Source organism: Carassius auratus, linkage group LG44F, assembly GCF_003368295.1.
Source record: "Carassius auratus strain Wakin linkage group LG44F, ASM336829v1, whole genome shotgun sequence".
Lineage (NCBI taxonomy): Eukaryota > Metazoa > Chordata > Actinopteri > Cypriniformes > Cyprinidae > Carassius > Carassius auratus.
In genome coordinates, this window is record NC_039298.1 from 6,675,788 (window position 1) to 6,742,612 (window position 66,825).

Here is a 66,825-nt window from a genome sequence, read left to right on the forward strand (position 1 = left end):
AAAAACAAATCACAGTCTGTCTCTTGTTTAACACAACTGATTTAAAACAACTTATTTCATATAGTTCTTCACCCACATCCTCTACATCCAATCCCAATTACCTAATATCCTATCCTTAACCTAATTATTCTCATTCCTGCTTATTTACAAAGCTGCAAGTATCTTGTTGAAAGCAGCAGGTAGCCTGTCTGAAACTCATCTGACACGTGGAGGCATACACTTAAAATAAAAGGTTTTTAGTCTAGCTACAGTCTTGGCACAGAATTGCTCATTGTATGTGACGTACTGTAACAGAACTTGCTGTGAGGGAACCCAGATGAGCAGCTTACAGAACCTCAGCCCTGTACAGAACATGGCAAACCTAAAATACATTTAAAAGATTTTACAGTTGTCTTATTTCAGAATCATTCATTATTATTACACTTGACGTTTACCTACATTATTCATTGATTAGACTTAATGTGCACCTACCAAATCTTACCTTTACCTTACCTTTTGCATATACACTGTGCAGAATTAAGAGGCAAGCTGATTTTCTGATCATATTTTTTGGTAAAATTCACCAATTCCAAACCACACCAATCTTAACTATTAATTTTGCATTTAATCTTTTATAAGTGATATATAATCTTTTTTTGGGCTTGTTTTATTTGTAAAAGAAAATCTGTCTAATAATTATGCATACCTGGCTATAAGGCGTTTTTTCACTTCCAAGTTCCAGCCTCCTCCTTTTCTAATGTTTAATTGATAAACATTCACTTACTTTACTCCACTGTACAATTAAGTTATTAGACAAAATACTTAGTCAGATGATGGTCATCAAACACGTTAATATATTTTTAAACATTTATAACTTTGTGTATGTTAACATCACACACGCACACAAAACTAACCAGCACCATGCTGAGAGGTTTAGACTGCTCGACTGGCTGGTGGTTGCACGTTCAATTTTAAAAAGACGAAAAAACCCTCGCTGTGTAACAGTACATGACCCACTGTCTCACTATGTAAATACTGGTAAGCCTCTGTAAAAAAAATGTAAAATCATTTTTCCTTTGCTGCTCCATCAACTCCTTCTGACAGGGCAGTTAAATATATAGGTTAACTCTGGCCACTTCTTCATATCGTCTAACATTACCCACTTTAACAGCGAAGATGGATGGGACAATTTGAGACCATTTGATCGCCATAAGACGTTTTCATCATGCTCCCAATTTATAACATAACGGTCTTCGTCATTTCGCCACAGTTATAGCTAGCTATAAACAATCTTACAACTACTAAACTAGTAACCGGACGTTCCATATCGCTTTAGCGGAAGTCGGATGACAAAATGCGGAAATGCAAAGTATTAAAAGTGGGCGGGGCGGAATAAGGTGAATAACAAGTCTCAGTTAGCTTAACACAGTACACATAGCAAGTTTTTTTTTATTATAGAATAAATAAAAAGAAATAGAATAGAAATATAAAAGATCAAGCTAGTGTTAGAGGTCTTTCTGCTTTTGTTAATTGCATAGTAAATAAAAAGAAAACAAATAGATAGAATACAAAAAACAAGTCAGCTTGTATACTATTTAAGTAAAAAAAGCAATAAATGAATAGAGTGGAAGTTTAAAAGGGAGAAGTTTATTGTTTTAAGAATAGAATTGGAAAAGAGAGTGCTAGATTTAGAGGGTCAAAAAAATTGAAGAGATGTGTTTTTAGCCAATCCTTGAAGATGGATAAGGACTCCTCTGCTTGAATTGAGTTGGGCAGGTCATTCCACCAGGAGGAACATTACATTTAAAATTCTGTGAAAGTGTCCCTCTTTGGGATGGCACAATAAAGCGACATTCACTTGCAATTATAGGACAAGGTAGACAGGACGAGGGACAGACTGAAATAAATACACAGGCAACTGAAGATAATTGACAAGACACACCTAAACCAAATGAAAATCATCAGACATAGATGAAAAATTAGGTCACACAGAATGTCCAAGGGATTCTCCAGTCACGACGCCGATGGAGACTGGGAGACCCACGGTGATCCCACCACACAGATGGACTGCCAGGAGTTGGTGGGAGAGGGGGCTTGGCTGGAGTTCAGGATGATCAGGGGGCTTAGGAACGGTGTGTGCTGCCCACACACACCACAAGGCCACCCCCAGCAACATGAGCACCAGCGACAGGGAAAATACCTCCGTGGTCACTTCAGGGCAGCCAGCAAAATCTGCTTAAGTAAAATTAAAATAGAAAACAATTAACTTTAACCTGGGCACAAGAAGCTCATATTTGTTTGCAATACTTTGTTTCAAGTGCACTTTACTCAAACAGTAAAATAAATCCATGTTTTTAATGAAGTTCTCAAAATGTTAACAAAAAAACAATTATAATGCACCCTTAACTTGTGCAGATACACACACACACAAACACACAAACACATATATATATTGAACATGATAAAAACATAATAAAACTTAAAAAAAAAAACAATTCACTAAAAAATCTAAGAAAGAAAGAAAGATCCAATAGATGTCAGGATAATACATTTATAATTATTATCAGCCTACCTGTCTGATCGCTACCAATTTATATATTTAAATGGGGAGTGATCTAATTAATCACCAATATAATATGGAGTGCCACAAGGATCTGTCCTAGGTCCTCTGCTATTTTCAGTATACATGTTGCCCCTTGGTAATATTATTAGAAAATACAGGATTAGTTCTCACTGTTATGCTGATGATACTCAACTATATATCTCAACGAGACCAGATAAAACTTCAAAATTATCTAAGCTTACAGAGTGTGTTAAAAATGTAAAAGACTGGATTACCAATAATTTTATCCTATTAAATTCGGATAAGACAGAGATATTAATTATTGGACCAAAAAAACAGTACACAGAATCTCATAGATTACAATTTGCAGCTAGACGGATGTACTATTACTTTCTCTACAGTCAAAGATCTGTGTGGTATATTAGACAGCAACTTGTCTTTTGAAAAACTGCATTATTCCATCTTAGAAGCATTGCCAAGCTACAAAACATGTTAAGTGTTTCTGATGCAGAAAAGCTAGTTCATGCATTCATGACCTCTAGACTGGACTATTGTAATGCACTTCTAGGTGGTTGTCCTACATCTTCAATAAACAAGCTACAGTCAAGAATGAAGGAGCTAGAGTCCTTACCAGTGGCTTACCAGTGGCTACATATCAAAGTTCATTATCAGTTACAAATTATCATTACTTACCTATAAGGTACTAAATGGTTTAGTTCCTGCATATCTAACTTGCCTTGTACCACGCTACAACCCATCACGCACCCTAAGGTCACAAAACACTGGACATTTGGTAGTTCTTAGGATAGCAAAGTCCACTAAAGGAGGTAGAGCTTTCTCACATTTGGCTCCCAAACTCTGGAATAGCCTTCCTGATAATGTTCGGCGTTCAGACACACTCTCTCTGTTTAAATCTAGATTAAAACACATCTCCTTCGCCAAGAATTAAAATAATGCATCTCATAATTTGGACTGCATCAAAAGCGCATTATTATTCTTTAGCTTGGTTTTCTCTGTTTCTGCTGGATCTTCATCCCGTGGTAACTAGGATTTACACAAGCTCCAGTCTGGATCCAGAACACCTGAGAAGAGATAATGCTGACCCTCAGAGGACCTCAGATGATGCTAACCCTGAATCAACAAACAGAACTAACAATTATTGCTACATGTGTTACTGCATCATGTAATAATTGCTGTTAATAATGTTCATCGTCTGGCTGACTACGTCTTATATTAGTTTTTCTGAAAATGTCTGTCATATGCGCATAAACTGACAGTCACCACTGATAAGCTACTACTAAATATTGTAGAAACGTAATTTTCTGTGAAGTTGCTTTACAATGATTTGTATCGTAAAAATCGCTATACAAATAAACTTGAATTTAATTAATTTCTGATCCGACACAACAGTTTTAATAAATAAAATTAAAAGATTTTTATTGCATCTGAAACATCTAAAAAAAAAACTAAAAAAAACATATATAATACTTCATTGAAGCATTTTGAAAAAGTACATGCAATTTATTTAGGAACAGAAATATCTTGCATATTGATTTTTTTTTTTTCAACAACAGATGTGGAATTCACAAGACAGCTCTGTTTTTTGACAGCTAAATCCAATGGTGATAAAGTGGCCATTAATAGTATTTCAGGTAGATAAGGTCACGCTCACATCACGAACGGAAAAAAATGTTGTCTTGGCATAAACAGCATTGACACAGACACTTGCCTCAACAGCCATGACCTTTGGTAGAGACCATCATGCACTGAACAAAACAAACATACACACCCACTTCATTTCTTTGCTCTATATAACAGGCGGTCAAGCTCAGCTCTTCCTGCTCTTCTTGTGTGCTCTGAATTTCAGGCTGTACACAGGACTGGAAAAGGAAGGAATTAACAACAGTGTACTTCCATCTCACAACAAGGTAGGAATATATATATACACACATATTGTCGTCCAAATTGCCGTTTGAACAATAAGATTTTTTATGTTTTTGAAAAGAGTCTTCTGCTCATCAAGGCTGTATATTTATTTAATCAAAACAACAAAACACTAACATTGTGAAATCTTATAGCAATTTCTAATATTGGTTTTCTATTTGGTAACACTTTATTTTGATAGTCCACTTTAGACATACTACTAACAGTAACTTTGCAACTACATGTCAACTAGCAGTTAGTAGACTATTAGTAGACTGTCTGCTTAATATCTTCTAACACTTTCTTTGTCAGATAATCCAACTAACCTTAAACCTACCCTAACAGTCTACTCAGGGAGTTAGTAGACTTGCGGGCTGTCAAAAAGATTACAATTTTGAATACTCGTCGAATTTAAAATAGACATCCACATTCAAATGCAAAAAAAACGTTCCATTCGAATTTTTAGGTGTGCGTTAAGGAGGCTGCTCTAAGGCCAGACCTGGGTATACTTCACATTCTGTGCTCCATTCTGTCTTGCGTCCTCACAACTTTCAAAAGGCGGACGAGCTCGACACGCAGTACCACTTCTGTCTCATCTTTCACCTCGTGCTTGTGCTGTACATACAGTCTCAAAAATTGCCTGCATGCAGGCGGGGTGCACAGTTTTCCGCAAGCCCTCTTGATGACGAAAATTACATAATGCAGACGGTGTGTGGATGCAGATGGCCCAAGTATATTTTGGCCTTTATCAGTGGTGCACGAGATGCGATGACAGTGTAAGTTTCAGTTCATTATAATTTTTTTGTTAGCCTATCCAATTAAAGCCATGTGATGTTCCTTCAAGATATTGCGAAAAAAGAGAACAACAATGTGGAGAAGATGTTGTTTACATCAACACTGAAACCAAGCCATTCACACAGAACGCATATTTTCTAGAGGGACACCTGTGGACTCGCATCTCGCACAAGAGAGCCAGATGTTTAGAAAGCCAAATAAAATTAATCTATGTTCAACTTTTTAAAAAAATATCTCGAGAATTTTGTTGGGTTTTTCCCCATCCCAATGCTTCTCATGTTTTTAAGTGTCAAATGTACTCTGTGTGATTGGCTTTCCACGCTTTGTATTAAAGTATGCATGCATACATGATACTGTTTTATTTATAGTTCTTTAAGCAACTTAATTATAATCGGTTTATAAACATTTTATTAAATATTATTCACTTAACAATCATTTATTAACATTCATTTAGTCATTTATTCTAATACTTTTTAAACATTAAACCTGCATTAGTAATATTTTGCTCGATTCGCCCTCTTGTAGCTTCAGGAGAGAAGAAAATAGTTTCTCTTCATCCTAACTGAAATTATGCATTTTAAATTCGAATATAATTCTAATTTTGATAATATAGAAGTTAAAAATTCAAATTTAGTTTTTCAGCCATTTTGACAGCCCTAGTAGACATGTAGTTGAAAATAATGAGTTTTAGTTGATATGTAGTTAACATGTAGTTACAATTACTTATAGTTAGTAGAATGTCTAAAGTGGACTATCAAAATAAAGTGTAACCTATACTTTAAAATAAAATGCATTTCTGTGACGCAGCACTGAATTTTCAGCATCATTATTCCAATATTCAGTGTCACATAATCTTCAGAAATTATTCTAAAATGATGATTTATTATCAGTGTTGAAACTGTTGTGCTGCTTAATATTGTTTTTTGGAATAAGTGATACTTTTTTCTTTGATTCTTTGATTAATGTTTGATTAATGATTAATGATTAAGTTAAAAAAAGCAGCCTTTGTTTAAAAATATAAATCTTTTCTAAAAATATAAGTCTTTACTATGACTTTTTATTCCTTTAACACACCCCTTCTGAATAAAAGTATTAATTTCTTAAAATAAAATAAAAAAAAAAATAAGAAAGAAAAAAAAATGACTGACCCCAAACCAATGGTTAGCATTGTACTATATTGTAACACACAATGTTTTTTTTAATATCTAAATTCTGTTCTGTTTAACTCTTTATTATAGAACCTTAGAAAAATTATCACAGCCCACCCCCACAAAAAAGAAGCCTTTCAAGGTAACAAAATCTAAAATAAAAATAGAATGGGAGATAACTAGGTCAAAGTAGGCGAAGATCAATCAATCAATCAATCACCTTTATTTATATAGTGCTTTAAACAAAATACATTGCACCAAAGCACTGAACAACATTCATTTGGAAAACAGTGTCTCAATAATGCAAAATGATAGTTAAAGGCAGTTCATCATTGAATTCATTGATGTCATCTCTGTTCAGTTGAAATAGTGTCTGTTTTAATTTGCAATCAAGTCAACGATATCGCTGTAGATGAAGTGACCCCAACTAAGCAAGCCAGAGGCGACAGCGGCAAGGAACCGAAACTCCATCGGTGACAGAATGGAGAAAAAAACCTTGGGAGAAACCAGGCTCAGTTGGGGGGCCAGTTCTCCTCTGACCAGACGAAAACCAGTAGTTCAATTCAAGGCTGCAGCAAAGTCAGATTGTGCAGAAGAATCATCTGTTTCCTGTGGTCTTGTCCTGGTGCTCCTCTGAGACAAGGTCTTTACAGGGGATCTGTATCTGGGGCTCTAGTTGTCCTGGTCTCCGCTGTCTTTCAGGGCAGTAGAGGTCCTTTCTAGGTGCTGATCCACCATCTGGTCTGGATACGTACTGGATCCGGGTGACTGCAGTGACCCTCTGATCTGGACACAGACTGGATCTGGTGGCCACGGTGACCTCGGAACAAGAGAGAAACAGACAAATATTAGCGTAGATGCCATTCTTCTAATGATGTAGAAAGTACGGTGTTATGTGAAGTGTTCCGGTTCCAGTTTACCTAATTAATGCAGCCTAAAAATCCTTTAACGGATTTGGATATTAAAAGCATATTAGTATGTTATGTGTATGCCAGGTTAAAGAGATGGGTCTTTAATCTAGATTTAAACTGCAAGAGTGTGTCTGCCTCCCGAACAATGTTAGGTAGGTTATTCCAGAGTTTAGGCGCCAAATAGGAAAAGGATCTGCCGCCCGCAGTTGATTTTGATATTCTAGGTATTATCAAATTGCCTGAGTTTTGAGAACGTAGCGGACGTAACGGAGTATAATGTAAAAGGAGCTCATTCAAATACTGAGGTGCTAAACCATTCAGGGCTTTATAAGTAATAAGCAATATTTTAAAATCTATACGATGTTTGATAGGGAGCCAGTGCAGTGTGGACAGGACCGGGCTAATATGGTCATACTTCCTGGTTCTAGTAAGAACTCTTGCTGCTGCATTTTGGACTAGCTGTAGTTTGTTTACCAAGCGTGCAGAACAACCACCCAATAAAGCATTACAGTAGTCTAACCTTGAAGTCATAAATGCATGGATTAACATTTCTGCATTTGACATTGAGAGCATAGGCCGTAATTTAGATATATTTTTGAGATGGAAAAATGCAGTTTTACAAATGCTAGAAACGTGGCTTTCTAAGGAAAGATTGCGATCAAGTAGCACACCTAGGTTCCTAACTGATGACGAAGAATTGACAGAGCAACCATCAAGTCTTAGACAGTGTTCTAGGTTATTACAAGTAGAGTTTTTAGGCCCTATGATTAACACCTCTGTTTTTTCTGAATTTAGCAGTAAGAAATTACTCGTCATCCAATTTTTTATATCGACTATGCATTCCATTAGTTTTTCAAATTGGTGTGTTTCACCGGGCTGCGAGGAAATATAGAGCTGCGTATCATCAGCATAACAGTGAAAGCTAACACCATGTTTCCTGATGATATCTCCCAAGGGTAACATATAAAGCGTGAAGAGTAGCGGCCCTAGAACTGAGCCTTGAGGTACTCCATACTGCACTTGTGATTGATATGATACATCTTCATTCACTGCTACGAACTGATGGCGGTCATATAAGTACGATTTAAACCATGCTAATGCACTTCCACTGATGCCAACAAAGTGTTCAAGTCTATGCAAAAGAATTTTGTGGTCAATTGTGTCAAACGCAGCACTAAGATCCAATAAAACTAATAGAGAGATACACCCACGATCAGATGATAAGAGCAGATCATTTGTAACTCTAAGGAGAGCAGTTTCAGTACTATGATACGGTCTAAATCCTGACTGGAAATCCTCACATATACCATTTTTCTCCAAGAAGGAATATAATTGTGAGGATACCACCTTTTCTAGTATCTTGGACAGAAAAGGGAGATTCGAGATTGGTCTATAATTAACTAGTTCTCTGGGGTCAAGTTGTGGCTTTTTTATGAGAGGCTTAATAACAGCCAGTTTGAAGGTTTTGGGGACATGTCCTAATAACAATGAGGAATTAATAATAGTCAGAAGAGGACCTATGACTTCTGGAAGCACCTCTTTTAAGAGCTTAGATGGTATAGGGTCTAACATACATGTTGTAAGTTTAGATGATTTAACAAGTTTATACAATTCTTCCTCTCCTATAGTAGAGAATGAGTGGAACTGTTCCTCAGGGGGTCTATAGTGCACTGTCTGATGCGAAACTGTAGCTGACGGCTGAATGGCTGCAATTTTATCTCTAATAGTATCGATTTTAGAAGTAAAGTAGTTCATAAAGTCATTACTGCTGTGGTGTTGGGAAATGTCAACATTTGTTGAGGCTTTATTTTTCGTTAATTTAGCCACTGTATTGAATAAATACCTGGGGTTATGTTTGTTTTCTTCTAAAAGAGAAGAAAAGTAATCAGATCTAGCAGTTTTTAATGCTTTTCGGTAGGATATGCTACTTTCCCGCCAAGCAATACGAAATACCTCTAGTTTTGTTTTCCTCCAGCTGCGCTCCATTTTTCGGGCTGCTCTCTTTAGGGTGCGAGTATGCTCATTATACCATGGTGTCAAACTGTTTTCCTTAACCTTTCTTAAGCGTAAAGGAGCAACTGTATTTAAAGTGCTAGAAAAGAGAGAGTCCATAGTTTCTGTTACATCATCAAGTTGTTCTGAGGTTTTGGATATGCTAAGGAATTCGGATACATCTGGAAGATAACTTAAAAAGCAGTCTTTTGTGGTAGAAGTGATGGTTCTTCGATACTTGTAACAAGAAGTAGAATTTACAATTTTGGCTATATGAAGTTTACACAGAACTAAATAATGATCTGAGATATCATCACTTGGCTGAATAATTTCAACACTATCAACATCAATTCCATGTGACAGTATTAAATCTAGAGTATGATTTCGACAATGAGTAGGTCCTGAAACGTGTTGTCTAACACCAATAGAGTTCAGAATGTCTATGAATGCTGATCCCAATACATCTTTTTCATTATCGACATGGATATTAAAATCACCAACTATTAAAACTTTATCTGCAGCCAGAACTAACTCAGATGTAAAATCACCAAACTCTTTAATAAAGTCTGTATGGTGCCCTGGTGGCCTGTATACAGTAGCCAGTACAAACATAACAGGGGATTTATCATTAACATTGGTTTCTCTGGATAATGTTATATGAAGCACCATTACTTCAAACGAGTTATACTTGAAGCCTGCCCTCTGAGAAATCCTGAAAACGTTATTATAAATTGAAGCAACTCCTCCCCCTTTGCCTTTTAGACGCGGCTCGTGTTTATAACAATAATCTTGGGGGGTGGACTCATTTAAAATAATGTAATCATCAGGTTTTAACTGAAGATAAAAATTTTGTCATTATTTTATCCTTTTACAAAATACGAACAAAGTTATACATTACAAATACACATAATATAAAAAATAAAACAAAAAGTGCTTGTTTTTTCAGGTACAGTATTTCGCAGTAGCCTAAATTAAAAAAAATTTAATGAACAAAAATGTCAATGTCCCACTTTTCTGAAACGCATAGATTTTTACAAAGCTCATTGTTGTGAAAAAGTGAGGTGTGCTCTGATTGGCCAGCTATACAGTGCGTAGTGATTGGCTGAATGCCTCAAGCGACGAGACTCAGTCCAGCTGCTCTGATCGAGCACATCCCATCATCGGTTCTCTTTTAGCAGATTAGTCAATGTACTGTTAGGAGTAACTGAATAACTTGTGATATTGGTTTATTTCACGTCAGAGGGTGTGTAAGGCATGTTTATAAACCAAATAACTTAAGTAATTTGTGGATTAGTGCATACTGGAGATGCGAACCGTTTCAAACGATTCAGTTAGATTTGGTGAACTGGTTAAACCGGTTCACTAAGAAGATCCGGTTAAATAGAAAGATTTGATTGCGATCTGTACATCACTAGACAAGACAAAACCAATAAAACCTTTTACAAACTAGGCATTTGTTGAATTCAGTTGGACATAATAATTGATTATAATGACTTATAATGTCTTTTTAATTATTGTGTTGCATATTGCGCTGCTTAAACATAAAACCATGTCTGTATTTGTGTTTTAATCATCAGTAGCAAATTCTGTAAATATAAAAAATGCACTTGCAGGCTGTGAGTCAGAAGCACCAGACTGTCCTTGCAAAATTTTAACTGTCCAACTTTATAGAAACAGCTGTTGTGCCACAGATGCATTGCAGGCTACTCGTTCAGGAAACAGTCATCACCCTCCTAAAAATGTGAGGATCTTAATATTTGGGTTGAATTATTCTGTGACAGTATTGAAATACAACTTCACCAATGATTTCTAGATATGTCCTCTTTGGAAGGCCAAACCGAGTTATTTCACTTTTTTACAATGAAAAACATTGCGACAACAAGGCAACAGCGAGAATAAAAGTTACTCCTTCTTTCTTTGTGTGAACATTCAAGCGACGTTATCTTGACACAGCATGACATAGAAATGTGGGGGCGTGTTTAGACGAGGCGTTTAGGAAAGTGTGATTGACTCTTTACTTGTATAAAGAAGATCTCTTTGGATTTGAGCATTTACTCGTTGCAAATGTACAGCTCTTCTTCAAACACCAAGAGCTTGTAACACTACAATGAGAAAGGAAAAACTACAATCTCACAGGAATAAATTATATTTTAAAGTATATTAAAATATAAAACTGTTATTTTAAACTGTAATAATATTTCACAAAGTAACCGTTTTTTTCTTTAGCATTTTTGATAAAATAAACACAGCATTATATATGCAGAATAGAAGCATTTATATTGTCAGACTGTTACAGATGCAACATGAAGTACCTCTATTGGACATTTACAGATTGCAGAATTGAAAGAAATTATTGTGTTTCAGACTGTTTAGACTTTTTATATCTGTTGAAAATGTGGATGTTTTATGCTTTCATGGAATACATCTAAAGAACTGTATTACAGGAAAGGTTAAACGCAGTGACAGTGAAACAAAATATGGCTTAAGAGACTATTAACCTGTGTGTTTCATACAAAGACTCAAAGACATGTACTGTGAGTGTCAATGGCATGCAGGGAGATGAGTTACTGTACGCTTATGGCTGTTTACACTGTGTGTTTGTCAGATGGGAAAGCGGCGCTTCTCAGGGTTGGAAGAGACCCTGATGGTGTTGTTTGCATTGTTCAATTTACTGCACACTGGTGAACCAAGAACAATCAGAGACGGTAAGTGAAGAGACGCCACTAATAACCACACACACACTCACATGGAGACACAAACATGCATTTAAAAACACGTCTGGATATTAGAGACTCATGGCAATACTAACAAGCTTACATTTGTGTAGGTATAGCAAGTATTTAATTGCAAAGTAGTCTTCTTTAAAAATTCTAAATGTAAAAAAGGTCTAAAATAGAAGAATAGATGTTCAAAATACACAGAAAAAGAATTATCTTACTTATTTTAGATGAATATATAATACATATAAATTCAAGTTATGTCATTTGCAATGCACTTTATATATATATATAGGCAGTATAACAGCCTTTATGCATGTGTTGTTGTTAATTTTTTTTACGTTTTCTGGAAGATGGAGAGACAAATTTGTACTGAAGTATTGATGATAGTGATAGGAGTGCATCAGAAAATAAGGTTGTAGTAATAAAAGTTGTTGAGGACCAAGGAGGATAGAAGCAATGAGGGTGAGGGCAGTGATAAAAAATAAAATAAAAATAAAAATAGAAAGTCAGGCATTTGGGTACATTATTGTATGCCAGTTTGAAAGATGTGATCCATACAACAACCAGAGGTCAGCAAAGATGCCAGTGTCTATTGGCAATACTATACTGACAAGCAGCGATGCTCCAATGATGAATGCACAAGTCAACATCTACTTACGTGTTGGTTGTGTGGGGTACACTGAAAAGGAAGAGTCTTGTTTACTTTCACTTGTGCTACAATAATTGATTTGAAATTCCAAGATTAAACACAATGTAAAATTGTTTTAATGCTTTTGTAAACACTAAGACATGGTTTATATATATATATATATATATATATATATATATATATATATATATATATATATATATATATATATATATTATATATATAAGTATATTAGTAAAGATTTGTATTATTTTTTGAAACTTTTGAGACTTTTTTACTTCTTTTCAGTGAAAAAGCTTTTGACTGTGTGTGAAGTTTCAAACAATGGGTCAGAAAAAAGAAACCCTAATGGGACAAAGTCAGTTATAAATGATGGAACATTAAAAAAAATTGGTCAAAGGTCATATGTAGAACATAAATTTTGAAAAAAAAAAATATATATCCTAAATATATGTAAAATATAATGTCAATAATTTTAGTGAATTCACATTCCAATTATATGGAAGCCTATTTCCGCCAAGTAAGAAAAAAATGCCTTAAAAAGTCAAAATTATTACATACTTAAGTCATAATTATGAGATAAAAGTCAAAATCGTGATTTACTAAGTCAAAATTATGAGATAAAGTGTCGAAATTATAATTTACTAAATTGAAATATTGAGATAAAAAGTCAACAGTTTAAATGAACTGTGAACATTGGTTGCAGTGCCTATATATATATATATATATATATATATATATATATATATATATATATATATATACAATACAGACCAAAAGTTTGGAAACATTACTATTTTTAATGTTTTTGAAAGAAATTTCTTCTGCTCATCAAGCCTACATTTATTTGATCAAAAATAAAAAATAAAATTTAATATTGTGATATATTATTACAATTTAAAGTAATTGTTTTTAAATGTATTATACTTTAAATGATCATTTATTTCTGTGATGCAAAGCTGAATTTTTAGGATCATTATCACATGATCTTTAGAAATCATTCTAATATGATGATTCATTATCAAAGCTGGAAACAGTTCTGCTGCTTAATATTTTTTCAGAACATGTGATAGTTTTTTAGCATACTTTGATGAATAAAAAGTAAAAAAAAAAAAGATATGTTTATAAAATATAAATATTTTGTAATAACAATATACACTACTGGTCAGTAATTTGGGGTCAGTAATTTTTTTTTCTTTTTTTTTTTATAAAATCAGTACTTTTATTCAGCAAGGATGTGTTAAATTGCTAAAAAAGTGATAGTAAAGAAAATATATTATTAGAATATATATTATTAGAATTTTTTATTTTTATTTTGAATAAATTCAGTTCTTTTTAAAATTTTATTGATCAAATATATTAGACAGCAGAACTGTTTCCAACACTCATAATAAATCAGAATATTAGAATGATTTCTAAATGATCATGTGATAGACTGGATGTTACATGTGACACTGAAGGCTGGAGTTATGATGCTGAAAATTCAGCTTTGCATCACAGGAATAAATTATTTTTTTAAGTATATTCAAATAGAAAACTATTATTTTAAGTTGTAATAATATTTCACAATATTACAGTTTTTTTCCTGTATTTCTGATCAAATAAATGCAGGCTTGATGAGCAGAAGAAACTTCTTTCAAAAACATTAAAAATAGTAATGTTTCCAAACTTTTGCTCTGTACTGTATATATTTAACACATTATGTTTACATAAAAACAACCTTTTCTCTTTTTCATCACCACTAGGCTGGGGCAAGCAAAGCACAATAATTTATATCAAAATCTATATTAATTTAAATTTATAGCAGCAGTGATTCCTCAAAAAGAGTCAGGTTCTTTCGGCAAAAATCAGGCACTGATTATTCACCCAAAAATTAAAAAGGGACAGTTCACCCAAAAATTAAAATTACCCCATGATTTACTCACCCTCAAGCCATCCTATAGGTGTATGTGACTTTATTTCAGACGGACAGAAATGGAGTTATAAAAAAATTATCCTGGCTCTTCCACATGGCTCCAGTGGCTTAATAAAGGCCTTCCCAAGCAAATCGATGGGTTTTTATAAAGAAAATATAAAATTTGAACACTTAGCAAAATATGCAAAATATGAAGGTGATATGAAATATATGTCAAAATATGAAATATCTACTTGAAGCTAGATATTTTACTATATAAAGTTTAAAAAATATATATAGGTAACACTTTATTTCGATAGTCGACTTTAGAAATTCTACTAAATGTAAGTAACTTTGCAACTACTGTAGATGTCAACTAGCAGTTAGTAGAGTACAGAGGTGGGAAGAGTACCCAAAAAACGGTACATAATCCATCAGAAATCATTACAATAATTTGATCTACTATCAATTATGTTTTTTTTTTTATTTTGTTTTTTTTACTTTCATTCATCAAATAATCCTAGACAGAATGTAACAGGTTCCAAAAAATATTAAGCAGCAAAACTGTTTCCAGCTCTGGTAATAAATCAATATATTATAACTCCTCACACGACTGAAAATCTAAGCAAAACAAACCAAATGCACATTGATGGATCTTCTGTCTATTCTGCAAAATGTAAACAAATGTATATTTCTGCTAGTATATTTCGATTCTCAAATTCATAGATTATGTTGGATAATATGCAATGGTCAAAGTAGCCTAATAATGTAATCTATTAATTATGCAAAAAAAAAAAAAAAAAACTGTCTGTTTACTTAAGTAACAGATATGGGTGTCATGCATTAACATATTTTTAATACGGCTGACTTTATATTAAATGTGAATTTAACATTGAAAGGTAATGTGATATAAAAATGGCTACTAATATTTTATTGTTCAGAAAGAGAGCAAATAACATTTACATTATCAAAGATCATTTTCACTGACAGTCTAGATTTCAATCACTCTCAGAAACTCCCATTAAAATCACTGAAACTGTTAACACTGTGAAATCAATATCTTAATTACAGATTCATACACACATCTGCTTTTTGCTGTTATTGATGAGAGAATTCGCCAGAAAGAGGTATTAAGTCAGTGAGAGTGAAGGAAGCATCAGGGTCAGCGATGACTCATCCGAACGCCTCTGATTGGCCAATGCATTCATTAGCTCAACAGAATCTTGTGTGATTGGTTATAATGCGCAGCGCTGTAAGAACGCACCAGCTAGCGAACACAGATCTGAATTTAGCAGCTGATGATATGACTCGCTGAACGTTTTCACGCCGGTGTGATTGTGTTAATATTAATAAAATATTAATCGGCTATTTTTTGTCTTTTGGAAGCTGCATTCAACTTGACTCCCCTCTGTTATAAGTTGCACGTACAACAAACTAATGTCACAGTGGTATCGTGTACTGTAATCGAATGTAGCTCAAGTTAAACCTGTCGAACTGTAGACAGCACATACGGTGTTCATGTAATAAAGATCTTCATCGCTAGTAAACAACAGTCTTTGCAGATCTGCTTTCAATTCAGTGCAGATCCAAAGCCACATCTTCGACACTCTTGATGTTCTTAAACTTTCTGTTACAACAATGAGAACCGCTTCAGGCGACTCAGCACGGGCGGCAGGGAACTGAACGAATCATTAAAACTGATTCACAAACCAATTCACTGGTTTGCCAACTGGTTTGATCAAGCTTATGAATACAATTGACTCAAAATAATGAATAATTCGCGAATGAGCATCGCTCATTGTCCAGAGAAAAGTAGATGGAAGTGTACATGGGTATTAAGCACATCTTCAATTTCACTATTTACTTTATCAGCTCTTAGACTCAGCAAATGCTGACTGACAATTGTACAGACTGGCCAGATAATGAGAGCTTTACAACTGCAGTGATCTAAATGAACTTACACGTTTGTGCTTTTAAAATGCTTACACAAAGGAAAAAGAGTGCAAAGACTTCGGAGTTAAGTCTTTATCCTCTTTGTTAGTGTTCCTGTTTTTATAAGTTGAACTTGATCTTGACAATGCGTTTTAAAATGTGGCGTGAGAAAATGAAAAAGCAGATGAAGCGCAAAAGACAGAGACAGACTAGTGCGCCTCTTGAGGTTTACCTGCACAGCTTTCTACCAGCTGTCTTCCATTACACTCATAGGGATCGGTCGGGTTTAAAGGGAACAAACTGAACATGGGATAGGCTCACAGGACTATTGATGGGGGGAGTCTGTCAGGTTACAGCTGGACTTGTTTTAGGGGTACAGGGTACTAATGGAGATCAGGTTACAAAACAAACAAATAGATTTCTGGAAAATATGTAGCAGGTTACTTGGATAAATGTGGTAGTGTTTGATATATGATTATATCCGATTACATTCTAGTCAATTATTACAAAATAAAATCTTTCTGAAAATGCAGTATATACATTTGAAGAATTCTAGCCAGTGTGTATGATCACTAGAAATTGAACAACAGTTAATTGTTTAAGTCTTCAAGGAAGGAGTTCACAAGTGTGTTCCGTTTGTTTGAAAAAAAAAAAAAAAATCTATAAATAGTTCTCTCTCTCTCTCTTAAATTATACCACAGTGGTAATTTGTCTCTCTGTACCCAACTTCAGATTCAGTATCAGTTCCAATCAATATTACAGAATGTCCCCTTGTTCCATACGGCGAGAGGGTGGACTGCTTCCCAGATCCCGGCGCTTCCGAGGTAAGACACAGTGGAAATGGCCTGCATCCCATACAAACTCTCAGGAAGCTTTGCTAAATTGTACTCACATCCTTACAGCAAAAATGCTTGGAAAGAGCTTGCTGCTGGAGCCCTGTGGATGAGGCTAACGTCCCCTGGTGCTTCTTCTCCAGAAACCATGGCTACAATGTGGTCAGCAAAAGCCAGCCTGACAGCACACGTGAGTTCAGTCTGAACGGAGAATTTAAAAAGTTTACAAATCATCTTTCCATTGCAAACGTTTTGTTTGACCATGTATAACACAGAGGTGTCCTGCACAGTTTAGCTCCAACTTGCCTCAACACACCGGCCTGGAAGTTTCTACTATGCCTTGTAATACCTTGATTATCTGCTTCAGGTGTGTTTAATTGGAGTTTAGCTAAACTTTGCAGGACAGTGACCCTCCAGGTGCAGAATTGGACACTGATCTAGCAATTATAGATCTCATGGAAAACGTTTGTTTTGCTGTAGATATTGAGGCCAGGCTGACAAGAATGGATGCTCCTTCTCTATTTGGGGCTGACATTAAAGAGTTGATCTTCTACGCTGAAATGCAGACTGAAAACCGTCTTCGATTTAAGGTCTGTTTAAAAAATGACACAAATAGCAGAGGCACTGTATCAATATGAACACGTCTATAATCTTCTTCTTCTTTCGGCTTTTCCCTTCAGGGGTCGCCACAGCGAATCATCTCTTTCCACCTATCCCTATCTTCTGCATCCTCAACACTTGCACCCACTAGCTTCAAATCCTCATTAATTCCATCTATATACCTCCTCTTTGGTCTTCCTCTTTGCCTCCTGCCTGGCAGCTCCATGTCCAACATTCTCCTACCAATATATTCACTCTCCCTCCTCTGAACATGTCCTAACCATCTTAATCTGGCCTCCCTAACTTTGTCTCCCAAACGTCCAACATGAGCTGTCCCTCTGATGTACTCATTCCTAGTCATGTCCAATCTTGTCACTCCCAAAGAGAACCTCAACATTTTCAGCTCTGCTACCTCTAGCTCTGATTCCTGTCTCTTCCTCAGTGCCTCTGTCTCTAAACCATACAACATAGCTGGTCTCACCACTGTCCTGTACACCTTCCCCTTGATTCTCGCTGATATTTTCCTATCACACAGAACTCCCGACACCTTTCTCCACCCATTCCAACCTGCCTGCAATCGCTTCTTTACCTCTTTCGCACACTCTCCATTACTCTGGACTGTTGACCCCAAGTACTTAAATTCCTGTACCTTCTTCACCTCTTCACCCTGTAACCTTACTGTTCCACTTCCCTCCCTTTCATTTACACACATGTACTCAGTCTTACTACGACTGACTTTCATTCCTCTTCTCTCCAGCGCAAACCTCCACCTCTCCAGGTTTTCCTCCACCTGCTCCCTGCTCTCACTACAGATCACAATGTCATCTGCAAACATCATTGCCCAAGGAGACTGCTGTCTGACCTATGAACACGTCTATAATGGCATGCAATATTCTTTTTGTCTTCCAGATCACAGATGCAAACCAAGCCAGGTTTGAGGTTCCTCACGAGCACGTGCAAGCACCTTCCAGCCCTCCCACTGGACCCCTCAAATATAGACTAGAGTTGATCCAGAACCCGTTTGGACTGAAAGTTTGGAGAACATCTCCCGAAAAACTCCTGTGAGACGCTGATTTCTTATGGATGTTGTTTGTAATAAAACATCTCTCATTAGAATAACTGCCCAGTGAGAAATAGGCCTTATTTCCAAAGAATAAAATGATTTGCCACACTATTATGAAAATGCTGTTTTAACTGTTGTTTTCTTCTCAAGTAATTAGCTTTTACATGACCATAGTCAGGTCTGTACAGTATGTGTTTTGCAAAACAATTTTGTAATCTTTTATCTGATAAAAAGCCCGACCTAAAAGCCTAAAAATAATGTATTTATAGTGGATTGAGCATATATTGATATTTCATAAGGAATATATCTATAAAATATGCTTATTAATCTAATTTGTAGTGAAGTTATTTTTAAAATGAGACAATGCATGTGAACGATTCTTAGCTGTCAGTTTAGTTGTGGCTTTACAAATAGGATGTTGATCTTTTTGGTGAACCATCTATCAGTATTTTACCTTTTATTCATGTGGTTAGGGTGCGCATTTTCACTCTTTTTTGACCCCTCTATATTTGAGGGCATGCTTGAAGGGTCAGTGGATATGTTCTTGACAGGTTTGATGACAACATCCCTTCCTCTCTCGCTCAGGTTTGACACAACCATTGGGCCGCTGATTTTTGCAGATCAGTACCTTCAACTCTCTGCTAAACTACCCTCTCACAATATTTATGGACTGGGAGAGCATGTCCATCAGACCTTCCGCCATGACACCAACTGGAAGACCTGGCCTATCTTCGCAAGAGATGCTTTTCCCAACGGAGTGAGTCATAATGTTCAGATCATTTGCACAAACATTTTCACTATTCCAAACCAGTATGAAAAACAAAGTTTTAGTTATGTTATAAAATAATATCTTGTCCAGAAGCATCATAAAAGAAGTAATTTGAATGAAGTCATTATTCACTGATAACTGGCACAACTGGATCCTTGAGTCAGTGAGTGTGATTTATCGAATGACTCAATTAGAACAACTCAGTAATTAGCACAACTTTCTGAGGAGATCTGGGCTGGATTTCATGACATTCGAAGCTTCAAACATCATCAATCATGTTGTATTGTCATTTCGATACAAGCATTGGCACAGTATGTGATACAAAAGTGCTTTGAAAACTACATGGGAGCCGCGATACCAATCGTCCCATCACTATCTGCCTGATCACCCTTTTTCTTGTGGTTTATATTTGTGCTCTGTTGGATTGACTGCATGTGTTTTGATTCACGATTCTGGGTTGTCCCAATAAAAGTTACCTTTGGATCTCCTGCCCAAGTCTTGGAGCACTTCGAAATAGTTACCATGAATTAGCATGTTTTAATAGGTTTCTAGCTAGCACGTTTTACAACATTGCTATCATGTTATAGCACACATTGTTAACATGTATAATGTGTTACTAACATATTTTATTTTTTGTTTCCATAGATTAGTATTTTGCCACCATCTTTTGCATTGTTGAAAGGATGTATAGCTCTTAGCATGAATAATCATGTTTTAGCATTTTTGCTAACAAATAGCATGTTGCTAGCATAGTTTAGCATGAATCATCATGTTGTTAACATGATTTAGCACAGCATTATTAGAATGCCTTAGCATTTTGCTTGCACGATTTAACACATTTACATCACGAATTAACATGTTGTTAATAGGGCTGGGCAATATATTTAACGATATGATCATGCGCATCTAGTAAGTAAATATGGTTCCCTGATTACTGCTAAATCGCCATCACCTGCTTTTAAATGGAGCGGCATTTAATAGACAGAGCCGTAGATCTCTGACAACTATGCAATATCATGTTCATTATCCCAGATTAATCACCTTCGAAAATGAACGTGATATTGTGTAGCTTGTCAGAGATCTATGGCTCTGTCTAATATGCCGCTCCATTTAAAAGCAGGTGATGGCGATTTAGCGGTAATCAACCAGATTTACTGACTATGCGCATGATCATATCGTTACATATATCGCCCAGCCTTAGGTGCTAACATATTTTAGCATGTTGATAGCATGTTTTAGCACAATACTGCTACCATGTTTTAGCATTTAGCATGAATTAGCATGTTTACATTTTTAATGTTGTTAACATATTTGAGATGTTGGTAACATGTTTTAGCATGCTGATAACATGAATAAGCATGTTACTAGTATGTTTATGTTGTCCTAGGTCAGTCTATCAGTTTTTCTAGGGATAGGCAGCTTAAATACTCTATAAGTCTTACTGTTCAACAGTTTTTACCCCCTCAATGAAAGTCAGTGGGACTTTTGCACTTTTGATGGTCAATTTAATAAAGATCTTAAGTCTGAGTCGAGTTTGTCAAGTCAACATAATTATTGCATGATGTTAGAAGACTTAAATTTTAGTGCATGATTCAGGTTGACAACCTCTATAATATATTTTTATAATAAAATCTATAATCTATAATAACTTTTATAATACTTAAAATATGATGAGACATGTATGAGACTGTCTAATTAACTGGTTAAAATGTTTAAATTTGGCATTACAAACCTTAATGTCTTTTCCACCCCAGGGCACACACAACCTGTACGGCCACTACCCCTACTTTACATGTCTGGAAGATGAGAGCGGCCAGTCCTTTGGTGTTTTTCTCATGAACAGCAATGCTATGGGTAAATTCTGCTGTGGACTAAAGTCATAATGATGTCTGTTGCTTTTATTTTATTATTATTATTTTGGAATGGCTGCTTCTGTTGATTTTTACCAAATGAGAGTTTTAGTTTATATCTGTTTATATCTGTCTGCTCTTGTCTGTGTGCAGAGGTGACAGTCCAGCCTGCTCCGGCCATAACCTACCGGACTATCGGAGGGGTTTTGGACTTCTACATCCTGGTTGGAGACACACCAGAAGCAGTGGTGGACGAGTTCACACAGGTTAGCGTTGTGGAAAAATATAAATAGAAACACCAGCACTTGTGGGAGAAATTTTAAGCACTTGGAAATTATTTTTCATGTTAGAGACACAGCATGGTGGACAGTACAACACATGCTAGGACATATATATATATATATATATATATATATGTATATATATGTGTGTGTGTGTATGTATATATATATATATATATATATATATATATATATATATATATATATATATATATATATATACATATATATATATATATATATATATATATATGATAGCATGTTTTAGCACAATTTTATATAATAATGTATATATCTGTCAAAGGTATGGGATCAGTAAGATTTGTAATATTTTATTAAGGAAGTCGGTTATGCTCATAAAAGCTGCATTTATTTGATCAAAAAAAGAAAAGAAAAAAAAAACTCTTGCAATATGTTATTACAATATAAAATAATGTAAATAATTCTTTAAAATATAATTTATTTCTGTGATGCTAAGATCAATTTCCATCAGCTATTGCTACAGTATAATGTGTCCTATGTGCCCATCAGAAATCACTCTAATATTATGATTTATATATTTAAAATCATAAATCATATTAATCATATCATATTATACTGTTATACTTTTTTCCAGGATTCTTTAATTAATAAAAAGTTATAAATAATAGCATTTATTCAAAATAAATTAATTGCAGCCTTTTGGATGAGACGTTAATCCGAGGTCCTGACTCTCTGTGGTCGCTTAAAATCATTCTAATATTCGAATATCCCCAATTAGATTTTAATGTATTATATGTATGTATATTAAAATAGAAAAAATATATATATATTTTTTTACACCATAATAATATTTCACACTATACATTTTTTGTTTAAACTTTATTTTGATAGTCTACTTGAAAGTGAAAGTGAAAGTGAAGTGACATTCAGCCAAGTATGGTGACCCATACTCAGAATTCGTGCTCTGCATTTAACCCATCCAAAATGCACACACACAGAGCAGTGAACACACACACACACACACACACACACACACTGTGAGCACACACCCGGAGCAGTGTTCATCATTTATGCTGCGGCGCCCGGGGAGCAGTTGGGGTTTCGATGCCTTGCTCAAGGACACCTAAGTCGTGGTATTGAAGGAGGAGAGAGCTGTTCATGCACTCCCCCCACCCACAATTCCATCCGGCCCAAGACTAGAACCCACAACCCTTCGATTGGGAGTCCGACGCTCTAACCATTAGGCCACGACTTCCCCTTAAAGGAAGTTACTTTGTAACTACGTCAACTACATATCAACTAAATCTCATCATTTACAACTACAGAGTAGACTGTTAGGTGGGTTTAGGATTGGTTGAAAAAGTTTACAAAGAAAGTGTTAGAAGATATTAACCAGACAGTCTACTAATACTCTGTTAACTGCAAAAAGTTGAAAAGTTACTAGTAGAATATCTGAAGTGACTATCGAAATAAAGTGTTACCAATTTTTTTTATTTTTGATCCAATAAATGCAGCATTGATGAGCGAAGAAACCCCTTTTAAAAACTTTTCACTGGTAGTGTCCAGTGGGTCAAAGATGTTAAGATGACTGCATCAGAAGAAATGTACAAAAGTGATTTTATGTCCATAGGAAGCACATTAAAGTTGGGGCTACAACAACAATTTAAAGCAGCATTACATTTATGATTTTTATGTTTTAAAGTTTTTTGTCTTTGACCAATACATATTGCTTCTATAATCTTTGATTTTACAAATTATTTATGTATTGGTACAAATTTAATTTATATTTTGTCATATATTTACATATGTATTATATATTTATTTTCTATTAAACTTATATCAGAAAAAAATTGTTACAACTGTGCTCACAATCTATTAAAAAGATTATTTGTAATGATTTAATTTCTATGGTTATTCAAGCAAGGAAATTAAATGTCCTGAATCATTTGAGTTAGGATGGGACCTCAGAGTGAGATTGCAGGATGTTTGTTAATTTAGCAGAGGCAAGGATGCATAAACCATAGAGGGGAATCCCCCCGGCAAATCACACCCTAAATATATATACATGATGTTAAATGAGTTTACTGTTGCTTTATATCTCTCCAGCTGATTGGCAGGCCTTTCATTCCTCCATACTGGTCTCTGGGTTTCCAGCTGTCTCGCTGGGACTACGGCAGCCTGGACGAGGTGAAGAAAGTCGTGGAAAGGAACCGACAGATCGGCATTCCATATGTAAGTGCCAGAATCAGAAGGATGGTCCTTGCTTGGTCCTACAATCTTTTGATTTCACCCAGCACTTCAAATCCACGATCAAGAGCCTGGAGCAAAGTTTACCGATTCATAAAAAATAACTCCACACTTCACCTATGCATGCATTTAGAAGCGTTTAACACCTTATGGTGGGGCTCTATTTTTCTTTAACGAAGAGGGCATTTGCATGTCAGGATTTTGCATCACCTGATTAGAATAAAAAAAATTGGCTACTGGTTGGAGAATCTCACCATTTGCTAATGGCTGTTGGAAGTCAAGCATTCAGATAAAACTAAGCAGACCAGTTAAGCAATATTAGAATCAGAATAAGAACGGATGCAAAAGAGGCTGACGGATCTGATTTCAGAGTAATAACGCAGGTAGAGAGAAACATAAACAACCTGAAAACTAGGTATAAAAGTTTGTAGAAACCCGTATGAAGGTTTGAAAGTTTAATAAGTTTAATAAGCTTTAACTTAAAAAATAAATACATAAATAAACATTGCTAGCATGAATTAGCATGTTTTAACCTATTCCTTGCATGTTTTTTTAACACTACTAGCGTTTGACAGTGCAACATTTTCTGATACCAGTGCATGCATTTTGATAACATGTTTTATCATATTTCTAGCATGATTTAACACTTTGCCAGCTTAATAAGCATATTGCTTGCATGTTTTAGCACCTTGGTATAATTTTTATCACATTGCTTACATGTTTTAGCACAATGTTAGAATGATTTAGCACTGTTGACAGGATTGATTGTTTTACCATATTGCAACATGAATTAACATGTTGCTAGCATGTTTAAACATATTGTTAACATGATTTAATACATTGTTCACATAGATTAGCATGCCAATAGCATGATTTAACATATTGGTAGCATGAATAATATAATGATAATGATAGCATGGATAGATTTAAGAAGTATTTTGTTGTAATTACTGTAACCGTGAGATTCTGGCACGTAAAAAAGTATTTACATCCTAGTAGATTAAAGCTTGTAAACTGGCTGTTTTTTGAATCCATGTGGTCCTTATACCACCTGACCACTACAGATTAATTTAGGCACTGATAGCAGTGCAATAGAAACACATAATTCCCAGTCCAAGGACATGAATGGTTCTTAATATAACTTCACATGTTGTCATCTCGATATTATGGAAATTATGTGGTGGCTTGAATGCAGCATAAACATGATGATAAAATGCTTTATTGTTCACATTAAATAGCTTGTTGCTATAATAATTCTGCACATTGCTAACATGATTTAGCATTAATTGGCATGCTGTTAGTATGTTTTCACTTTGCTAGCATGATTTAATATGTTGTTAGCATATTGCTAGCATGAATTAGCATGCTGCTAGTGTAACGAATGTAGGCCGCTACGAGCTGTGTGCTTTTAACCTCAGTGTTCAAGAGCCACTCTAGCGATTGATGCTGGATACTGAGTTCTTTAGCCTCCTTGTTGATGCAGTCCATGCAGATGGGCCCAGGTTCGAGTCCCGCTTGCAGTGGGTGGTTTGAATCAGAATGTCTAGATTAGCATGTTTAAGGGTGCAACTTCCATAATAAATGTTGAAGTGAAACATGATATTAATGAGAAAAGGATTGACTTTCAGCTGAACCATAATTGTTTTGTGTTTCAGGATGTCCAGTACACTGATATCGACTACATGGAGGAAAAAAAGATCTTCACCTATGATATGGAGAAATTTAAGGAGTTGCCTCAGTTTGCTGACTACATGCATGAGAAAGGGCAGAAATACATTGTCATATTGGTGAGCCTTTGATTTTCATGCTGAAGTGCACAGTTTTACGGGTTTCGAAGTTTAAAGTCCTACATTTCACCCCCTTGACCACCTCAAAACATTTTCTTCCTGGTAGGATCCTGCTGTGTCCACAGGTAAAAGGCTAAATGGACCTTATGAAGCATTTGACCGGGGACATGCAGCTAATGTTTGGGTCACTGAACCAGACGGGAACACACCTCTGATAGGAGAGGTAAGATCCTCCAAAGATACTCCTGACTGTCAGTAGGGTTTGGGATTGAGAACTGGTGGTTCTTCTTCATAACAATAACTGAACTTCAATGATTTCCATGATGTTGATCTTAGTAATTTATTTTGTATTTTTTTACACTGATGTGGCCACAGAAAATCGTAGGAACAAAATACATATTGTTTATCATAACTCTCACATGTCACAGGTCTGGCCAGGGGAAACCGTGTTTCCAGACTACACTAACCAGGCTTGTGTTGATTGGTGGGTTGATGAAATTTCACGTTTCCACAAAGAAGTCAAACATGATGCTATCTGGATTGTGAGTGACCCGCAGAGATGAGCCTAATCATTTTTAACTGATCTTCCAAATCAATACTACATATGTCACTGCATCAATATTGATTAGCTTAATAAACATATCTTCTAGAGTACAATATACACCACAAAAGATTTAAAACTTTTTTCCCCTTAAGGACATGAATGAGGTGGCCAATTTTGTACAGGGAAGCAGCAAAGGCTGCGCTGAGAACAAACTCAACTATCCTCCATTCATTCCACGTGAGTTTGAAATAAATCAATAGCTGGATTTATTCATAGCAGATGCATAACCATCCATCCTCTTAATTTCCATTTGACTCTATAGGTCTCCTTGATAATCTGATGTACAGTAAGACCTTATGTATGGATGCTAAACACAAATGGGGAAACCACTATGATGTCCACAGTCTCTATGGGTACTCGATGGCCCTGGCCACTGAGAAGTACGTGTCAGTTTTTCCACACTTTGAATGCAAACGATCTCTTTTGTGATTGAATGATGCTGCTTTTGAGTCTTGTCAGAATGATTCACACAAATTGACATTACAGCAATGTTTTATTTACAAGTGGATAGCAATATCATTTGTTCCCCAACACCCTTGTCTCAATCAGCTACACTATGCTTATTTAGGCAACCCACGTGTCTTTCCAGCACCCTCCTGGATGTCATTTTATTGTGGTGCCAGAGTTACCCATTGCTCTAATATTATGTTTCTGCTTCCAGGGCATCGAGAGAAGTGTTTAAGACAAACCGTTCCATGGTTTTTACCCGTTCATCCTTCCCCGGGGTGGGCAAGTATGCTGGGCACTGGTTGGGTGACAATGCGGCCAACTGGAATGATATTAAGTGGGCGATACCTGGCATGTTGGAGTTTAACCTCTTTGGAGTCCCTTACGTAAGTGGTTTGACTCCAAATAAAATATCTTTTGCAACATGGGTAATGGATGGTAGGCACCAGCCACTGAGAGGCATTTAGATAAAGACTGTGGTTATGTTCGAGTTCCAATGGGAAATTTAGTGGACATTTGGACTCAATGGACTTAGCTGTCAGACATAATGACAGTTTCAACTGCCTTGTAATCCTCTGCACACAAACATTAAATGATTTGACCAGGCCATAAGACCACATATGTTAACCTTAAAAAGCATAGATATGTATAGGTAGATGCCTTGTTAGCAACTTTCTATGAGTGTTATACATACAGGTGTATCTCAATAAATTAGAATGACATAGAAAAGTTAATTTATTTCAGTAATTCAACTCAAATTGTGAAAGTCCTGTATTAAGTAAATTCAATGCACAAGTCTTTGGTTCTTTTAATTGTGATGATTTGTCTCACATTTAACACAAACCCACCAGTTCACGATCTCAACAAATAAGAATACTTCATTAAATCAATTAAAAACATTTTTTGGCATTCTGGAAAGTATGTTCCTTTACTGTACATGTACTCAGTTTGCACTCAAAAGCATGTTCCTTTCACTTTGGAAGCATGTTTGTTTTCACTCATTATATGCATGCTCTCAAACTAACATCAGACTTCCACCACTGACTGACAAAACTATACAGATCACCTTTAAATTTAAAGGAAATTACTGATTCATCTTTGTTTCATATTGGGGCCTATGAATAAAATAAATAAGCCACCTTGTAAAAAAATATATGAATTGCTTATGAAATGTAAAATCAGACAGTTTCGTCTGACTTCATATTTGATGTTTTTATTTGCACAATTTTGATCTAATTTGATTGTCATTTGTCAACATTTGCCAGATTACTGGTGTCTTTTCCATATATAAAAGTCTTGAATCCCCATTTGATCTTTATCTAATTGTGTAGATTTTGGTGAATCATTTGAAATAATAAAGAGTATTTTTTTTTCCTCCTCTGGAGAGAATCTGAATCTCATGATGTTTTTCTGCAGATTGGCGCAGACATCTGTGGGTTCTTCGACGACTCGCCAGAGGAGCTTTGCAGACGTTGGATGCAAGTCGGCGCGTTCTACCCCTTCAGCCGTAACCACAACGCGCAAGGGTTCAAGGTCTGTGCTTGAGTCAGCATGAATCGGAAGTAGTCATTGTCTTTTTTTCTCTACTGTGATGTCTATCCGAGTGAAATGACATCTGAAATGAAGGGTGGGACTTGATTTCGTCCTTTAGGAATTGATTGAATCATTGGAAGTTGGGCTGTTGCTAACAAAATGAAGGCAGATCTGAATGCCATTTTGCAGTTAGTTGTGGGAGGATTTCTCTCCACTGGATCCACCGGTGACATCCTAGCATGAAGAAATGTTATTATTTATTGAGGAAGATGATGACAAGTACAATCAATGACACAAAACATACGCAACAGCGTGCGAGCGAGAGAGACTAACTGAATGACTGATTGCATCCTCCATCTTAAGTCATGTTCTAAGAGTAAAATTGTGGTGATATCCTAATATCCTTAACATTTTTAAGGGTAGTGTGCTCCCCATGCTTGCGTCAGTGTATTGCATCAGCATTTACCCTCACGTCACTAGCTCCACCTTGCACCTGAGCCTGTGACCGGAAGAGAAGATGAGCCATTTAGAGGGGAGGTTAACGTTTTTGATTAAAGATTACTAGGGCAAATTAATTTTGAATAAAATAATGAAATGCACAGATAAATGATTTATAATAAACACTACAGTCTTCCATAAAAAAAAATAAGAATTTTACATTTGTATTATTTTAAGGTGACTTTAATCACCCATAACCATCCAGTCACGAAGTGCAGTGTGTCACAAATGTGTCCTCTCTTTTTGAATGCTGTTTGTAGGAGGTTTATTTCTCAAATCGTTATTGTGAGATTGGCGTTAGAGGAGCAATGAGACCTCCACAGTGAGAAGTTTGAGAAGGCAATTGAAGATGAATGGAAAATTATGATATTGATTAAATTAGATGAGTACGAATTGACCTTTTAGTCAGAGAGCAATTATTCCATCACTGTCTCCTCTATGATGAACATATTATCAGTATTTCTTCTGTGGCTTTCTAACAGGACCAGGATCCTGCATCATATGGTGCTGACTCTCTCTTGGTGAAAACCTCCAAGCATTACCTGAACATCCGATACACCCTCTTGCCATACCTCTACACTCTTTTCTACAAGGCCCATGTCAGTGGAGAGACTGTATTGCGTCCCATGATGCACGAGTGAGTGTGAATATTTCCAAACAGCAGTGTAACAGTTTCAGCCTCACCTGCTTTATAAGAATATTGTCCCGTTCTGCAGGTTCTATTCCGACAGTGAAACCTGGGGAGTGCACAACCAGTTCTTATGGGGAGCACATCTTCTCATCACACCTGTGTTGGATCCTGTGAGTGAGCACACACACACACACACACACACACACACACACACACACACACTTGTTGGGTTTCTCTGTTTTCATGGGCACATATGTTGTTTACATTGTACGAACCGTATGTTCTATCCCCCTACAACTTAAACAACCCTTCACAGAAAACTCTGCATTTTATGTTTTTTACAAAGATACATTTTTATGATTCATAAGCTCATTTCCTTATGGGGACCAAGAAACATAATCCCCTTAGAATTTGCTGATTCTCTTTATGTCGGCTTCTTACTCTCCTATATCTCTCAAATATTCTCTCTTTCTGACTCCTGAAAAGCCATGACAGGAGGACCTTATCTTTCTGGAAAATGACCACCCATGACCCATGATGGTCTACCTGTTATTTTAATGAATAATCTTAATTACCAAACTATCAAAATAATGTTTATCATTATGTTTAGCAAATTTTCCAGTTTGTTTGTTTCAGGGTGTTGAATATGTGGAGGCCTACATTCCAGATGCCATCTGGTATGACTTTGAGAAGGTAAGACCATCCTCTCAAGCCACAGGTAATAATGGCAGAATGTTATGTGTGCATCACGATTAATCACATCCAAGATAAAAGTATTTGTTTATATAGCAAATGTGTGTGTACTGTCTATATTTATTATGTATATATAAAAGCACACACATATAGTATATATTTTGAAATATTTACAGGTATTTGCATGTATATTAATATTCATGTAATTTATGTTATAAATACTGTATATTTATTTTTAATTAACAGCATATTAAATATATAGAAGAATATATAGATACATAATAAATACACACAGTACACACACATTATGTGAACAAAAACTTTTATTTTGGATGTTTGACAGCAATATGGGTGAATGACATGACACTTATTTTCTCTAAATCAATAAACTCTCAAATTCTCATGTGCTTACATAGGTGTCTATGATGATGCCTGTCAAATTTGATTTAAAAATAAAATGTCAAATGGTGTAAATGGCAACTTATAATACAAGCCTTTTTGTTAGGAGCCAATTTAGTCATATTTCCCTGGCTTATGATGATGATTAACCATATAAAAAAACCTAAATAATATAATTTACCTATAATATTTAGTTTTAGTTTTTTTATTGAGAATTTCGTCTTTTTAAAACAAGATATGTTGTTTGTCTTTGACGCAATGTATTTTGTTTAAAGCACTATATAAATAAAGGTGATTGATTGATTGATTTGGTGTGAAGTTTTTATGGTTACACCACATTGAAATTTTTTCAATCATCCCCCAAATATTCTCTCAAAATTAATTAAAAACAGCTATTTTAGACTCGGTCTTCAAAAAAGAGAATGAATGCAAGTAATGTACTTTTTACATTTACTTTTAAATTTTAACCCTTTTTCATTTAATGAAAACAAATGGACACAACAAAAAAGAAAAGTCAATAATGTCATGTCACTGACCCATATATAAGGGTCAAAGACGAAAAAGTTTTTTCAAGCATTAAAACAATTAGTGTAATACAGCTTTAAATTGTTCTTGGTTGTTGTTGTTTTTTTCTCAAAACATTAGAATGTGTCCTGTTTAAATAAATTGTTTGACATTTTTACCCTGATATGCAGAAGACACCCACTAAAATGTCATTCAGTATAGCAATCTTTTCATGTCTATTTTCAACAATCTATTTATGACATATAAAAAGAAAAATTACTTTTACCCCAAATAGTTATTACTTGTAATTTCACATTTTTAAACTATCTATCCTAGGTTTTACCCATGTGACAGCAAGACTTTTAAAATAATTTAAAATACAACTAATTTTATTATGCTCACTTATGCTTTATATATTTTAATGCATATAGTACATGTCAGAATATGTATGTTGTTTAAATCTTTTCATCTTTTCTTTTCTTCATTGTGTATGACAATGCAATTTTTTTACAGGAGGAACGGATTACCGATCGCAAAGAAAAAGTTAACTTGAACCTGCCTGCTGATAAACTTGGTTTACACCTGAGAGGCGGAGCCATTCTGCCCGCGCAAACGCCAGATGTCACCACTACATACAGGTAATGATGGGAAACTCCAAAAAAAGAAGAGATGCCTGTAGATTTCCCCTAAAAAACATATCATCTTTAATGCTTAAAAGTGGCCACAAACAAGAATCCCGACTTACGTAGGTACGTTTGTATCCCCTCAGTCGACGACATCCCATGAGACTGATCATCGCTCTCGATGACAACAATACTGCATCAGGAGAGCTATTTTGGGATGACGGAGAGTCTCGAGGTATTTTGGAGGAACTTCTATTAATTTACTGTTGTTCACTTCACCATCAGAAACAAAAATGTTACATTATGCAGGACTCAATAGCAAGATTGTCAGAATTACAGATTTTATACTATGGTTTTATTTATTTTTTGTTACTTTTTGTCAGAACTAAATGTGGTAACATTTTACATTGAGGTTCCATTAGTTAACAGTAGTTACTTTTTTGACTGACTTAAACAATGAGCAATACATTTCTTACAGTATTTTTTTCATCTTTATTAATTAATAATATAAAAATAATTTTTATTGTTAACTTTCTAATTTAAAACATGTTAAAACATGCTAGCATCATACCAATTAATTCTAGAAACATTTTAAAACATGCTTGGAGCATGTTAAATTATGCTAACAACATGCTCATTCATAGTAATCATGCTAGCAATGTCAAAAACAAGCTAGCAACGTGTTAATGATTTGCTAAATCATGCTAGCAACAGGTGGATTCATGGTAATCATGCTAGCAATGTCAAAAGCTAACCACCTTAATCCATGCTTACTCACGCTAGCAAAATGCTATATTTTAATTCATATATGTTAATTCATACTATCCATTCAAACAAGCCTTGCCCTTTACGGCCCCACTTAGGGCATGAAAAATGGCTAATGTGAATGCTGTCAACGGACCCCAGTACACACTGGGGTACCGAATCCAAGATTACCTGGAGAAGGTGCTCTGAGTTCGGTTGCTTCCGAATTGTGGTGCAATTCGTGTGAATGTGAAAGCAACACGGACTCAGGTGCGCACTTGTTCAGGAAGTAAAGTATCCTGCGCATGCGTAACACTGTCGATATCATTGTTTCCTCAACACACGAGAGCCGAGGTTGATTCCACACACTCCTAAAAGTCCATATTAAATTAATTAAAATTAATTATGATGCTGTGCATAATAGCACCAAATAAAAAAAAAAATTACAACTGTGCTCAGTCGCGTTGTGTTCTGGAACAATCATGCTCGGGCTCGGACTGCAGGAACCGAGCCTAGTGTAAAAAGCCCTCTTAATCTATAACAAGGGTGCCTAATCCTGGTCCTGGAGATCTACCTTCTTACAGAGTTCAGTTCCAACCCTGATCAAACACACCTGTCTTTAATTATCAAGCCCTCCTTCAGATATAGGTATCTGCAGGGAAGTAGTGGGTGTTAGCATCGAGACTTACGTCTCTGCAGACCAAAAGTGGGTGTTTATGACTTTTGGGTTCTTTCAAACTGCTGGGTGTTTCAAAATCATGCAATCAAAATGATCCCCCTTATCTAACCCCACCCCTAAACCTAACGTCACTATGACATCAGCCAATCAGGTATCATGGTCTAAAAACACCCTGATCTGGTTACTCCCATACTTTCCTGCAGAGACCTATACTTGGGGGTGGTCCTAATCAATTGGTTCAGTTGTGGTTTAATCAGGGTTGGAGCTGAATTCTGCAGGAAGGTAGATCTCCAGGAACAGGGTTGGGCACCCCGATCTACAATAATATATCTGTTTCACTTTAAATACTTTTCAGATACTATAACTTAAGTCTTTGGGATAAAAGTTATACACCTCTGAAATGGATGCAGGCACACCATAAGTAATATCTATATTCTCAACATTGTACAGTAGTCAAAGGGATTTCAAATCAATGGATTTATTAAATACAAAAAAAGAAAACTTTTAATTAATGTGAATGCAGCTACATATAGCTAAAAATGCAAATACACAAAAGTACAAAAAATAAATGTGAGATTGTAGGATTACGTCATGTTAAAGTTGTACATCAGTATCCAAACACTGTCCATAGCTGAAAAAGACTGATAGCAAATTAATAATCCAAGCTTTTGTAATGAAAACAAGGTACAGCTCTCAAACACCAGACAGCTATACAGGAACAATAAAAAAAAAGTCCAGACTATGGTCTCACGTCACAAATAACTTTAAATCCATATTAAAACTGGACCATAATGTGGTGACCTCGCCAATAAAGAGTCCTCCTAAATGCATACAAATACAAGGCATTAAACTCTTAGCATCAATTCAAACATAGGCCATACATACATACATGTAACATCTCTGCAAAAAAAAAAACATCAGCAATGTACACTTTGAAAAAACAAAATGAAATGGCACATTTCCCAACCAGGACACAGAACAATGTGTTCAGCAGCAAGTGAGCAATGCTGGCTACTGCAGCTTGCTATTACTTACTCTCTTCTTATTCTCCTTCTAATACCATTTGGTGGATGGCAAACCAACTTCTGGTGCATTTACCACCACCAACTGGACAGAAGTGTGAAGCAGTAATAAACAACTAATACAGTAGGTGGCCATCCAAAATGGTTGTTCCGCGTCTACAAAGTGCATTTGCAGCTTTTGACCGCTGAGTGGTGCTTTAACCACAAGTTTTCAAATAGCTCATCAAAGCACATTTTCACAAATAGACTTCAGTTTTGCCTCACCAATGTATTACATTTGACTGCAGTTGGGGAAAATAAAAGAAAAACAGGGTAACACTTTATAATAACTGCATGCTATTAATCATTAGTTAAGCATTAGGAAACAGTTAATTCATCATTTATAAAGCATTAATATACATTTATAAGCAGTTTATAAATACAGATATAAATGCTTTATACATGATTTAAAAGCATATCTATAATGTATTTAATAATTGTTTTTTCATACTTTATTAATGATCAATTTATCATTTCTAAATTAAGTATAGCATTATTTACACACCAGTTATTAAGGAGTTGTCAGTGGTTCATAAGATCACTTAGAAATTGTAAGTAAATGATTAATAAACTATTTAAATGTGCATTCATACATCTTTTTATTCAGACATATAGTTATAGTTCTAGTGTTAATAAATGGTTTATTAACATGTATTTCTACTGTAATTCAGGCATAATTCATGTAGTTGTTAGTTAACTATTTTTGTGAGCTCATCTAAAGTGAAGACTATTTATGCCTTATAAAGCTTTTACAAATGAGATTTAAAGGCTGTTAATATTTCTATGTTCTGTATCACTGTGTTGTGTTCATTTCCGTTTTTTGTTTAGAAGATAACTGAGCCTTTAAATATCCTTTATAAATGCTTTACAAGGCATAACTAGTCCTCACTTTAGATGAGCTCACATAAATAGTTAACTGACCACTACTAAATGCTTTATAACTACCTGAATTTACATTTCTTGTGATCTTATGAATCACTGGCAACTCCTAAATAACTGGTTTGTAAATAATGCTATACTTCATTGAGAAATGATAAATTGATCATGAATAAAGTATGAAATTACACATTATAGATATGCTTTTAAATCAAGAATAAAGCATTTATTTCTGTATTTATAAACTGATTATTACTGTCTATTAATGCTTTATGAATTATGAATTATCTGTTTACTAATGCTTAATTAATGATTAATAGTGTGCAGTTATTATAAAGTGTTCCCAAAAACACTGTAGGCTAGTTAAAATATTTAATATTCACAGATGAAAGTTTAGTACTTAAAGATATGAGCATTTCTTAGAACGAATTCAAGCAGGATAAATGTCAAGCCTATGAGCCAGTGCTGCTTATATTTTCTCTACACCATATTTTAGATTTTACACATTTAAATAGTGTGCCATATTACTTATATAATATTAATTATGTGTTAAATTATTTTAAAAAATTGTGGTTTACTTTGCATCTGAGAATTAGAAGTGGTAGCCTATAGTGAGCTAGTCTTGCATGTTTTATAAATAATTTTCTTTATTTTAGTAAAACGTGAGACACTGTATAATTTCGCTCCTGTTATTCAGGCCTAATTAAAACAAGAAACAAATAAATTAAACATGCACAATTTAGCTAAATCCTTGAAACCCTAAAGAATGGACTGATTAATAAAATGTCTTCACGTTTAAACTCAAGTTCTCACATTATAATCAACAAAATGCACATTAATTGCATCTTCAGTAGTTTTAAATGGATTCTTCTTTACTTGCTTTCATTTAATTTAAGTAAAGTAAAAATAAAATAAATAAAAAAATAAATTGCAGCCGCATTTCAATGCAGACCTGTATAATATTCCTTAAAATATCAGTGCAAGATTTGCTTAGCGCTCATGATGCTGAATGCACGTGCAGCATTTATTCTTATTTGTCTACATGTTTTATTTTCATTACAAATCTTGTTTGGTTTTATTTTGGATAATTGCATGTAAAAAATATATTTACTTTGTAATGCATATGCAAAATGTGAATTATTATTCATATTCAAGTGTTTGTGAGAAAATTATTAATGCACATGGATGAGAGGGATTTTTTTTTTCCTGATAATGAAATTTGGGGTGAAAATTGGGGTGTCTCACATACGTGAGAAATATATCTACAGAAAGCCTGAAATGTCTTTTACATTTACATTTACATTTAATCATTTAGCAGACGCTTTTATCCAAAGCGACTTACAAATGAGAACAATAGAAGCAGTCAGGTCAACAAGAGAACAACAACAGTATACAAGTGCCATGACAAGTCTCAGTCAGTCTAGTATAGAACGCATAGCCAGGTATTTTTTTTTTTATTAATGAAAAGACAAGAAAGGGAAAAGTGCTGGTGTTAGTTGGTTAAGTACAGGCGAAAAATATGAGTCTTTAGATGTCATTCCATCAGCTGGGCACAGTCCAGAAAAAGGTCTGTGAGATTGATTTTGAATTTCTTTGGGATGGCACCACAAGGTGTCGTTCACTTTCAGAGCACAAACTTCTGGAGGGCACATAAGATTTAACCAGTGAGTTTAGGTAAGTTGGTGCAGTGCCAGTGGTTGTCTTGTAGGCAAGCATCAGTACCTTGAATTTGATGCGAGCAGCTACTGGTAGCCAGTGTAACCTGATGAGGAGAGGAGTAACATGAGCTTTTTTTGGCTCATTGAAGACAACCCTCGCTGCTGCATTCTGGATCATTTGCAGAGGCTTGACAGTACATGCAGGAAGAGCCAGGAGAGCATTACAATAGTCCAGTCTGGAGAGAACAAGAGCTTGAACAAGAAGTTGGGTGGCTTGCTCTGACAGGAAGGGTCTAATCTTCCTAATGTTGTATAAGGCAAACCTGCAGGACCGGGTCGTTGTAGCAATGTGGTCTGTGAAGCTTAATTGATGATCCATCACAACTCCTAGGTTTCTGGCTGTCCTCGAAGGAGTTATGGTTGACGAGCCCAGCTGTATAGAGAAGTTGTGATGAATCAATGGGTTAGCTGGAATCACCAGTAGTTCAGTCTTTGTAAGGTTAAGCTGAAGGTGATGATCATTCATCCAGCTAGAAATGTCACTCAGACAGGCTGAAATGCGAGCAGCTACCGTCGGGTCATCAGGCTGGAATGAGAAGTAGAGTTGGGTGTCATCAGCGTAGCAGTGATTAAAAAAGCCATGCTTCTGAATGACAGATCCTAATGATGTCATGTAGATGGAGAAGAGAAGTGGTCCAAGTACTGAGCCTTGAGGAACCCCAGTAGCAAGGTGGTGTGACTTAGAAACATCTCCCCTACAAGACACACTGAAGGATCTGTCGGAGAGGTAGGACTTAACCCACAGGAGAGCAGTTCCGGAGATGCCCATCTTTCTGAGGGTGGACAGGACAATCTGGTGATTAACAGTGTCAAAAGCAGCAGACAGGTCCAGTAAGATGAGTACCGAGGATTTTGAAGCTGCTCTTGCTAGTCGCAGGGCTTCAGTAACCAAGAGCAGAGCAGTCTCAGTTGAGTGGCCACTTTTGAAGCCAGATTGGTTGCTGTCCAGAAGGTTGTTCTGTACAAGGAACATAGAAAGCTGGTTGAACACAGCTCCCTCAAGTGTCTTTGCAAGGATGTTTCAAAGTCACACCACCTTGCTACTGGGGTTCCTCAAGGCTCAGTACTTGGACCACTTCTCGTTTGTTGTTTTCAAGAAGCGCTGGATTTAGAGATGGTTTATTGAGCAGTGGGCTTACCCGAGCCTGCTTGAATGCTAAGGGAAATGTTCCAGAGTGAAGAGAGGAGTTAATAATGTGAGTAAGTGAAGGTATGACTGAAGAAGAGATCGCTTGAAGGAGGTGAGTGGGGATCGGATCAAGTGGACAAGTAGTAGGATGATTGGACAGGAGAATTTTGGAGACGTCAATCTCTGAGAGTGGGGAGAAGGAGGATAAAGAGTGTGCGTCGGTCATTGTGAAGTTGTCCTCAGTCTGCGTTGTGGAGAATTGATCACTGATGGATCTTGTCTTATTTGTGAAGAAAACTGCAAGTCGTCCGCTGTAAGAGTCGATGGAGGAGGTGGAGGCGGCGGATTAAGAAGAGAAGAGAAAGTCTTGAAAAGTGTCCGAGCATCACAGCAGCTGTTAATTTTGTTGTGGTAGTAGGATGTTTTAGCCGTGAAGACATTTGCAGAGAAGGAAGAGAGGAGAGATTGATACATACTGAGGTCAGTAGAGTTTTTTGATTTCTGCAATTTCCTCTCTGCAGCTCTGAGTTTAGAGCGATGTTCACAGAGAACCTCGGACAGCCAGGGGGCAGATGGGGCAGTGCGTGCTGGTCTAGACAACAGTGGGCAAAAGTTGTCCAAGCAAGATGTTAAAGTGGAGCAAAGAGTGTCTGTAGCGCTGTTCATGTCCAGAGCAGAAAATGAGAGAGTGGAGGAAGTGGGGATGAAACCACAACAGATAGGCGAGATGGAGAGAGTGAGCGTAGGTTCCGTCGAAAGGTGACCTGCGTTGGAGTGTGTGCCACTTCAGGAGTAAGTGCTAGGTTAGCAGTAATGAGGAAGTCTGAGGTGTCCTCAGAGCAACAGCGGACACTCGCTTGAGATCAAATGTGGAGAGTAGAGTGTTGAAGTCGGCAGCCTGGGGTTTATCTAGGTGGATGTTGAAGTCACCAAGCAGTACCAGAGGAGTACCATCTTCAGGAAAGTTTGATAGCAGCACATCCAACTCCTCCAAGAAGTTTCCCAGTTGACCTGGAGGACGATAAATGACCACAAAGTGGATTTTAACAGGGTGGGTTACAGTAATGGCATGTGATTCAAATGAACCAGTACCTGTAGGTGATGGCTGAAGATCAAATTTCCATTATTTGGATATAAGGAGACCCGTACCTCCACCCCTCCCAGTGGTACGAGGAGTGTGGGAACAAGTGAAATTAGTAGAGAGGGCTGCAGGGGTGGCAGTATCTTCAGGTTTGATCCAAGTCTCAGTCAGTGTCATGAGGTTGAGACCGGAATGAGTAGCAAAAGAAGAAATGAAGTCTGCTTTGTTGACAGCAGACTGGCTGTTCCAGAGACCAACTGGAATAGAGACTGTAGTAGCTGAGGTAAGAGGGACAGGCTGTAGATTTGTCAGACAGGCCTTCCTGCGATGTACATAGCGTGCTCTCCGAGTGTTAGTAGTGATAGTAGAGATCTGAAAGCACATAGTCACTACAAGTGTAAGAGATATTTGAGAACAAGCTATAAAAAAAGTAAAGAAAGAGAAAAGCAATACTCAAGTGCCCTGTCTGTGTCTTTGCTCAGTGGAGTCGCTCAGGTAGAGTCGATTGTCTTTACACTCGTCGGTCTTCACACGAGGAGGAGTCACACGAGGGCTGCCGCGACTGCTGCTGCGGTGAAACCTGCTGCTTTTGTATTTGCCAGATTACCTGTGATTGAAGTCAGCTGGCCACGCCTCACTATTTAGCAGATTGAAACTGGGCAGTCCCGTGATAGGCAAACGCAAAACAAAGCGCCACTTTCAGACACTCACAAGCTGCTGTCCTTCTCTGTCGCTCGACTGTTTCTTCATTTTTCTACACCTTTATCTCGACCCACACAAGCTATACAGAACTACCTCAAAGACCCCAGCCCCCTCCAGCTGAAGTGAACTTCAGTCTGTTTTCTGGCTGCGAGGAACGGTGTGTTGTCATTGTTACTGGGTTGAAACATGCCTACACTCACAGCACAGCTGCCCTTTTTATTCATTATTTCCTTGCAGCCCATATTATTATTTTCACTGATAATTATTATTTTTTGCGAAAATCGTTGTTATTTGTGGACATAGGCGTTTGAGGAAGGCTTTCAAGAGTATGTGAGTTGTATTTGACAATAGCACTATATATTTTACCTTGTTCTGCATGCTCTTTCAAAAGGCTTGATAAATTAACCCATTCAACACCCATCATTAAATTAAATTAAATCATTAAAACATGCTCTATTGTTTCTTTGCTAACTGTCTCTACCACATGGCTTTAATTAAAGTGGTCATATGATGCTTTTTTAAAGATCATTATTTTGTGTATTTGGTGTAACAATTTCAACATTTCAGTTTAATCTTTAAGCTTCTCAAATTGGTTTCAAACTTTCAGGCAAGGCTTTTTCAAGCCAATGTTTTTAAACAAAAACAAAAACAAAAAAAACTAATTACACTTCTTTGACAATCACATAAAGCTGACTTTTCTCTTAACTAATCTTTCTCTTTTTCTTAGATTCCGTTTCATCCGGCTCCTACATTCATTACCAGTTTTCCGTGGCTAATGTATGTTATCCTAATGCAGTGGTTCTCAATTCCAGTCCTCGCGACCCCCAGCAGAAATCTGTTGAAGTTTACTTCACTTCGGAATATTCATTAATGGATTTCATTCATGTCTTCACACACTGAGAAGTGTGACATCATATACCTCTGTAAATAAATACAGTTTAAATTAATGTCTCGCACACTTCAATGCACTTTGAATGGAACATATAAGTTTGGAATCATGGCAGAATATCTGTGATGTCCACTTCGCAGAGCACTTGTGGTCGGGTAGTACAAACATTAGAAGCGATAAGAGAAACATACAAAATGTGCAGAGCAAGGGGGCACGAGGACTGGAATTGAGAACTGCTGTCCTAATGTCACATTTCTGATTGTTAGTTTTTAGATGGCATTACATTGTATGTCCAAAAAGCACAATTTTAATAATTTTTAATAATTAAAAAAAAAAATCTGTGGTAATATCTGATGTTTTTTCTCCTGGATCAGGATGTCTTGACAATGCATGTCACCCACAATGGCTACATAGATCCAAACAACTTGAAGTTTGAGAACATCACCATAATGGGAGTGACCGGAGCTCCAGTCTCTGTGCTTGTGTCAGATGGCACCACTACTGATGCTCTGACTGAGTCCCAGGTTAACTACGATTCTACCAGGAAGGTAAAGGAGTTTTCTATCCACCAGCAAAGTCAATGTGAAACTGTTTTCTCTCCAATTTGACAGATGATTTTATATCATTGGGTGTCTGTGATCTGCTAGGTGTTGTACCTGAGAAACCTGGAGCTGGAACTGGGGAAGGACTACACAGTCAACTGGCAGGACAAACGCAGAAACTCAAGGCACTTCGATTGTCATCCTGAAGCAGGTTCTGATCAGGCCAAATGTGAAGCCCGTGGCTGCATCTGGGAGGTCAGAGAGAGATGTTCAATATCTGATCCGTGCATACGCAAAGACTGTGGTATTTCCTGTTACTGTTATAGTATGATTTAACACATCTGTTCAAAGTGTTTTTATTGTCTTTAATAGCCTTCAAATGTTCCCAATGAGCCCTGGTGTTATTACCCTGACACCCACGGCTACATCACCGGCAACGTGGTTGAAACGGCGAGTGGCATCACTGTAGATATAGAGCGCAATACGGCTTTCCCAAGTCAACGTTCTCAATCTCGAGACATCAACAAGCTCCGTGTGGAAATCACATATCTGAGTGGCAAAAGCCTGCGTTGGAAGGTATTTTTTTTAAATGTATGATTACGTCAATGACTAAATATACAGTTTAAATAAAGCAAAGTATTAATCCAAAGTGACTTAAATTGCATTTAAAATTTACTTTATTAAAGTGGCCATAACCTTGGTGTCAATAGTGTCATCCTTTTTTTAAGAGTTAGGGCTTAAAGGGATCGTTCACCCAAAAATGAATATTACCCCATGATTTTATCACCTGCAAGCCATCTTAGGTGTAAATTACTTTTTTCTTTCAGACGAGCACAAACAGAGTTATAATAAAATTTATCCTGGCTCTTCCAAGCTTCATAATGGCAGTGAACGGGGTTTGAGATTTAGAAGATCAAAAAAGTGCGTCCATCCATCATAAAACTGCTCCACAAGACTCCAAGGGGTTACTAAAGGTCTTCTGGCATGAATATATGTGTTTCTGTAAGAAAAATTACCATATTTAAACTATCAACAAAAACTGGATGTTTTGCTTTATAAAGTTTTAAAAAGGATAACTTTCTTACACAAACCCATTCCTTACATATACCATTGATTTGCTTCTGAAGGCCTTTAGTAAACCCCCAGAGCCGTGTGGAGTCATTTTATGATACATGGATGAACTTTTTTTGAGCTTCAAAATCTCATCCCCCATTCACTCCCATTATAAAGACTGGAAGAGCCAGGATACATTTTCAAATAACTCCCATTGTGTTTATCTGAAAGAGGGAAGTCATATGAACCATGGATGGTTTGAGGGTGAGTAAATTACAGGTAATTTTCATTTTTGGGTGAACTATCCCTTTAAGTTATTAAATGAATACATTTAAGACTGAGATTAAGATCGATTTTGGTCTCCTTCATATAGATCTTTGACCCAAGCAATGCACGCTACGAAGTCCCCATTCCCCTCGACCTGCCCGGCATGCCAGAGACCGAAGAAAATAAAAGACTGTACAGGGTTCAGATCAAGAACAAGCCTTTTGGGATTCAAGTCATCAGAAAGGAAACAGAAGAAATCATGTGAGTAATACAGCTGAATTATTCTGGTAACATATAGTCCAGGGAGGTTCTTTTGTGGTAGTTTGACTTTAGTTTCCACTGTTTTAGGACTATAAAAGCATGGTTTGCCTTCTTCATCAAAGGAAGTCAGAACTGTTCTCAGTGTTTTGTTGAATCTTTTTAATTTTTTCTAGATGGGACTCTGCCGTGCCAGGGTTCACATTCTCTGATCAGCTCCTTGAGGTCTCCACACTCCTCCCCTCAAACTACGTCTATGGTTTTGGTGAAACAGAGCACCCCAGCTACAACCATGACCTCAGCTATCACAAATATGGCCTCTTTGCCAAAGACCAGCCTCCAGGGGTGAGTGGCACAACTACTGTTGATGTTTTATAAGCCTTCCTGTGTGACATGACACCTGCAGTTTACATTATCTGGAAAACTGAAATTGCATCACAAACTTGAACTCAGTTATGTTTCTCCTCATCTATAGTATAAGCTGAACAGTTATGGACTCCATCCCTTCTACATGGGTCTGGAGAAATCAAAAAATGCTCACGGCGTCCTCCTGCTCAACAGCAATGCCATGGGTGAGCAAACCACACACTCACTTGCCAAACTGGTGCAAAATCATCTATTTTGGAGAATAGGACCAATTTAAAATAGCCTTAGATGGTTTGATGGTTTGAACTGGTCTAGTTGGCAGCTTGTAAATGGACAAAAGCAAAGAAGACACTTTCAAAATGAATAAATTACCAGCCAATTACTTAAAAGTTGTAAAAAAAAAACTCAATTTAGTTATAATATGATTTATTATAATTACTTTCTACCGTTTTCTGTAATATTGTCCATTTAATTTAGAGGTTAAAATTTTTGAAAATGTTATTACACACGTGTTTTGTATAGGTAAAGACGTATAAAGAAATTTTGCATTGCACAATTATATCTATAACAAATTAGGCTCTTATACCCCTAATTATCATTTCCGTATTGTAAAAAAAAATAAAAAATTGTTATGTCAGGTCCACTTTCATCAAAAATGACTGGCAATTAGCATACAGTTTGGATTGGTGGTATGGTTCTGTTCTGGGCAAGAACTCCATGCGCATCCATGTAGCCTAGCATGGATAAGAGGAGGGAGAGCAGCAATAATCCCCCAAAACAAAACCATATGCCATATCCCCCAACACAAAATGACAGTGAAAATATCAAGCCTTAAGTAACAAGCATATTAGCCCTTAACCATTGAATGAAACAAGAATGTTTCCAAAACCCACAAAAGCCATAGCCTGTTGTCCTTAACCAGATGACCTAACAAGTATAATGCCAAACCTGAAAACTTAATCAGCCTCAGAACAAACATGCTCTAAATAACAACCAGAGCGCTTAGGAACAAGTGTGCTCCCAATATACAATCAGATAAGTAAGGCACATAATCAGTATGACCACATAAGCTTAGCAAAAGAATTTCACTGAAATGACTAAATGAGTCTAAGCAAGATGGAAAGCCTTAGCAGGCATCTTGCCAATAATCCGAGAGTCTGAAAGGAACTTAGCTTAGCTTCCTGAAGACATTCAGAGATGAATGGAAAGCGAAACATATCCAACTGGGATGTGAAGCTTGATCTCTTAATCCTTCTTCATGTGTGGAGTGAAGATCCTATCTAACTTAAGGGTTCTTAAAGGTGTACTCATACTAGGCACGTTGCCTTGAACTGAGCCCAAGCATGATTATGGCAGTAGAGCACACAAAATAGCAGCTGTTCCGTGCTACGGTGCAGTTAGCGCTCACACTACATGCGTACCACACCCAAACTCAACTGTACCATGCTCTTGCCCACCTCTTCTAATCGGGTCGGGGGAAGGCTGAACGAACCATGCCCAAGCACAGCATGGATTGTTCACACTAGTCAAATGAACTGGGCTTTTGGGGGTCAAACGTGATCTGACATGGTTAAGATTGCCAAGTATGAGTACATAACAGAGGGTTGTCTTTTAACTCATGGAGTCCATATAATTAATATAGCAATACATGAACCAATGCTACTTACGAAACAGTTACTTACAATCAATGTGGTGAATTAGGTGAGTACATTGGGGAAATTCCTGATTCGTAGTAACGATGGTGTGTTGCTTGCCGAATTCAACATTTAATTAACTACCGAGCAACTCAAAGCTGGTGATAATACTGAAGGACCTTATATGAGTGATGTGATGGAATGTCACATCCCTATATGATAGGTTGCATTTACACTAATTATTGCAGTTAAGAGACCGTATGTGCAGGTGTATAAAAGAAAAGAAAAGAGAAACTGAGGTGACGCATTCACACCCTGACGGTCACAGGGATAATGACATTGTTTTCTCTTTTGTTTCATGCTTTTCTCTTTTAGATGTGACCTTCCTGCCTACTCCAGCTCTGACCTACAGAACTGTTGGAGGAATCCTGGACTTCTACATGGTGATGGGACCCACTCCAGAAGCTGTGGTTCAGCAGTACACTGAGGTGACCATTAGATTATCTTAAGTCATTGAATATTTATGTTTTAAAATGCATTTTCATGACATTTTGTTTGTTTTGTTTGACAGATGATAGGCCGCCCGGTTCTTCCAGCCTATTGGTCGCTCGGGTTCCAGCTTTGTCGTTATGGCTATGCCAACGATGCAGAGATCGCAGATCTTTACAGAGACATGAAAGCTGCTAAAATTCCTTATGTAAGCAATCTCATTGTTTAGTGTGTGAATGTGTGTTTTTCAATCTCAATCTCAATTTTTTTTGATGATTTTTGACAGGCACACAATCAAATTGTGAAAATATTCCATAGAATTTTGATTTGGGCCTGTTAATAACCACCTAGCGACTGCATAGCAACCACTCACAAGATCCTACATCATTCTCCCCTCATCTGCAGAATTAAATGTTTCAAACCAAAGCATTGCTAAGTTTTCACTAAGTTACTCAATCACCTTGGAACTTCACATTTAGGTTCAATAATAATAATATTTTACCCTTCCTCAAAGGATATTCAATATGCAGACATTGACTATATGGAGAGGCAGATGGACTTTACAGTGGACAAAGTGAACTTCAAGGGACTGCCTGCTCTGGTGGACGACATGAGGGCTGAGGGAATGCGCTTCATCATAATTTTGGTGCGAACAATTCTCTATTACTTGGAAAAAGTTGTTTCTATAAAATGGTAAAAGATGTTGTAATGTAAACAGAGCTTAAACATAAAGATCGATGCACACTATGCTTTTCTTATGCTGTCTAAAAACATGCAGTGAAATGTTTTCTGTAACAAAACTACATGCTTTATTTGTTTGTGTGCTTCAGGACCCGGCTATAGCAGCCAATGAGACAAAAGGCTCCTACCCTGCATTTGATACCGGGATTGAAAAAGACATTTTCATCAAATGGCCTCCCGAGCTCAGCAATGACATTGTGTGGGGAAAGGTATGACAAACATAAGAAGAAAATAAAGTTGCAAGAAAAAGTAAGTGAATCAATTACATTTTCTGATTTTCTGCATAAATTGATCATGAAATTTGATTTGATTTTCACCGGTCACAAAAATGGATTATCTAAAAGTTGATCAAACACAAACAGTCATCCTCTTTCATATCTTTACTGAACATATCTGTTAAACATACAAAGTGATGGTGGGAAAAGTAAGTGAAAAACTAGGCTTCTGCTGTAACTAAATGCCAGCTGGAGTCAGGTGTTGGCAAACCAGGATTCCAATGAATGAAACGAGAAGTTGGAAAGTGTTACATAGTAATCTCAAAGACTTTAGATATTCATCAGTCCACTGTTAGACAAACTGTCTATGAATGGAGAAGATATGGTGCTGTTAATAAGTGAACACCCAGCCTGCTGGGTCAATGCTCGATGAGATAAGAAAGACCCTAGAGTAACAGGGATTTGGGGCTACTTTGCTTCTTATGGATCTGGACCGCTTGTCATTGTGGAGGTGAAAATTAATTCCCAAGTTTATCAGGATATCCTAAAGGATAATCTCAATGTGGCTGTGAAGCTCAGAAGAAGCTGGGTGATGCAGCATGATAATGACCATAAACATTGAAATAAATCTACAAAAAAATGGTTTTGAACACATAAAGTCCACCTTTTGGGGTAAAAGCCCAGACCTCAACCCAATAGAGAATCTGTGGAATGACCTCAAGAGAGCAATCCACACCAGATGTCTTAAAAATATGAGTGAGCTAAAGCAGTTCTGTTTGGAAAATTGGTTCAATGTTGTGCAGGTATAATTCACAGCTACATGAAGGGATTGCTTGAAGTTATTGCTGCCAAAGGTGTTTCAACCAGTTATTAAAACACTGTTTCACTTACCTTTTCCACCATCACTTTGTATGTTTAATGGGTGTGTTCAATAAAGTCATGAAAGATCACTGTTTGTGTTTGATCAGCTTAGAAATATCGTGTTTGTTGATATTTGTGACTTTGGTGAAGATCAGACAACATTACATGTCCAATTTATGCAGAAAACCAGGAAACAAGCAGGACTCGAACCTGGGTTGCCAGCATGGGTAGCAAGGCATGCTAACAAAGACACTAAAGACCACAAAGTCTAGCATGCCTCTTGAGAATAAGGAAGTGAGGTTTACATACACAGCTCGCACAGCTTTAGCAAACTAGTTCTAGGTTTTTGGCGTAACCTCGATAACTGTTAAAAAGCATTAAAACAAATACTTATCCTTTATACCTCATTGGTTGTGTTTTCCCTCTTTGACACATGTGTTTACATGGTTGCTAAAGAAAGCACATTACTTTTTACACATTGCTTAAAAATCTTAAAGCGCTTGAACCCCAATAATTGTTGTTTGCAGCTATATTTAATATTTTTATTTTAATATCATGATACCAATTTCTATAATTCCCTCAAACAGGACAAATGTTTTATAGTGAAACAAACCAAATGATACTAGAAAACAGCACTGAATTTATCACATCCATTGCTAATACTTTGTTTTGCTCTATGTGTTGTTGTTTTCTCCTGATGCTACTTCTTAGAAGATGTCATTATGTTTTTGTATGATGCATTCGGCAAGTCTTAAACTAGAAAAACCACTGGAAGACAAATAAGTCAGCCCATATTTCATTGATGTTGGTGATGAATGAAACAGAATTCTATTGACTGAACTATATTCAGAATTCAGAGTTCCGAATTAAATGAAGTTAAAGCGGGAGACTTCATCGAGAAGGCAACATTAGTTTAAGAGATTTGGTGATTTGTTGGGAGAGTCTTGATTACAGAACCTGATGTTTTAAGACATATATGGTATGATGAGGACATGTACTGAAAGCTGGAATGATCCTTTAATTTTAGACAAAAGCGCTGATTTTAGCTGTTGTTTATGTGTCGTAGGTGTGGCCTGATTATCCCAATATTACTGTGGACAATTCTTTGGACTGGGATACTCAAGTTGAGGTATCTGCTTCTCTCTCTTGTTCTGTTTCATTATCTTTCTCTATATATCGCTTTCTTTTTCTTTTGGTTTCTTGTTAATCAGAGAACCGTTAGTCTTTTCTCTTGTTCTCCTATATATCATCAGTACAGTGGGCTATAATTGCAAATGCAGTCAAGAGAGTTTATTGTTGATAATATCAACCAATCAGCATGCAAAACACACACCATCAGCCAATGAGCATATATTAATACTATGAAATATCACCCACTGCATGTACTATTTAAACAGATAATAAATAAGTATTATCCAGTATTCACCTTGTCTTATCTAACGTTTCTTTCTTTTAAACTTTCAGCGATTTAGAGCTTTTGTGGCCTTCCCTGATTTCTTCAAGAGCAGTACAGCAGAGTGGTGGACACAGCAGATTAAAGACTTTTACAATAACGTCATTAAGTTTGATGGACTTTGGATTGTGAGTGCTTTGTTTTTGTCATTTTTCATGTTGAAATGAAAAGTAAAGCAATTTCATTAACTAAATAAAAACGTTTGTCAAGCCAGACTTTGAAGTTGGCTTGAGAAAGCCAGACCAAGCCAGACAAGTTTTTAAAGCTTAAAGGACACTGAACAAAATTATGAATGCAACACTTTTGATTTTGCCCCCATTTTTCATGAGCTGACATCAAAGATCTAAGACTTTTTCTATGTACACAAAAGGCCTCTTTCTCTCAAATATTGTCCACAAATCGTTGTAAATCTGTGTTAGTGAGCACTTCTTCTTGGCTGAGATGATCCATCCACCTCACAGGTGTGGCATATCAAGATGCTGTTTAGCACGATTATTGCACAGGTGTGCCTTATTCAGGCCACAATAAAAGGCCACTCTAAAATGTGCAGTTTCATCACACTGCACAATGCCACAGATGTTGAAAGTTTTGGGGGAGAATGAACAACACCAACACCACAATGTTCATTTCTCTACCATAAGCCTAACTCTTTTATGAATCTTTGCAAATTGTCTTTCCTAATAATGTGCTAATTAGCAAGTTTGACAATGTATTTGGCTTAAACAAACAGTCCCGCAGAGAGCGGCTCAGAAGAGAGGGATGGGATCAACAGAGGTCATTTGCATTTAAAGCGGATTGCAAGAAAATGGCTTGCTCTGAAAAGAGCTGTTTTTGACAGGGTAAAAAAGGTGTTTTTACTCTACAGTTGCAAAATTTTAACCAAAGTATGTTGCAGACTTTTCATTAAGACCGTAAAGAATCATATAAACTGGTGGAAAATGGGTATTTGATGACCCCTTTAACATAGCCACAACCCATTTTATGCTCAGTTGCATATCACCACTTTTTCTTTCTTCCAGTTTCATTGGATGACACTGTCACTGTGTTTTTCTTTCTGAAGGACATGAATGAGCCAGCCAGTTTCGTGCATGGCACTGTCGGAGAGAAATGTCTAGGGGATCCCGCTTTGGAAAACCCTCCATACATGCCCCGTGAGTTCTAATGAGTGTGACCTGTAATGGGCCACTAGTTGACTACTGAATACTGAATACTTTTTCACGCTCAAGTGGCACTGGCAGACGTAATGACTATGAATGTGTCAGAGAAAATACCAAGGAGTTATTCTAATTCTTTCATAATCAGAGAGTATTTGTTTTAGACATTCCAAGGTTTCTGTAAATACATTTCTCATGTCTGAATATTGGTTTATTTTTGTGATGCGCTCCAGGTCACAAAGTCAGGTCAAGTCACCTTTATTTATATGGCGCTTTTAACAATGTAGATTGCAACAAAGCAACTGAACAGCATTAAATAGGAAAATAGTGTGTCAGTAAAGCAAGAAGACAATTCATCATTGTATTCAGTGATGTCATAATCCAGCTCAGTTTGGTTTAAATAGTATCTGTGCAATCAAGTCAACAAATTGACTGGTAATTAAGTGTCCCCAAATAAGTTAACCAGAGGCAAGAGCGGCAAGGAACCAAAACTCCATCGGTGAAACGAATGGAGAAAAAAACAGTCAAGGGGCCAGTTCTCCTCTGACCAGATAAACCAGCATTTAAATTCTTACTGTCCTCAATTAAAGTTTGGATGCATATCTCTAATTCTGAAACTTTCTCTGTCAGCCTAAGTATTTGCCTGCCTTTATCAGATGTGAGTCCCTTCTCACTGAAAGAGTGCGATAAACTGTACATGTGGCAAGTGGTGCAATCAACAATAGCAGGAGAAGAAGCCCTTACTCACAGTGATTGAAGAGTGATTCTGAAATACCACTGTTTTATGAACTCGTGAAAAACAGTGCAAGAGAGAAAAGAAACGAGGCAATATAAAAAAAGAAATCGGATCAGATTAGTCAAATTAGACTGATAGATAATATCCGATGTATGGTTGAAATTAAGTTTATATTTTATCACTTTAGGCAACAGAGAGTGAAAGTAAGAGAAATTCAGAAGCAGAGCTACAATAACAAACCACTCTGCAGCAATTAGACAGGAAACGACAGAGACAGCAGAAAGCACATCCAGTTTGTTTACTTTATTTTCCAAAAGCACACGAAACACCTAAAAATATGTCTAATAATGCACATGTATCTAGGTTAATATCGGAGCGAGCGGCCATGTAAAGTTGCTACCACTTGGTAGAATATTTTACATGTAGCCCTTTAGCACCTTGGGTATCCTGAGGTTCGGATCCTGTTCCCCTCTCTCACTCCCACTTCACTTCCTGTTTGCTCCTTACTGTTCAATAATAATAAAGGATAAAAAAAAATTGAAATTATAAGCCATATTTGAGGTTGATGATTCTTCTATTCTTATCTAAGCCTCTTCTCATTGAGTGTTATGGAGGCAGCCCTAACATCTGCACTTGTATTTAGCACTTTCTTTCCAAAATGAACCTGCCCTATGTATGTGTATCACCTTTTCCCAGCTCTAGAGTCTATGTACAGAGGCCTAAACCATAAGACTTTATGCATGAACAGCGAGCAGATCCTGGCTGATGGCACACGTGTCAAGCATTATGATGTCCACAACTTATATGGCTGGTCACACACGAAACCTACTTATGAGTGAGTTTTCTAGTCCTCCATATTCACTTGTATATTTATTTTACAGTTGTTCTTGAATGAGTTTTAATTGCTGTGTGTAATGTACATTTTACAGTGCTTTGCTTAGTACCACTGGAAAGAGAGGTGTTATAATTACTCGTTCAACATATCCGTCTAGTGGACGCTGGGCAGGACATTGGCTGGGAGACAACTACTCTGCCTGGGACCAGCTTCTCAAGTCCATCATAGGTATGATGGAGCTTATTATTTGGTGCTTTTCAAGATGATAAGCATTGCTATTGCTCATATTTAGCACTGAAAATTATCAGCACATTAGAATGGTTTCTGAAGGATTATGTGACACTGAAAACTGGAGTAATTCAGCTTTGATCAGAGGAATAAATAATCCATCCTCCATTAAATCATGGTGTATTTTGTTGGACAGCTGCTCTATCTACTGTACACTTCAGTGTATAAACTGAACATCTGTTGACATTAAAACCAAACTCCCTCTTGTTCTCTCTTTCAGGCATGATGGAGTTCAGCATATTTGGCATCTCTTACGTAAGTGTCTCTCTCGTCATCCCCTGGCACATGCTGCTGATTTTTATTTGTGCTTTAGTTCAGTTTGGTGCATCCCAGCTAAAAGTTTTTGGTTCCTAGAATGTCATTTTTATTGTTTGTTTTTGGAAACACGTTATTGTAACTTTATCACAACATTAGTATAACGTTCTCAGAACATTCATTTTCTTAGTTTAAATAATGTTAAAATAACACAATCAGAATGTTAGTTTTTCGGTTCCTAGATGGTTATTTTGTTAAGGTTTGTTTTTGGGTATGTAGGGAAATTTTCTTAACAGAAAAAGAATGCTAGTTTTGGTTGGTATAACATTATTTTAACATTATTTTAATGTTCCCGTAACCTCTTTTCTCTGATATAATTTACTCTGAATGTTATTTTCTGGTTGCAACATAACCTAATAATAGCCATTAGGGAATGTTCTTTGTAGGTTATTTGTAGGTTATAAAAAAATAAATAACATAAAAAAACACCCTGCAGCAATATTTTATAACTGCAAAAAATAATACCAAGAAAAAGAGCGCTACTAGAATGTAATTTTTTGTTCTCAAAAAAAAAAACTGGTAGGGGAACATTGTGTTTGCTGGGATTACACTAGTATGGAGCCATTACACTGACTCTTGAAGTTAGCTCTTGTGGTCAAGTTTTCAGATCTATTGTTATATTTCTCTCTATCGTCTTTTTCTCTTCTGACTCTCCCTTTTTACGTGTGTTGCAGACCGGTGCTGATATCTGTGGCTTCTTTAACCCTGCCCAATATGAGATGTGCCTGCGCTGGATGCAGCTTGGAGCTTTCTACCCATTCTCCAGAAACCACAACACCATAAACATGCCAGTAAGAACACTCAAGGAACCTTTTTTATGGACAGATTTAAGATTTTTGGACCAGTGTTTAAGGCATAATTCACCCAAACATTTAAATTCTGTCATTTACTCATCCTCAAGCTGTGAGGGAAGATATTTTGTTATTTTCTTCAGAAGTCCTGAATGAATGTAATCTGATGAGTTTGTTGTGCCTTATCTCAGAGGCAGGATCCCGTGGCCTGGGGACCAGAGTTTGCTGCTATCTCTCGTGATGTGCTGAATATTCGCTACACCCTCCTACCGTATTTGTACACACTGATGTATGAAGCTCACGCTCACGGAAACACTGTGGTCAGACCTCTGCTTCATGAGTGAGTGTCCTCCATTACTCATGTTCATTTCTAGGAAATCTGTGCATGTGCATGTCTCGATCTTAAATAAATCTGTTGTGGCTCCAAATCCATCGTGAAAGAAGAAAGCCATCGTGTTTACAAAATGTGACAATGTGCATGTGTCAGGATCAGCTATAAATGCTAGATTTTTAAAAGTATGTAAATTGTGTGAAGCTCGCAGTATAAACACTTAAAAAATATGTCCAAGAGTATTTTTTAATGCTGTTATTGAAGCAAGATTGTCTTTACATTTCCATGCACCTGAACATGACGCTGAACAAAATGAATTGTGATTGGTTGCTTTGCTTGGCGGTCCGAGGGCCTTGGTGAGCTTAGCTAATGAAAGCTGTGATGAGGTCAGTCTCAGGGTCTTGGTACACGTTTAACTACTATAAGAGCCAATTCCCCAAGCCCTGGCCATGATGACCCTGTTCTCATTGAGTACTGATTGGGCCCGTCACAATAATCCAAATATCAAATTATCGCACGATTTACCTACATGATTATTTATTGCCCATAAATAAATGAAAATGAATGTCACCATATTTTTTGTATTCCACTTGCGCTTGTGTCTTTTGCAGCTGCTTGTTCATAATCTGGTGTAGTCATGAGGTGCTAGTTCAAATTTAATAAATGCTTCAAAACACACTAAAAAAGTTGAATCTGCAGATACGGCCATGTTTAGGGATCCGTGACTTTGTGCACAAAGACATCTGACTGATGTGTACCTTAGGTCTTCTTCAGTCGCTGCGGGCTGCTGCAGCTTTTGATTTGAATCTAACTATGACTCAAGATAAAAACAGCATTCATTCATTAAACAGATTTGTCGGCCTTTTAGGATACCCCAAGCCAAAAGGTTTGGGAATTCCCACTCCCAGGACATTAACTGGCAGGAGGCTTTAATGGTCTGCAGAAGATACTGTGTCATCAATAAGATTCATGAGATATAATTTAAGATTTATTTTAATTTTAATTTATTTTTATTTTATGATGAACGGCCATTAGAAAATAAATTTTATTTCGTTCTAAATGTGTTTATTATATTAGGAAAATGTCACATTTATGAATGTTGATGGTCAAAGAGTACATCTAGAAAGGGGTGGTTGATTGTGATTTCACTTTTTTAAAGTTAGTTTGTAATGTTGCTGTTTGAGCACAAATGATATCTGCAAGGTTGTGTAGCTAAGAGTTCAATGCAAATGGGGATATCATCTTTTAAAATTCTGGCATGAATACAAAAATGGATTCACAAGTTTCAAAACTAATGTTCTAAAGCAGCGGTTCCCAATCCTGTTCCTCGCGTCGCCCTGCTCTGCATCTCTCTCTCTCTTAAATTTTGACCAATACTAAACACTTTAAAACACTTGTTTTAAATTGAAAAAATAGTTGTAAAGCCTTGAAACTTTTGTACTTATTTTGTAATTAGAGATATGGATTTGTTCTCAATAACCCTCTGTATATAGTTCTTTAGTTTTGTGTTTATTTAGCTATTCATTCTTCTTTATTAATTGGCATTATTTTTACAATCACTGTCTCTTTGATATATATATTGACAACTGTATTCTCATCAAAATTAAAATTAAAATAAAACCCCTTCTGTGACACAATAACAGCAGTATTTGTGTAAAAAGATGGTGGCAGTTGTTGCTCTGTGACAAACTGTGAACCGGTTCCAGAGCAGATGCTCAGAGAATATGACATGACTGTACAAATTCATCATATCTGCGAACCAGAATGAACTTTTATGCAGAATCCATTTCTTAAAGTGCACATTTAAATATCCTTAAAACTAGACATTAGTAGTATTTGTTAGTGATGTTTTCATGTTATGCTCTAAAGCTCTCTGGCGTCAGGATCTGTGTGTACAGTGATGATTAGAAGCTGTTCTCAGCGCTGTGTTCTGTACCGTAGGTTTGTCACAGATGAAAACACATGGAGCATCGACAGGCAGTTCCTCTGGGGTCCTGCGCTTCTCATCACAGCTGCTTTGGACCCGGTAAGCTCCTCTGTGTTCACACTATGAGACAATGTGTCCAGTATTACTGATGAAGTTGTGCGGTGGGTGACCCACATACACAGAAGGATTCAATTATCATTTTAATTTATTTTATTAACATTAAAATAAGTCATGTCAATTATATTGTATAATAATAACACAGTGTAGCCAATATATAAATATTTATAGGAAGTTATAATAGGGATTTCTATGAATTGATGTAAATATATCATTGTTTATTAATATATTATACAGTTCACTCATTTTCATATTACTTATTTTTTAATTATTCTTTAAAATATGTATTTTAATTTAATATCACTATTATTAATATTATATGTTTTGTATATAAAATTTTCTCATTAATTTGTATGTCTTTTATTAAGTCAGATGTTCTCATAGGGCTGTGTTCAGTTAGTAAGGAGAGGACAGGTGTTTCTATTAATGTTGATTTTGTTTTGTGAAGGGCGTTACTGTGGTCAGGGGCTACGTGCCAAACGCCCGCTGGTACGACTACCACACGGTAAGCATTTTATCAGCATGCAAGTAAGCATCTCTATTAGAAAGCATCCAAATCTAGCGAGATCTTGAAGAACCAGTCGTAATGCAGCTGGCTTCCAAACAAATCCAACCTGCCATGCTTTGTTCTCTGTATATTGGGTTCTCTTATCTGCTGGTGTGTGGTTTATCTCCCAGGGTGAAGTTGTTGGAGTGCGAGGACAGTTCATGAATATGGATACACCGTTATCGAAAATTAACCTGCATGTGAGAGGAGGCCACATCCTGCCCTGGCAGAAACCAGAAAACAACACACACTACAGGTGCATCTTTAGAAAGACTTGAGGCAGTTTTTCTATAGTTGCATGGGTTTTCTTTTATATGTCCACATTGGTAGTAGTAGTAGTAGCCCTTTATTGTCACTAGTCACAAGTACCAGGGTAATTAGCCATCAACTTCTCCATACATACATGCAATATGACAAGGTGGTAGACAGGACAGGAAGACAGGGAATTGAGGAAGAAATACAGCATAACATTAGGGAAGCGAGGAGAAAAAACAACAACACTACGAGATAACACTAATAGACTATGCTCCTTTGGGAGTACAGTGTGAGAACAGGAAAAACACCTCCGCAACAAAGCACATAATCAATACAAACACACAACTTTGCAAATGTACATCTGACCAATCAGAGCAGAGTAGACCAATCACAACAGACTGAGCATCTGACCAATCAGTGCAGAGTAGACCAATCACAACAGATTGAGCATCTGACCAATCAGAGCAGAGTAGACCAATCACAACAGATTGAGCATCTGACCAATCAGAGCAGAGTAGACCAATCACAACAGACTGAGCATCTGACCAATCAGAGCAGAGTAGACCAATCACAACAGACTGAGCATCTGACCAATCAGAGCAGAGTAGACCAATCACAACAGATTGAGCATCTGACCAATCAGAGCAGAGTAGACCAATCACAACAGACTGAGCATCTGACCAATCAGAGCAGAGTAGACCAATCACAACAGACTGAGCATCTGACCAATCAGAGCAGAGTAGACCAATCACAACAGACTGAGCATCTGACCAATCAGAGCAGAGTAGACCAATCACAACAGACTGAGCATCTGACCAATCAGAGCAGAGTAGACCAATCACAACAGATTGAGCATCTGACCAATCAGAGCAGAGTAGACCAATCACAACAGACTGAGCATCTGACCAATCAGTGCAGAGTAGACCAATCACAACAGATTGAGCATCTGACCAATCAGAGCAGAGTAGACCAATCACAACAGACTGAGCATCTGACCAATCAGTGCAGAGTAGACCAATCACAACAGACTGAGCATCTGACCAATCAGAGCAGAGTAGACCAATCACAACAGATTGAGCATCTGACCAATCAGAGCAGAGTAGACCAATCACAACAGATTGAGCATCTGACCAATCAGAGCAGAGTAGACCAATCACAACAGATTGAGCATCTGACCAATCAGAGCAGAGTAGAGCAATCACAACAGATTGAGCATCTGACCAATCAGAGCAGAGTAGACCAATCACAACAGATTGAGCATCTGACCAATCAGTGCAGAGTAGACCAATCACAACAGATTGAGCATCTGACCAATCAGAGCAGAGTAGAGCAATCACAACAGATTGAGCATCTGACCAATCAGAGCAGAGTAGACCAATCACAACAGATTGAGCATCTGACCAATCAGAGCAGAGTAGAGCAATCACAACAGATTGAGCATCTGACCAATCAGAGCAGAGTAGAGCAATCACAACAGATTGAGCATCTGACCAATCAGAGCAGAGTAGACCAATCACAACAGATTGAGCATCTGACCAATCAGAGCAGAGTAGACCAATCACAACAGACTGAGCATCTGACCAATCAGAGCAGAGTAGACCAATCACAACAGATTGAGCATCTGACCAATCAGAGCAGAGTAGACGAATCACAACAGACTGAGCATCTGACCAATCAGAGCAGAGTAGACCAATCACAACAGACTTTGTGATTGGTCTACTCTAAAAACAACTAACTTTATGAGAAAATTAGTAACCTTTAAAGTATCATAATACAATCTTTTAAATATAGGTGTTCTTGTTATGCCACAACACTAATGTAATGTTCCCTTTTTTATTCTTGGTAGTCGTCTGAATCCTCTGGGTCTTCTTGTTGCTCTTGATGATGAAGGTTCAGCACATGGATCTTTGTTCTGGGATGACGGAGAGGGAATTGGTAGGTGATGTATGTTTCTATGTGTGTGCAGTAGTTGGAATATTGAGGAATGTAATGCTTTTGAATTAACTTGATGATCACAATTCCACTATCTGTTAATTTCATCCAAACTCAATAAATGACGCTAAATGCACATGCAGTTTTATCCCGAACATATCTGGCGATGCTTTACTATGTTGGTTAGTGGTTGTTGTAAAAGGCTAGTGCCTGATTGTATTCTATGTGCGCTACTGAACAAGCTTTTTACGTCAGAAAAGCTGTATACTGTATATGGAGCTTATCATGAGATGTCAAAATGTATTCGTTTACAGTTTACAGTATTAAACGTTTGCACATTTGCAATAAAAAAATGTTTTTTTTTTTTTTTATGAATCTGTGTTGGAAATATTACTTTTTACAATATTTCATTGAATTGCAAACAATAAAACTTATTTAGTATTCTGAATATGAATCTATATATTATTTTCTGTATTAGTTTTATTTTCTGCAAATCATTCTAAAATGATTTACTGCTGTTCGTCTCTTAATCTTCTTATTCTTGTTTCTCCTTACAGATAATGTTGAGAACAAGCGTTTCCTCTTGACCTCTTTCTCTGTGTCTTCGGTACGTTACTGTGTTTTAAAGAAAGCTGTGTGTACGATTCTTTCAGATTTATTTAGATTGTGGTCATTAAATCCAAGAATGTCCATCTCGCTCTGTTTAGAAACATTTATTTTGTATTTACATACATTTCCCCACAAAGAAAAAAAAGAAAAGCATTACTTACTGTCAACTGTTTTCATGTGCAGTAGGAGTTCTGCTCATACTGTAAATGGGCATGTGTGTATAGTGTTGTGTAACAGTTGTCCTGTGTGATTATATTTGTAGGGTGTTCTTACCAGCGCAGTTCTCACAGATGGTCTGTCCGAGGCCGACAGGTTGACCCTGGGGCTCGTGAAGGTGTGGGGAGTGTCAGCGCCCGTCACTCAAGTTATCATCCAAGTGAATGGAAAGCCTGAGGCCAAACTGGAATTCAAGTATAATGCTGAGGTTAGACACTTCATGCTAACTTACTTTAGTTTGGTTCTGTCATCCAAGCTATTTTATGGAAGCTTGTTTCCACCACTAAATGCAAAAAGATAATTGTAAAAAAAAAAAAAAAAAAAAAAAATTCCATGATATATACTCACAACTAACTCACAACTGTGTTTAAAACTGAGTTTTAAAGTTAGGAATGTGGGAAAGAACTTGAGTTATAAAGTCAGAATTGCAAAATATAAACTGTAATCTAATTAATAATTATCTAATAAATTTAAAATTGTTTATGTATTTGCCAAATTAAGTTATTGATGTGGAGTTTTCATTTTGAAATCTACATTTATAGTTGAGTGGAACTCATGAAAACGCCCGAGTCATATTTTAACCTAAGTAAATACAAGAAATATAAAAATATATTCATATTTTAAGTAATATAAACAAGCCTTTATAAATGATTACCGTATGTATTTAAATTGAAAATTATTTATACGTCATGCAACTATTTATTTGCTGCTTTTAATTTATGCACATTATAATTCACTCTGAAATCAATACAAAGAAATACAGTATGTCATTGTATTTTATTTATTTATTTTTGCAATTTTAAAATTTTTTATAAAGATTTTAATATTTGAATTTGAATTGACATGACACACACAAAAAAGTTGAACCTTGTATAACTTACAAAAAAAAAGTTGAAAATTGCCTAAATGATTTTGATGAGTTAAAATAATGTAAAAGTATGTTATAACATACTGATCATATCAGTTTAGGAAACGATTTATGCTGTGTCTTCTCTTCCTCTGCCTCAGGTTCAGGAGCTGCAGTTTGATGCAACCTCACAATCTCACACCATCGAGAAGCCTTTCACGATCACCTGGAGCACAGCTTAGACTTGGACATAAATCAGTGGAAACAGGCTTCAATAGTAATCATTTACTGATTATTTACATTAATGTTCAATCAACTAGTAACTTGTTTAGCTGCAATAAAACTGCAATAAAGTGATTTAAACCCCAATAAGGCTGTGACTGATTTGATATTGTATGGTCATATTTGATTTAATCTATGAAGAAATGTTTCCTTCCTGCATGCACAAATGCAAAGAAGACCCGACTAAACAGTCAGGCGCATTAAACCATCATTCTGATTCAAAATCACACAGAGACTGTTGTCTTGCTAATCAAGCCTGTATGCTGTAGCACTTTAGAGAAAACATTGAAATAACAGATGACAGATGCTGATCCAGAACACTCATGCTTTGTTTTCATGCAGGTTCCTATTTACAGTTGGGCAGTTAAAGAAATAAGGAAAGAATGGAAGTAGAGTTTCAAAGACTACTATATGGTTTTATTACCAATGATTAACTTTCTAAGTATATCTTAATTAAACCGTGAAAATTTAAGAGAAATATGGAAATGATTTACAGTTTTGAAACTTTGTTAATAGTTACTAAAAATAAAATCGTTCACTGAAGGGCTGTGAAATAAATTGTAAAGGTGCTCAGGTTGGTCTTCCAAAGATTATAAAAACCAGATGATCAAGATAAAATGATTATTGTGGTGCTGCCATCACGTCTTCCATCTAGCACACCTCCCTTTCTTTCACAGCTGTGCGCTTTTGTTCCTCCCTAAAGTCTGCTGCAGATTGTGTGATTTTGGAAATCCTGTAAGATCATTGCAAATCAAACTGTGTAAAATTAGCTGCATCTTAATTCATAGGCTCCATCCTTTGAAAGCCGAATGTTTCACCATGGCATGACAAATTCTATTCTACAATTCCAAGACTCCTTCAAATGCTGCTTCAAAATGTGTTCTTCCAGCCAACACTGACCTGTGACCCACCAGAGTTTGAAACACTCCGTGTTTTCAGAAACCAATCTTGGGGCGAATGCACTACTACATTAAAGCATTAAGATCTTAATAGTTATCATTAGTCCTTGGTGTGAACGGGCCTTTAATCAAGTTAAAAGCAAATAATTTGTGGTATAGGGTCAGGAATTAACATCAACCGTTACATCAACCTTTCTAACAAAGCAATAACTACTCACAGAAGTAAAGAATTAGTGTTTGTTATGAAGCCAATCCCATTTCAGTATGTATATAGTCCAACAATGTCATCGCTGTGGTCACCATCTCATTAATTGTTAAATTAAGATTTGTTTATGGTCATGGCCAAAAGTTTAAGAAGTGACATATATTTTGTGTTTTGGAAAGTTTTCAGCTTCAAATGCAGTGTTTCTAGAATATTATGTTGTGATTAGATGCATTTTAAATAATTTCTAAAAGCTTCACATTTCACAATAAAACAAATGTCAGTTTTTTTTTTTCTGACACAAAATGACCAGCTGGCATTAATTGACTAATCATATCAGCAGCACATGTGAAAATGTGAATGAGTACTAGTCAGAATAATCACTATTGTATTAATTAGATGGTAATAAATAAAGCTATAAAAGGAGGGAAGAAGCGCTTCCAATCAATGTGTTCTTGTTAGCAATGTTTACCTCCAAGAGAAAGAGAAAGAGATGGTCTTCATCCCTCCTGGGGTGGCGCCACTCTTCTCTCTAGAAATATGGCAAATAGTCTTAGGGCCCTATTTTAACGATCTGAAACGCAAGTGTCAAAGCGCGAAACGCAAGTAAGTTTGTGGGCGGGTCTCGGCGCTGTTGCTATTTTCCCGGCGGGATAAATCGCTCTTGCGCCCGGCGCAAATCTAAAATGGGTTGGTCTGAAGTAGCTTCATTATTCATAGGTGTGGTTTGGGCGTAACGTGAAATAAACCAATCAGAGCGTCATCCAACATTCCCTTTAAAAGCAGGTGCGCAAGTTCCATTATGGATTGCTATTATTATGACGTATTTACCAGGCGCACGCCAGGAGCGGTTCACAGCCGAGGAGACTGATGTTCTTGTAAGAGCAGTGAAAGACAGAGAAGTTGTGCTGTAAGGGGATGGGAGAAACCCACCCAAAATAGCGTCGGTTAAACAGGCGTGGGAGGAAATAGCCACAATTGTTTCATCGATTTTTTTCCTGGTTCTTGACGGACAAACATATTTGTCAGATGTCCTTACATAGCCTATATGTCTTGCCACTATTGGGCAAACAGGTCTGATCCTTAATTACTACAATTAGCCTGAATAATTTGTAAGCTAGATTATGCCTATTTTTTCACATCTTCGTGGCACACCACAATGATTTCCGTCATCTCATGTGTTAATATTTTTTTTTAGTGTAACAGTTTATGATTTGCAAAAATAACTGTTGCATCTGTGTAGATTACATGAGCAAAGTGTATGCGCGTTGTGCACGCTATACATTATGGTCAAGCATGCGCCCTTAAAATAGCATAATGAACAACGCACAACGCGCCACTGACTTTAGACTAGGTTTTTTCTGGTCAGTGGCGCAATTGTTTAATGGAACAGCAAAATAGCACCAGGGATTGTTTGCGCCGGAACACGCCTCCTTTTTTGCGCTGAAACGCCCAGGGAGCGCAAGTTCATTCACTAGTTTAGCGACGTGCTTCTGTGGAGGGAAAAGCGCGCTTTGCGCGGGTGCAAAATAGGAATGACACATGCGTCGGTGTACAAAGTGAATTGCGCTGGGTGCAAGATAGGGCCCTTAGTGTTTATACTTGACTAACTGGGGCCCAGGTCAGGAAGCAGACAGACTGGCTAAACCGACCGTCTGCTAGCTGCCTCCCGTCACAGAAGTCAGCTAATTCTCAGCACATAGAGACTCTTTCACCTAGATATCACACTATAGAGACTGTGTCTGTTCCCCGAACTAGAAAATACAAAAAATACACTTTAGTCTATCCACCAAGATTACTCTTATAAACATGAACCTGATGATTACATTATTTTAAATGAGTCCACCCCCCAAGATTACTGTTATAAACTTGAGCCGCATCTAAAAGGCAAAGGAGGAGGTGTTGCTTCAATTTATAATAACGTTTTCAGGATTTCTCAGAGGGCAGGCTTCAAGTATAACTCGTTTGAAGTAATGGTGCTTCATATAACATTATCCAGAGAAACCAATGTTAATGATAAATCCCCTGTTATGTTTGTACTGGCTACTGTATACAGGCCACCAGGGCACCATACAGACTTTATTAAAGAGTTTGGTGATTTTACATCCGAGTTAGTTCTGGCTGCAGATAAAGTTTTAATAGTTGGTGATTTTAATATCCATGTTTATAATGAAAAAGATGCATTGGGATCAGCATTTATAGACATTCTGAACTCTATTGGTGTTAGACAACATGTTTCAGGACCTACTCATTGTCGAAATCATACTCTAGATTTAATACTGTCACATGGAATTGATGTTGATAGTGTTGAAATTATTCAGCCAAGTGATGATATCTCAGATCATTACTTAGTTTTGTCTAACTTCATATAGCCAAAATTGTAAATTGTTACAAGTATCGAAGAACCATGACTTCTACCACAAAAGACTGCTTTTTAAGTTATCTTCCTGATGTATCCAAATTCCTTAGCATATCCAAAACCTCAGAACAACTTTGTTAAAGATATATGTGCTTGGATGCACTGGTTGGCCAACATCTAATCGTCAACCTCGATCAGAAGGTTTATAGGCAAAAGTTCGAGACAGCTTCTGTTCTCAAGCATTGATTTATTCCAATAATCCAGCAGTTTGGGTTAGATACAGTTTGCATAGCTGTGTGTTTGTGTGTGGTCTCTGAAATAAATAACAATAATAAATTAAATAAACTTCTCAAATATCAAGTACAATGCTTGCAACTATCACAATATAAAGAACAATACTAAATTGAGAACTGATGCATGCAGACTGAAATTACACAAATTTACACTAGGCGGAGCTCTTGCTCCACTAATAGAACAAATGCAACGATGATTCGGTGCTGAATACAATCAAATAAATCTCGTTATACATATAGTAAACAACACAATTAAACTGTAATATTAAAATAATTACAGCATAGATATTCCAGCGATCCCTTTCAGCATCATTAATATATGTATTTGTAGTAAACACCGAACTTTATCATGTATTTGTCCATCTGTTAACTCTCTTAGCACGTGCATAAATATCACGGCAAACAATAGAATTGAATATGAATACAAACATCACTATATATATATATATATATATATATATATATATATATATATATATATATATATATATATATATATAAAAATGGAGCGCAGCTGAAGGAAAACAAAACTAGAGGTGTTTCGTATTGCTTGGCGGGAAAGTAACCTATCCTACAGAAAAGCATTAAAAAATTGCTAGATCCGATTAATTTTCTTCTCTTTTAGAGGAAAACAAACATAACCCCAGGTATTTATTCAATACAGTGGCTAAATTAACGTAAAATAAAGCCTAAAAAAGTTTTGATATTTCACAACATCACGGCAGTAATGACTTTATAAACTACTTTACTTCTAAAATCGATACTATTAGAGATAAAATTGCAACCATTCAGCCGTCAGCTACAGTGTCGCATCAGACAGTGCACTATAGACCCCTGAGGAACAGTTCCACTCATTCTCTACTATAGGAGAGGAAGAATTGTATAAACTTGTTAAATCATCTAAACCAACAACATGAATGTACCATCTAAGCTCCTAAAAGAGGTGCTTCCAGAAGTCATAGATCCACTTTTGACTGTTATTAATTCCTCATTGTCATTAGGATATGTCCCCAAAACCTTCAAACTGGCTGTTATTAAGCCTCTCATTAAAAAACAACAACTTGACCCCAAAGTACTAGTTAATTATAGACCGATCTTCAATCTCCCTTTTCTGTCCAAGATACTAGAAAAGGTAGGATCCTCACAATTATATTCCTTCTTAGGATTTCCAGTCATGATTTAGACTGTATCATAGTACTGAGACTGCTCTCCTTAGAGTTACAAATGATCTGCTGTTATCATCTGATCGTGGGTGTATCTCTCTATTAGTTCTATTGGATCTTAGTGCTGCGTTTGACACAATTGACCACAACATTCTTTTGCATAGACTTGAACACTTTGTTGGCATTAATGGAAGTGCATTAGCATGGTTTAAATCGTACTTATATGACCGCCATCAGTTCGTAGCAGTGAATGAAGGTGTATCATATCGATCACAAGTGCAGTATGGAGTACCTCAAGGCTCAGTACTAGGGCCGCTACTCTTCAAGCTTTATATGTTACCCTTGGGAGATATCATCAGGAAACATGGTGTTAGCTTTCACTGTTATGCTGATGATACTCATCTCTATATTGCTTCTCGGCCCGGTGAAACACACCAATTTGAAAAACTAATGGAATGCATAGTCGATATAAAAAACTGGATGATGAGTAATTTCTTATTGCTAAATTCTGAAAAAACAGAGGTGTTAATTATAGGACTTAAAAACCCTGCATGTAATAACCTAGAACACTAAGACTTGATGGCTGCTCTGTAAATTCTTCGTCATCAGTTAGGAACCTAGGTGTGCTACTTGATAGCAATCTTTCCTTAGAAAGCCACGTTTCTAGCATTTGTAAAACTGCATTTTTCCATCTAAAAAATATATCTAAATTACGGCCTATGCTCTCAATGTCAAATGCAGAAATGTTAATCCATGCATTTATGAACTCAAGGTTAGATTATTGTAATGCTTTATTGGGTGGTTGTTCTGCACGCTTAGTAAACAAACTACAGCTAGTCCAAAATGCAGCAGCAAGAGTTCTTACTAGAACCAGGAAGTATGACCATATTAGATTAGATTAGATTAGATTCAACTTTATTGTCACTGCATATGTAGGTACAAGGCAACGAAATGCAGTTAGCATCTAACCAGAAGTGCAATAAGCAGTAAGTACAGAATAAAGGCCTATAATATGTACAATAACTATACAGGTAAGTATTATGGACATAATTTACAGATATTAAATACTATAAGCACAATATACAGATAGGTGTACTATGAACATACTATACAGATGGGCTATGTAAAGTGTATGTACACTATAGGCAGAACTATGAACATAATTTACAGTATTGCAATGGACAGTGAAGTGCATAGAAAAAAAAATATTTCAATGTGCAAATGGATTATACAGTGTTCCTGGATGAACAGGCAGTAGTGCAAGTAATAAGTTACTTTTTGCTTGTTGTGAGTAAATAAATAAATCAGAGTGTTGAAGAGGGGGAGGAGTCTATGTGTGTGGTGTGGGGGGTGTTGGGGGGTGTTGAGGGGTGTCAGAGGGCAGAATTCAGCAAGGAGACAGCTTTAGGGAAAAAGCTGTTCCTGAATCTTGTGGTCCTTGTCCGGAGGCTCCTGAAATGCCTTCCGGAGGGGAGGAGGTTAAACAGTTCGTGGTCAGGGTGAGAGGAGTCCTTCAGAATGCTGCGAGCTCGACGTAGACAGCGTTTCCTCTGGATGTCCTCAAGAGCAGGAAGTGGTGTCCCTGTGATTCGTTGGGCAGTTTTCACCACCCTCTGCAGTGCCTTGCGGTCAGCCACTGAGCAGTTCCCATACCAGACTGTGACTGTGATACGCCAGTGTTAAGTGTGATGGTGGTGGAGTGGTGGTGGCCTGACCGAACATGCTGAGGCCTGTTGGTCAGAAAGTCCATAATCCAGTTGCAGAGGGAGGTGTTAATATCCAGGTCTCCAAGTTTTGTGGTCAGCTTGGAGGGAATGACGGTGTTAAATGCTGAACTGAAGTCAACAAACAACATCCTAACATACGTGTTGTTTTGGTCCAGGTGTGTGAGTGCAGAGTGCAGCACTGTGCATACTGCATCCTCTGTGCTCCTATTTCTGTGGTAGGCAAATTGGTGTGGGTCCAGTGTGGGTGGGAGGCAGTCTTTGAGATGTGCTAGGACCAGTCGCTCGAAGCACTTCATAATGATGGGTGTGAGTGCTACGGGGCGATAGTCATTGAGGCACGTTGGGGAGGAGTGTTTTGGTACTGGCACAATGGATGTGGACTTAAAATATGT

General features: G+C 36.7%; 1 protein-coding gene across 1 annotated transcript; it reads left to right on the forward strand.

Moving 5' to 3' along the window:
* Window positions 1–4,351: 4,351 nt before the first annotated feature.
* On the forward strand, window positions 4,352–59,877 carry LOC113068422 (sucrase-isomaltase, intestinal-like). The gene is made up of 48 exons (XM_026241204.1): window positions 4,352–4,470; window positions 11,917–12,016; window positions 17,239–17,330; window positions 17,409–17,529; window positions 17,820–17,929; window positions 18,849–19,000; window positions 19,588–19,759; window positions 21,526–21,625; window positions 21,775–21,887; window positions 23,991–24,116; window positions 25,787–25,918; window positions 26,025–26,141; window positions 26,347–26,460; window positions 26,615–26,699; window positions 26,785–26,902; window positions 27,184–27,355; window positions 28,386–28,502; window positions 29,483–29,637; window positions 29,717–29,801; window positions 30,268–30,324; window positions 31,741–31,865; window positions 31,997–32,085; window positions 40,568–40,617; window positions 41,104–41,277; window positions 41,377–41,526; window positions 41,644–41,847; window positions 42,698–42,852; window positions 43,026–43,194; window positions 43,325–43,421; window positions 45,225–45,337; window positions 45,421–45,546; window positions 45,853–45,984; window positions 46,169–46,288; window positions 48,222–48,284; window positions 48,620–48,736; window positions 49,669–49,759; window positions 51,195–51,333; window positions 51,428–51,561; window positions 51,842–51,876; window positions 52,611–52,727; window positions 52,919–53,067; window positions 55,000–55,084; window positions 55,551–55,607; window positions 55,781–55,905; window positions 57,751–57,839; window positions 58,394–58,443; window positions 58,708–58,869; window positions 59,670–59,877. The coding sequence occupies exons 2-48, from the start codon at window positions 11,917–11,919 to the stop codon at window positions 59,748–59,750; spliced, it is 5,436 nt and encodes a 1,811-aa protein (XP_026096989.1). The 5' UTR covers window positions 4,352–4,470; the 3' UTR covers window positions 59,751–59,877.
* The last annotated feature ends 6,948 nt before the right edge of the window (window positions 59,878–66,825 follow it).

Excerpts from the sequence above, each read along its gene's own strand:
- LOC113068422 (XM_026241204.1), top strand. The coding sequence starts at position 11,917 with ATGGGAAAGCGGCGCTTCTCAGGGTTGGAAGAGACCCTGATGGTGTTG. Across the intron at positions 12,017-17,238 it reads ACCAAGAACAATCAGAGACG|ATTCAGTATCAGTTCCAATC; the intron begins GTAAGTGAAGAG and ends ACCCAACTTCAG. Across the intron at positions 29,638-29,716 it reads TTGCGTCCCATGATGCACGA|GTTCTATTCCGACAGTGAAA; the intron begins GTGAGTGTGAAT and ends CCCGTTCTGCAG.